Here is a 72,089-nt window from a genome sequence, read left to right as displayed (position 1 = left end):
GTCTAGACAGAAGAGTTACACAGATCAGAAGGCGCGTGATGTATCATTCATGGTTGGCGAGAAGGTTCTCTTGAAAGTCTCGCCAATAAAGGGTGTTATGAGATTCGGGAAGACGGGCAAGCTGAGGCCAAGGTTTATTGGCCGATTTGAGGTATTGAGACGAGTTGGGGAGGTTGCTTACGAGCTGGCTTTACCCCCCAACTTATCGGGAGTTCATCCAGTTTTCCATGTATCGATGTTGCGGAAGTATCATGCAGACTTGTCCCATGAGTTAGACTTAAGTACTATTCAGCTGGATGAGAGTTTGGGTTATGAGGAGGAGCCAGTTGCCATTATTTATGGGTAGGATCGCCAGTTGAGATCCAAGAGGATTTCCGCGATAAAGGTCTAGTGGACGGGCCAACCAGTTGAGGAGGCAACCTGGGAGTCCGAGGAGGACATGCGGAGCAGCTACCACCGTCTTTTTCCTAGCTCAGGTATCTTTCTATGTCCGTTCGAGGACGAACGTTTGTTTAAGAGGTGGAGAAAACGACTCGACTGGTCGTTTTGCTTTTTAGAACCCCTTCTCTCTAAATAAATCTTTTTGTACTTGCTTTAACTAATTTACGACCTGCGGGGATGGTTGGTTTAGGATTTGGAAGAGTTTTAGTTGTAATAGGCACATTTGATTCCCTAAGATTTTCTAAAAAGGCTAAGTTTGAGTTTGGTCAACATTTTTAGCAAATGGATCCGGACTTGTGTTTTGACGGTCCCGGAGGGTCCGTAAGAAAATATGGGACCTGGGTGTATGCCCGGAATAGAATTCCGAGGTCCCTAGCCCAAGTAATGAATTTTTGTTAGAAATTGTTAAACTGGAATTCTAAGGATTTAATGAAATTAAATAATGCTTGACCATATTGGTATCGGGCCCGTATATTGGCTCTGGAGCTCGGTACAGGTCCAATATAACATTTAAGAATTGCCCGCAAAATTTGGTGTCAATCCGAGTAGTATAAGTACGTTTCAGCGCGTTAGAAGTGAATTGAAGAACTTGAAGTTCATAAGTTTAATTCAATTGGTTTTAGGGGATGATTCTTAGATTTAGCATTGTTTCGGGCATTCCGAGGGATTGAGCGAGTCCGTTTTATGATTTCAAACTTGTCGGTATGTTCGGGCGGGGCCCGGGGGCCTCGAGCGTCAATCGGGCGAGGCTCGAGTGAAGTTGGAAAATTTGGGAAGGAGCTGAAGCTCTAGGTTGTCGTCATAACCGCACCTGCGGTTGGTCAGCCGCAGGTGCAAGACCATAGAAGCGGTCATCCCCTCACAGAAGCGGTCGTCTCCTCACAGAAGCGGCCAAGCCAGAAGCCGTAGAAGCGGCTAAGCTTCCGCAAAAGCGACCCAGTGGTCCAGCAGAATTTTCGCAGAAGCGGAAATCGCTGAAGCAGTGACCTTCCTTTATTACGGGCTCTAGGCTATTTTTTCTCATTTTCACTCATTTATTGGGTTATTTTGGAGCCTTTGAGAGAAGACTTTCACCTAGCATCTTGAGGTAAGTTCATCCTATTTATTTCTAGTTTAATACTTGAACCTCGGGTAGATTAACACATAAAGATTTAAGGAAAGTCATGGGATTAGAGCAAAACCTAGGGTTTTGATAAAAGTTAGATTTAATCACGAAATTTATTATGAAATGAAGTATAAATCATATATTATTGATCCATAGGTTATAAAGAAGCACTTTCTTCGGAAAATTTCGGAATCCGGGTGCATATGTAATTCACATAACATATAGTTCAAGAGTTCCTACTTCGCTCAAATCAAGGTTAAATCCAACACTTACATCACTCCGCAATCAACTCAAAGCTCAACCACGGCTTTGCCTTTCGAACAAACCTCCAAACCAACCAAATCTAGCAAATTATTGACCAAATAATTTAAAATAAGCTTTAGAAACTACCCACGAATGAAAGAGGTTCAATTTTGATAATTTTTGAAAAGTCAACAAAAGTCAACCTCGAGCTCGCTTGGTCAAAACCAAGATTCAGACAAAAATCCAATTACTCATTCACCCCAAGCCCGGTTATGTAATTTATTTTGAAATCCGACCTCAATTCGAGGTCTAAATCCCAATTTTATAAAAATCTCTAATTTTACCAAAATCCCTAATTTCTACCATGAAATTCTTACATTTGATATTGAAATCTCATAATGTAATGGGTAATTGAAATTAAATAGATTAAAGCCACTTTCCAATGAATTTAAGAAGAAAAATCTCTTAGAAAATCGCCTCTAGGGTGTTTAGGGTTGAGAAAATATGAGAAATGAGCTAACTCCCCATTTTTTCCCTCTTTTACCCAGCTGCTGATGTCGTAGTTGTGATGTCTTGTTCGCAATTGCGGACATCACATTTGCAAAAAGGGATCGCAATAACGAAATCTATCTCAGACCTACAGATGTCACAAATGCGATATATTGTTCGCAATTGTGAACACCCAACCTTTGCAATTGCAGACATCACATTTGTCAAAAAGGGGCCACATGTCACGACCCTAAACCCGAACCCGGTCGTGATGGCGCCTCTCATGAAGACAAGGCCAACCGACACATTCCCAATTCATTTTTAAGCAGTTAAGATAATGCAAGTAAGTCTTAAACATAATAAATATCCCAAATAGATAAGGTGAAACAGTATAGTTGCGAAAAATAAAACCAACACAGCCTGTCATCGGGGGGTGTCACTAGTCATGAGCATCTATCAATATACTACAAGTCTGAAGCATCTACAAAGCTATTACAAAATCACTAACAAGAGAAAGGAAATGAGATAAAAGCGGAGAAGCACGGGGCTGCGGACGTCGAGCGGCTACCTTATGAACTCCAAAATCTGTCGGGAGCTCTCAATCCTCGCAAGTAGGATCAGCAGCGCATGAATCTACACACGGGGTGCAGGGAGTAAAGTGAGTACTCCAACTCAGTGAGTAATAATCATAAATAAAGACTGAGAAATATGAAATCACGTAAGGCACACTACAGGCTATAATAAAGCAGTAAAAGCCAGTAAAAACAGTGAATCGGTGAAGATATGTAAAGTCATTTTAGTTTAGTTTAAACTTCATGAAATGCCTTTTTAACAATTAAGCAAGTAAATAACAAACAACTAAGAAAGATAAATACATAAAGGATCGCCCCTCGGGCAATATCATAGAATAAAACCAGCCCCTCGGGCTATATCTCACATCACAATGGGTACTCGCGCTTACTGGGGGTGTGCAGACTCCTGGAGAGGCCCCTTAGGGCCCAAGAACAATATCCAGCCATCTCGTGGCATCATCACTAGGCTCTCGGCCTCATATCAACAAGCCATCTCATGGCGTACAAATCTCAGGCCCTCGGCCTCATAATCATAATCAGGTGTTTCCTCACAACATAGGCCCTCGGCCTTACTCAGTCAAAACCTTACAAGCCACTCAGGCAACCATAAAACAGGATGCTCAGCCCAAAATATCATTTAAAACATCATTTAAGTGTTAAAGCAGAGTAAACATGGTTGAGTTATGAAAACAGTAGAATATAGCATGACTGAGTTCAAGTATAAAGTCAAAACAGTGAGAAAATATCAATAAAAATCCCCTAAGGGTTCAAATAGTTGGCACGAGGCTCAAATATGGCATTCAGCCCAAAACATGATGATAACAAATAGTTTTCAATCAAATACGCAGTAAAACAATCATTCAGGATGGACTAAGTCACAATCCCCAACAGTGCCCAACCCCACGCTCGTCATCTAGCGTGTGCGTTACCTCAATATAGCACAACGATGTGCAATCCGGGTTTTCATACCCTCAGGACAACATTTACAATCATTACTCACCTCAATCCAGTCCGAACTCTAGCCCGTGATGCCTTTGCCCTTCGAATCGGCCTCAACTCGCGTCAAGTCTATCCAAAATCAGAATCACGACGTCAAAATATGCTAAGGGAACGAAGCCCAAGCGAAAATAATCAATTTACAACATAAATCCCGAAATTACCAAAACCCGATCACTCATAGAACCAATAAACAAAGCAATATGAAGTAGAAATAGGAGAAACAAAGCGGTAACTCATGAGACGACTGGCCGGGTCGTCACACCGCAATTGCTAAACCTGTCTCAGACATACAGATGTCGCAAATGCGATATTTTGTTCGCAATTGCGAACATCCAACCTTCACAATTGCATACCAATGCTTCGCAAATGCGACGGTTGTTCTAGAAATACTGAGTCTCAAATGCGACGTTGTGATCGCAATTGCAATCCCTGACACGTTCACAAAATCGAACATTTTCCTTGCAATTATGAGTCCGCCCAAGCCAGCCCATGCTCACAAATGCGAAGCCTTGTTCGCAAAAGCGAGGCTCGCAAATGCGAAACCTACATCATAAGGCATTAACTATTCTCCTAAGTCCAAAATCACTCTGTAGCATATCCGAAACTCACCCGAGCCCCTCGGGCTCCATACCAAATATGCACACAAGAGTAGTAAGATCATATGAACTTGTTCATGCAATCAAATCACAAAAATAATATTTAAATCTACGAATCAATCATCAAAACGAATGAACTTTCAAAGTGAAACTTAAGAACACTAGAATCACCTTTAAGTGTCAGAATCATGTCAAATCAAATCCGAATTGGACCAAATTTTACGAACAAGTTTTAAATAGCAATACAGAATTATTTCGAGTTTTAACATCAAAATCCGAACCCGTTAGCTAAGAAGTCAACTTTCATTCAAACCTTGAAATTTGTCAACTTTCAAATATGCTAGTTTATGGCAAAATGAGTCAAAACAAGTTAGGGACTTCTGAATTAAATTTTGGGCATACGTCTAAGTCCCAAATCACGATACGGATCCACCAGGACTGTCAAAATATTACTCCTGGTCTGTTTACACAAAATTTTGACCGTAGTCAACTCATATCATATTTAAGGTTAAAATTCACATTTTTTAAAATTATCACATAATTTTTTTTCGAAATAAGACATGGACTGCGCACGCAAATCAAGATACTTTAAACGGATCTAGTCGAGGTATCAGAGCAAAAAAATGAAGGCTAAAACTATTAATGACCTTCGGGTCATCATAGTATTAAAAAGAGTTAAAAGGGTAAATTAGTATAAATACCCTTCTTACTTATAATTTCTAATGGAACGTTTAAAAGGGAAAGTGGACAAGTAATATGGGACAGAGGGAGTACATAAATATTTATACGCATGTACACAATGACAAATTGAAACCGTAGTCGGTAGAGTATGTACTCCGATATTAATTATAATCTAGTGTTATCAATCAAAGTTTTCCATATAGTAAGTGTATGTTTGATATTCATTCCTCTCATCCACTTATTTTCCACTAGTAGAATTTTTTTTTAAAAAAAAGTAAAAGAAAAAGTGTAAATATAAGGTTTAAGTGTTCAACGATGGGGTCGGACGATGGCTGAGCAGCTGCCCGCAATAACTCCATCGAAATAGACCATTTATTCTTAATGTCCAAATAAATAACTTAGTTGTTTATTGTGACTCCCATATTTGCCCTACCAATTTGGGCATGTCCCGTTGAATTTTTCTTCGTAAGACCACATGTCCGTGAAGTCGTACAAGCTGATCATGTCATTCTGAGGTCATTTTGCTTAATCATCTTTGTATTCTGGTGCAAATTGCTAAATGATCCAATAGTAATTGGTTACAACTTTTCATTCCTGGACCTCTTTGTCAATTGTCATGTGACTCGAAGACTTGTTATTCTTCCATTGCATTTGATGGTACTAATCATGATACGAATTTAAAATATGCGGAAGCAACAAATAGACAAAATAACAATATAAAATAGGAAGGATCAATCCAAAAGTAGAAAGGTAGGGAGAAGAGAATTAGAAGAAAGAATAATCTAGCAACCAAAAATACATTTAATTACTACTCTCTCTCTCTCTCTCTCTCTCTCTCTCTCTCTATATATATATATATATATATATATATATATATATATATATATATATATATATATATATATATATATATATATATGGGATATGACACATGTATCTACCCAAAAGAGCTTCGAAGAGAGATACAAGGGAACAATCCCAGATCCATATGACACAAGATAATTTTTCTATCACCCAAAATCTAGCCAATAAAATAAACGTTAAATGTCCTATTTATAGTAGCTATTAACTAATTACAAAATGACTAAAATATCCCTTCAATTGGACTTTTAAAGTTGACCTTTGTCCCTTCAAAGCAATCTAATGACTTTATATCAACTTGGAAGTTCCCTTGCATGGAGTGCTTATATGTGCATTAAAAAATCAGTTGGTCTTCAGGTACATCCTTAGATTTTTCTATTCCAAATTTTGTTATGTAAGGTTGATAAGTTATGCTATTTACCAAACATTCTTGAGGAATCAGATAGGAACTAGTTGTGATAAGTTCCTCTGTCGTCGTATAGTCGACTCTACAACTGTACCAGTTGATGATATCATTTTTAGTGCAACAAAATTCTCTTTGTGAGGAGTTTGCAATGCTAATGGGGAGTGAATTCGAGATGAGCCTGATGGGTGAGCTAAATTTCTTCCTTGGGCAGCAAGTAAAGCAAACCTTAAAATGCACTATGATCTGTCAACAAAAGTACATAAGGAGTTGCTGAAAAGACTTGATATGGAGAATGCTAAGACCATTGATACACCTATTTCCATCGCTACTCGACTAGACATGGACGAACCTGGTTCTCTTGTCAATGAAACTATGTATACGGTTATCCTTGAATCTCTTCTGTACTTAACTCTCAGCAGATTCGATATTATCTTTAGTGTTGGGTTGTGTGCAATGTTCCAATCGAGCCCAAAAGAATCTCACTTGAAGGCTGCAATTTTTTTTGAGGTATCTCAAGGGAACTCAAGACTTGGCCCTCTTTTAACCTTCAGGGATAATTTAGACTTAGTTGGATATGTTGATGCTGACTATGCTGGATATTTGGGGGATATGAAGAGCATATCAGAAATGATATATTTTTTTGGGGTCATGCGTGATCTTATGGGGTACAAAGAAATAAAATCATGTGGCTCTTTCTACTGCTGAAGCTGAGTCTGTGGTTGTTGCTTCTTGTTGTGCTCAACTATTATGGATCAAGAAACAACTTGAGAATTTTGGTATATTTAATGATTATCCCTTATTGTGTGATAATACGGGTGCTTTTAACATGACAAGGAGCTCAGTGCAACACAAACAGACCAAGCACATTGATATGGCACATCATTTCCTAAGGGGTAATATTTTAAAGAGTCTGATTTGTATGAAGTTCTGCAAGACGAAGGACCAAATAACAGACATCTTCAAGGTGCTGAGCAGGGATGTCACGACCCAAATTTACGTAATCGGCGCCCTGTACACTATCCGACCCGAGCGAACCAATCCATATGATGCACCCAAACCATGTGCATGAAAACCGATTTAACTGCGGAAGCTCTTTGAAAAATATATATTTTCAAATAAAATGATGGAATATTTTTCCAATTCAACAATGCATAAAGCTTCTCATAATCATAACAAAGAGATTAAGTAAAATAAGTATATTTTCATGTATGTCGTGTACAACTCCATTACTATTACTTTTCACAACTATCTATGGAGTCTCTATACCAAAGAATAGAATTAAACACTTAGGCTAATAACAGACTAGTATAAATTAAGAAGACGACATGATATCTACCAAAAAATAGGTGTAGTGCCTCACCATATACTATCCTAAACCTGATCGCATGCCACATGACCTCTTTCTGATACATATAAAATAAGTGGGGTCCTGGAGGGGCCTCCCTAAAGGCTGAGTACACCTTAACAATACTCAATAAGTGTCATAAACTCTCTCTAACTCAAGTTTCTGGGACAAATTTTATAAAAACTATGCAACTAATGTTGGACATAAAGTGATAAATAGTTGTATAAATCATGTTCTTTATCATTTTAAATAAAAGACAAGTGAAATTGTCACGACCCAAGTTCGCCCTCCGTGAACTGTCGTGATGACACCTAGTCTCTACGACTAAGTTAGCCTAACGATTTGCAAAGAAAAGAAACGAAAGATAAAAACTAGCCAAAAACTGCGGAATAAACATAAATAAAGCATTAAAGATGCCGCTCGGCATATACAAATATAAACTCTCAAACTGAATCAACTCTCAAAACCCGGAATCTCATGAAAATACAAGTTGTTGCATGATTACAAGTGTTCTAATCTTCAGAATGTCCAAACAAAAGTAAATATAGGAGAGCTAAAGCTAGAGGGGAGAATAGAGAGGGACTCCTCGGTCTGCGGACGCGGCAGATATACCTCGAAGTCTCTGAAGATCACCTCGCCTCACTGATGGTACGGGTGAGCCGAAGAACTTGGATCTACACATGAAAAACATGTGCAGGAAGAGCATGAGTACACCACAACGATATTCAGTAAGTGCCAAGCATAACCTCGGTTGAGTAGTGACGAGGAAGGTCAGGGCCCTACTGATTATAGATGAAAAACAAGGTGAAACAATATAGAATATGACAATATAATTAAAGCGCTATCAGTCTATCACGAATAAAAACACAGAAATAATCTAACGCAGTACACAAAAATAGCAACAGGGAATCTCCCGGGATACCGTCCCGTAGTCCCAAGCGTAAATGTCCAAAGGATCTCCCAGGATATCATCCTGTAGTCCAAATCATAAAGGTGCAAGGGAAACTCCTGGAATACCAATCCGTAGTTTCAAAGTAAATATCCAGTACGGGGAATCTACCGAGTACTATCCCGTAGTCCCGATCATAAATGTGCAGGGGGGTCTACCAGAATACCGATCCGTAGTCCCAAAATAAACAATCAGAGGGATCTCTCGGGATATCATCCCATAGTCCCAAAGTAAACACACAACCATCTCCGAGGAATATACAGTTCTATTCAAGAATTAAATAGGAAATTTCTACTCTAACATGCTGCATAGAATACAAGTAGGCAATTAAGGCAGGTAAGATAATTAAGTCACGTAAGCATGCTTTTCCTAATCTAAATAAGAGGCTTCAAGTACAAGTATTTGCTAAACTACAAGAACACATGGTATTAGCTTAAGGAAAATGGGATTTTCAACAATTAGCACGTGTACACACTCATCACGTTCTTGCCATGAGTACCCGACTCTAAATGGCCCAAATCTATTCAAATCAATTGCATAATGTAAATATAACTTCAAGTAACGAATTCCACTAATTAATTCGAAGCTAACACGAGAAATTAAGAAAATTGCCCAGAAAGTCCCCCAGGCGCACGTCTCGAAATCGGTTAAAAGTTACGGATTATGAACCCCCATTCACTCACGAGTTCACTCGTACCAAAATTATCCAAATCTGATGTCAAATTCCCGATCAAAACTAGAAATCTTAGTTGAAGAACTCTACTCCATTTTCCCAATTTTCACCCTAAATCCGAAATTAAATGATAAAATTAATTATAGATTAGTGGGATATAACCAAAATCAATTATAGAATCATTACCCAATTGATATCACTGAAAATCCCCCAAAATCTCGTTCAAATCCGAGCTCCCAAACTCTAGTTTTGATAAAAATGGCTAAACCCTCGATTTTGAAACTTTATAATCTGCCCAGGTGATTCCTTCTTCGTGAACGCGGAAGGCCCATCGCATTCGCAAAGCATAACTTGGCTTGTCCAGAATTCCTTTATCGCAAGCGCGATGACCGTATTGCGAACGCGGTAGCAACTCTCTCCCTCCTACGCGAACACGAGACCTTCTTCGCGAACGCGTAGGCATATGACCTCTCAGCTTCGCGAATGCAGGACCAACATCGCGAATGGGAAGGGTTATGCTTCCACTACCCCAGCTCCTCTTTGGGAATGCGAGGCTCCACTCGCGAACGCGAAGAAGGAAACCAGAACTGGAGACCTGTTGTAATTTCTACAATTTTTCTCTTGAGTTTAAAGGTCCGTTAACCATCCGAAACTCACCTGAGGCCCCTGAGACCTCCACCAATCATGCCAACCAATCCTAAAACATCATACGAACTTATTCCAACCCTCGAATCACATCCAACAACGCTAAAACCACAAATCACTCTCCAATACAAACCTTATGAACTAGAAATCTCAAGAATCCTAGATCCGATGATAAAACCAACCAAACCAAGTCCGATTGACCTCAAATTTTTCACACAAGTCACATTCAACACTACGGAGCTACTCTAACTCTCAGAATCGGATTCTGACCCCGATATAAAAATTTCACTATGGAACCTGAAAGTTTCAAGTTTTAACTTTCGGCATTTCACGTCTAAATGAGCTACGGACCTCCAAAACACAATCCAAACATTCCCCTAAGCCCGAAATCACCCAACGGAGCTAACGGAATCGACAAAATTCTATTCCGAGGCTGTCTTCATATTGCTCTAACTACGGTTCAAATTCTAAAGCTTAAACCCTCATTTAGGGACTAAGTGTCCTAAAACACTCGGAAACTTAAAACAAATCATCCCGGCAAATCAAAATAGCAGAAACAAACACGAGGAAAGCAGTTAATAGGGGATCACGGCGTTAATTCTTAAAACGACCGGCCGGGTCGTTACAGAAATGTAAGCCATGCTATGAAGGTTTAGAACGCCTTTATCAACCAAAGATTTTAATCGAAATCATATAAACCATTTCTATCACATTAAGTCATTAAAATCAATTTCGGCTCCTTAGGCCTAAACATAAGAAAGTTCTCTTTTACCTTTCATCGGGAGTACTATACCGACACCGACACCGACATAATGAACAACTAATAGGTGATCATCCTAGCAATAAGTATTTGACCCTACTTGTTTGGGCGACATCCCGTAATACCGGACAAGTCCACTTAACCTTATTACTTTAAGTAATGATCATCTGCACTATCAATGGGGGACTTTATCCCACAAATCTCGGCTTTGCCTTGGAATGTGTCCATATACCGGCACATGTAGTTTCATGGTAACAAACTCAACATTCGAACCATTCTCGATGGTCTCCACTAATAACTCCCAAAATATTTGACTTGTCAAAAATAGATTCATAGCATAATTGCCTCAAAGGATCTATTTTTATCAAATCACGATTTTTTAGCCAAACCAAACCAATTTAACAAAATCAAATGAATAACCTTTTTCATGTTAAAGCCTTTAGCAATTAAAATCAATCTAAAGATACAACAAGTACTTCCTTTGGTAAAATTTCAAAAGATAAATTTTTTCATGAAAACATATATTTAGTACAAAACCATTTTATATTCTTATCAACAAATAATTTTTAATAAAACTCATAAGAATTTCCTTAAGTATCATTTTGCCAACAAGTTTTGAAAATAAGATTTTTATAAATTACATGACACTTCATAAGCAACATTTAGAAACACACGGTGATATCTTTCTCCCTTGTTCCCACAAGTATGGATGCATATTTACAAATAATAGAATGTATCAACTTAAGACATGCTTTTAAAGAGTATCCCTCAAGAAAAGTAAGTCTTAATCAACTTACCTCAAACTTAGAAATCCAAAAATACTACAATGCTCCAATTGATTAAAATGTCAAAATATCGGTCACAATTCAATATCTACCATTAGATATTCCAACTACATAAAAACAAATACGAAAAGATTCATAAATATCAATTTAGGCTTCACAATTCGGAAACAAGCCTTTAACCATCCCAAATTATCCAATAGGCTCACCAATTAATTCCATTTTTGTCATTTAATACTCATTTGGGGTCATTAATAATACTACTTAATTACCGAACATCATCAAGTCACTGTTCATTATCTTTTTCAATAAAACTGTAGGTTCCAGAACGCCCATTTCAAGAACTAGTATTGCATCTTGTCCAAATGGTAATTCCCTATTTAATTCGTTCATCAATTAAGTTATCAAGTCTATTGGAATCATTAAAAACTCAAAACAACTCCATATTTATATCAATTTATCACTATTAATTTTCTTCTTTGCCCAAAATTTCATTTTCATGACCCACCCTTAGGGTTCATACAATATCCCATTACAACTTCATATAAAACTCATAACATGCTACTAATACTCTAATATAACATGAAGCGCAAATGAAGGGATTACCTCCTGGTGGAAGAATCTAACTTTTCCTCTTTTTGATGTTCTTAAAGATTCAGCCCATTTCCTATATATTTGATTCATAGTAATGCTAGTTTTATCACCAAATGATGTTATATAATTATTCTTGTACTAAAATAATTTACCTTGAAGTGTATTCGTGGTTGAAGAGCTCCTCCTTCTTTCTAGAAATAAATTCCAAGTTGAAGAACTAACTTTTTCTCTCTCTAAACCCCTTGTTTCATCCCCTTTAAAATGGACTCTAAAGTTGTGTAGCCTATGCATAAAATCTATGCAGGCGGTCTTTTCCTTGGCTAAAAATTTAAATTGGCTACGCAAGCTACGTAGTCTGCTGCGTAGCTGCACTAACACCTTCTGGTAAAAAGCCCATAACCTATTATAGAAACATCCAAATGATGAACGATTTGAAGAATTAGATACTAAACACATAGACCTTTCATTTGATAGGTCATACACCATATAACACTATATATCTTGAGATTTATGCTCCTTTGAAATTAAGTCTTGTGCGAACCCACCTGAAACTTTAGCCCATCATATAATTTCCAACTTGACTTAACCTTAGGGCTCTTCTTAGACAATAAATCATTCTTAATGCCTATTATACATATATTATCATGTTCAAGTGATATAATTCATATCATTAGCTCTTGCTCACACAAGAATTAATATAATTAGCACATACCAATCTTCTTTAAAACCTTTAAACACTTCGAAATTTTCAGACATTCGTCCTCGAATGTTTTACAAGTCATTATTAGGCACAGTATTATCCTCCTTTCACCTTAGCCATCATATTTAATAATTCTTGACTTCATATGGATCTTAGATATTTTTCCAAAATTTCAACTTCCTTAAGGCCCCAAAATTTGGCTAACTCTCTAAATTCTTAACTTATTTCCCTTTTTGGGAACTACCACCACATTGGCCAGCCATTCGGGGTACTTTACCTCCCTAATAGACCCTATTTTGAGGAGTTTTGTTACTTCGTCCTTGATGAATGCGTGTTTTACTTCGGACTGGGGTCTTCTTTTTTGCTTCACTGGTTTGAATCTGGGGTCAACACTTAGACGATGGGTGGTTATTTTCGGTGGGATACCTGTCATATCTAAGTGGGACCAAGCGAAGAAATCGATGTTATTAATAAGAAATTAAATGAGTTATCTCCTGAGTTCAGGGGTTAGCCCTGTTCCCATGTATACCTTCTGATCTGGGAGATGTTCAATCAGAACAACTTGCTCTAGTTCTATGACGACCCGGATTTCCCACCCTCAGGGGTCATGTTGGTGCCTATTAATGAAAGCTAGGCAAGCTGATTGTTCCAATTACTTAACCTTTTTCATATATTTTAATCCTTTAACAATGGTGAACAAACATCATAAAAACAGCGGAATTAATTAAGCGGAAGAAACGACATGTAACAGTTTAATATTAATACCAATACGATTCCATAAACTTGAAAGCTACCCAGATCTGGTGTCACAATTTCACAGACGATCTAAGAGTACTACACATAAGGGTCCAAAAAGTAAATACAAGTTGTTTCAGAAATTTCATAGAAGAAACAATATAGAAAGATAGAAGGAGACGCCAGGGCTTGCAGTCACTTTCAGGACTACCTTGGGTAGCCTGAATGGACTGAAGACAACACCCTCACTACGGTCCAAAAGCAGTAGCATCGGGATCTGCACATAGTGCAAAGTGTAGTATCAGGACAACCGACCCCATGTGCTGGTAAGTGCCTAGCCTAACCTTGGCGAGGTAGTGACGAGGCTAGGACCAGACTACCAAATAAACCTATGCAGTTAAATCATATACAACGGAAAATAAAGGCAGGAATGTATAATTAAGAATTAGAGGGGGGAAGCATATTGCAGGGAACATCAAGTAATAACAGAAGAATAACAGATAATTATAAGGAACACCAAAGTTCAATTATCAACAAGAATCAGAAATAAAAGACAAGTGCACGACATCACCCTTCGTGCTTTTACTCTCGTCCTCACCATAAAATCAATAAAATCGGCACGACATCACCCTTCGTGCTTTTACCTCACATAATCATGGCACGAAATGATCCTTCATGCATTATCACTCATATGCTCAAACTCCGCAAAATGCTCAAACTTCCCTTGCGGCTGACTTTTGGATAGCGAAGGGCATTCCCCCAAAAAAGCTACTTGCTCGAAGGAGTTTTGAAATGCTAAGAAAGGTTCCTGTAGGAAAACAATGTATTGGACCGAACGGTCGAACGAGCCATGTCCATATAGTCAGGAGACGTCTGCGGACACATATATTATTGTATCGGGCAATCAAATAATATCTTTTGTCAAAAGAAAAAGGACTCCTTCTCAAAGTAAGGTAACAAATTCTTTTACCAGAAATGTCCCGAAAAATCGGGGACGGACGCCAGCAATTCAAAACATTCAGACGGCCTCCGGGTCGAAACTCCGAAACCACAAAAACTTCAGGCAATGCAACATGGAAATCGCCAAATGATCAAATACGATCTAATACAGATCGATCCAACACAACAGTACATATTTACGCCAAGCAACAAAAAATATATTTCGGCCTCTGTACTCTAGAAAAGGGGATTTTATCATGCTCACGGCAAGGGCCCCTCCACCGAATGCATCTCGAGATACTCGGAGACTTGGCGTCAACAATTTGGCACCCGCACAGCCCCAGGGTCAGAACTCCGGGATCATAAAGCCCTAGCAAGGTAACTCCGAGCTCACGAATAACGGCCTTTGAGCCTAAGCAAACTCGATAACTCGGAGACTATCGCCAATCACCTTATACTGGAAAACCTGAGGCTGTAAGACCCCGAGCGGGCAGACTTGGTATAACCAGATCTATTCTACAAAGCAACACAAACTATAAGATCTCAATAGGCCTGATAAAACTGAAAGACCTCAACAGGCATGACAAGCTGTAAGACCTCAACGGGCATGAAACTCAAAAATCCCGAAGTTTCGGCTATACATCGCATTTGTAAGAATCCCGAAAGGGCATACCCTCGGTGTAGAAGCCTAAACTATCACCCGGGATAAAAAATGGCTCTGGCCAAACAAATATGACTACGGTCAAAATGGATGATACATCAAAATTAACGTGACTCGGGGACGCCCGACCGTCGCTAAACAAAATCGTAGGCCAATACTTCGAATATACTTCGGAAAGAACCGGTTAAAATAGGCTTCCCTAAACAGGCAAACGAGCTTCGACCACGTCGACTCCAAATCACAAGGCTTCGACCTACTCAGCCTACGAGCTAAGAACCTTCTGAGGTGCTCAAACGTCACCAATAACGACTTGAAATCAAGGTTCTTCCAGAACCGACGATGAGTCAGGAAAAATCATTTCAATAAGACCTTAACGAGAGGAAAACAAAGCCTACAAAATGTCCACGGGCAAAAAGCGTAAGAGCCATTGTCACCAACCAAACAAGCCTCCGGGCCACACACTAAAAGGTCTCAACGTCCTAACATCATAAGAGCCATTGTCGCCAGTTTGAAAATTGACATCTTGAGGATAAAAATGAGCTCGAGTCGTAACCCGATTCGAAAATTAGATCCAAAATTGTTAACTATGCAAGTCTCCAGGCCACATATCAAAAGGTATCAATGACCAGAAACAACGAAAGAGCCACTGTCGCTAGCTTGAAAATCAAAAAAAAACTTGAGGGTCAATTGAAGCTCGAGTCGCAACACGACTTGGAGACTGGACCCAAAATAATTGAAACAACAAACTACCAAGGGCAAGAGATAAAAACCATCGTCTTCCGCCCATGCAAGGATGAAAAGACCTGAGGGTCAATTAAAGCTCGAGTCGCAATGCGACTCGGAGACTAAACCCAAAATAGTGGAAAAAACAAACGCCCGAAGGCGAGAAATAAAAACGATTATCATCCGCTCATGCAGGCACAGGAGACCGGAGGTCCGATAAGCTCGAGTCAAGGCCGGGCTCAAAGAATGAGCCTGAACAGTTGTGAAAAGCACAAAGGCCCCAACACCTACTTACGACAAAAGTTGCAAGCCTCCGGGCCTGCCTAATTAGCTCCAAACCGACGAGGTTCCCGCCAAACGCCGAAACCAGACCACCTGGTCAAAGGCAATGCGTAAACAGGTACAAAGGAGATAAAACTTTGAGTTTTCTCTTATTTTATATATGCGCGGAAAGCGTGCTCTCCATCTACAAACATGCTCTTCAAATAGAAAATAAAAGATGGAAAAATCTACACCCCACCCCAAAAGGTTACAGCCTACCATCCCTAACCTCGCTCTCTGTGGCATCGGCAATAAAGAAACCGAGCATCATGCTCGACCGCCTTCACTCAAGCAAACCCTTCCAGGAGGACGGAACCCCTGGCGCGGGTTTCTTCAAGCGCCTCTCCCGAAATCTATGACGAATGTATCCCTCGTTCCTTTTCTCATGATCGAGGGCCCGCTCCAACTCAATGCGGATGACAGTAATGTCCTTTAAATGGGTCGCCACTCCCTCATCGTCCTCGGTCCGACTCAGTGCTGCATCAGTCCGGACACCGGTTATTTCCAACCAGGGCCCTCGAGGAATCAGACTACAGCTTCGTAATCATGACTACTCAAATCGAAGCTCGAGCCTGCATTTGAACCTTCAGTTCACCACAAGCATTCCTGACTCGGCCGACTTCACTCCTAAGGTACCCCTGAGCCTTCGCCTTTTTCTAAAAAAGCAAAAGCCTAACCTCAAAGGTTGAAAAGGCAAAACGCTTACCACAAAAAGGCACATGCCTCATTAAAAGGCTCCTATAATATGAGCTCCGATACATCACGAATCGCCAGTGCACCGAATCTACCCCTCCTTCTCCTCATTAAGGAGCCCAAGGGACTCACCCTCATCCAGGCCCCCCTGAAGTCTAGCCCCTTGATGAAGCGGCTCAAACCTGAGCCTATCAAGTCTTACGGAGGGAAAACCTGATAAGAAAGGGAAGATCCGAGTTGCGAAAGAATCATGCCAAGACTCACCGCGAAAAATTTTTGGCGGACCTCCAAGAAGGCCGAGCACACTCCTGGTGGCCCAACTTTTTTTTTTTTGGCCCGAAAGAACCTACCCCAGCTGGGGCGTAATCACTCGAAAGAACCACTTCTCTAGAGCCAAAGACTCCAGAAACAGCAAGCTCGGATGATGCGCTCTCCTCAGAAGCACGGGCCCATCTTGCCACATTAAAAACTCCCTCGCATTATGACCACATATCTCATTTATTGCCATCATCCCCTAGCTCGGAAGCCTATAACTCCTCCCCCTCTTCCTAGGGGACCTTCCGATGCCAACAACTCCTGTACAAACGCGACAGAGGAAGGAAGGCACGACTTCTGAATTCGCTATCGATGTAGGAAGAACCGGTAAAGCGCGGAGCGCCCCGCCTAAAGAGTATGGTTCCATTTTTCAAACAAGTAATGTATGTCCTAAAGGTATTGTTTCAGTGGTCAGCTCCCCAGTGGAGTGACTTGTCCATGCCTTGTCTCTACCGTCCTCTAAATAACAATCGCTAAGGGCATGATCCACCGACGCCATGGAGTCAGCAGATCCCCATGACCCCCGAGAAGGCGGAAGGAGCCTCACATCACATATGAGAAGAGCAGCAATGACTCAAAGCCGACCAAAGACACCAACCATTAGCACCACCTCCATTCTCGAGGTAATACTCAACCCCGGAAACCTCCGTTATAGCAAGACGGCGCTCCAAAGGGCTAACAATGCCTTTACCAAATTGGCACATAGCTTCAAAGGCCTCCGCCAAGGGAAACCAACTTGCAAAAAAATAGTCATTTTTTAACAAGTACCCGTATCAAATGAGCTCTGGTTGCTGTCTAGGATGGTCCGAGCACGGGCATGCCTCCGTTCAGAGACTGCCTTCAGGAAGTCATCGGCGTCCCTGGTTCGCAGGTCCTCGAGCAAATTTATTCTCAAGGATTTTTATGAGGCACGAAAACATTATCCACACCTCCACGCAAAGAGAGGGTCCCGATGACCCGAGGTTATTGGCCTTATTCGGGTCTAGTTCGAGAAACCACGAAGGACCTCGCACGAAGCCATTTTTATCGACCAAAGGTCGGGAAGAATATTCGCATCTGAGCTCAGTATCACAGACAACAAAACAAGATCGTGAATTGAAACATAAAGAAATATAGCAAGTATTGAAGGAAGGAATCAAGGAAATATCTTTGTATTTATAAAAATGTTCTCTTACAACGACCCTCGAGGGGTCCTTACATATGGTTACAAGAGCCCGCAGGGGGATCCTTATGTAAAAATGAAGAAGTTCCAAGGATATGTATATAACAAGAGCCTAAGAATCTAACCTATTCCCTAAATACGACATCTCCGCCATCATCCCCTCAGGCATATGACCTCAAAGATAATATATTCCAAATCCAATCCCCTCGGGTACCTCATCCTAATCCTCTTGGAATGGCATCTTCAAAAGGAAGGACATAGAAGAGGAATGAGGGAGAGAAGAGAACAATAATAAAGGAGAGGCTGGGTGAAAAATTTGGCTAGTACGAGCTCTGCCAGTACTACCATTTTGAAGACACTTCTTAAGAAGTTGCCTTGGCCCGGGAGGCAACATCCAGCAAATATTGTCGCCATACCCCCTAGGAATCCAAAAGGGATGTAATGCGCCAAACCGAGAGAGGAGGGTGAGCAGCGGTGTACAATCCAAGCCCCCTCTTGAGCAGCGGTGCATAATCCAAAGTATCTCCTAGGGTTGGAGGAAATCGGCCCTCTGCCTCATCGCCTCGAGCAAACGACGACTGCAACAACAGTAATAACAACAACAACAACAACAACAACAACGACAACAACAACAACAACAATAGCATCACAACGGCACAACTTTGCCCAACTGAAAAGGGATCGAGAGTTGGGTCAAGGCACATATGATGTAAGAACTTGGGGCCACAGGCCTCAAATATAATGAAATGGAAAAAACTAAAGATAGCAGGAAAGGAAGAAAAGATGGGTATCAACGGAAGTTTGAATGAGAAGTCGACCATAAGAAGCCCTATTTATAGGGGAGGGCAGAGTAACCGACGGTGCCATTAACGCCCTCGAAAAGTGTAACAGCAGGCACAATCAATGCATTCATGGAAGCTGAGTCGATAGCAGTAACACAACCCTGAAGAACGAAGCGCCGTGATATTTTGGATGATCCTGGAGAAGCGAAAAGGCGAAACGCCTCGACACTTGTAAAAGGGGGGCTGCACCATCAACATGCCATCGTTATGGGAGCCCGAGAATTGGGATGTCAAAATCATTTCTTATCACTTCCCTCTAAGAAATGCTGAGACTATCTGTGTGCGGTGAAATCTGGGAGGCCAATTTCTCCTTGACAAAATGCTTCGGAAGGTGACCCCGAAGGCCCGGGATCTTGAGCCAGTCGCTTCCCTCAATATCTCTCGACGCTCTACCAAAGATAGTGTCGACCCAAGTCCCGACGAACGCAAGAATCTCCCAAGGAATGCATCCGTGGTCGATCAGGTCTATTTGAGCAGCTCGACATCAGCCCATGCTTATGTCATAAAGCTAGCCGATTGTCCCATCCCATTTCCTTTTTTAGGCAACGTATCTTGTACTAAGTTTGGACTCCCCCCTCCTATAAATGGGGAGTCGCTAACACCCTGTACGAAGAGCTCCAACCATTCTACTCAAGTGCAATAATATCTCTCTCTCTCTCTCTTCTCTCTAACTCGCTTGTTTTTATTGGCTCGAGACCACTTTAGTATTCTATCATTTTCTTATTTGTTCTTCATTTATTGCCTGATATTGATCATAGAGAGCCTTGTATGATCATATCTTAACTATTATCCCATCCCCGACTATCCCCGACACCTCGAACTCGAGCCAGATATCTACCCCGATAACTCGAGATGGGGTCGGACATCGACCCCGAGTCCCCTTATCGACTAAATCCTACACTAGGGCAGCATGTTTCTCGGTTCGTTCATCTCCCCATTTTAGCCTGTATCCCCTTGGCATATAAGCCCAGACGGTAAGCCATTAGGTTTGGTTATTGCTCCGTTTCTAGCTCGTATTTTGCCATAAAATTCATATTCTTAGCATCAACTGCTCTAAACAACTAGCTTGAGAATAGATCACGTATTTTTAGAATCCCATTTACAAATTTAATTGTTGTTACCATTTTCACGGTAAACAAATACTTCCACAAGCCTTGATCAACAATAGAAATCATCATATAAAGCATGAACAATACGAAACTGAGTCACATTAGTCATAGTATAAGACTCATGGGCATGCTTGACACCAATGTATAGATACTCGTCACCATGCCTATACGTCGTACTCAACAACTAACACGTAGAAAATAAGACACGACTCCTAATCCCTCAAGCTGAGGTTAGACCAAACATTTACCTCGATGCCACGAACACAATTCATGACTCAACTACGGCTTTACCTCTTGTTTCCATCACCAATTATCTTGTATCTAGCCACAATTTACTTAATGATATCAATAAATGCTAAATGAATCAATTCTAATGCATGAAAATAGATTTTCCAATGATTTCCCCCAAAAGTCAAAAATTGACCCCGGGCCCACATGGTCAAAACCCGAGGTTCGAACCAAAACCCGATTACCCAATCACCCACGAACCCAAATATATAATTTATTTTGAAATCGAACCTCAAATCAAGGTCCAAATCCCCAAATATTGAAAAACCTAAGTTCTACCCAAAACACCCAATTTCCCCCATGAAAACCTTTGATTTTGAGTTAAAATCATGTGAAAAGATGTTAAAGATTAAAGAAAACGAGTTATAAATGACTTACAATCGATTTGGAAGAGTAGTTGTCTTTGAAAAATCGCCCAAAGGTGTTTAGGTTTTGAAAAGGTTTGAAAAATGCAGAAATTTTCGACTAAGTTATAAATTAGCAGGTTGTAGATGTCACAATTGCGACCAGGGTTCGCAATTGCGAACCCTTAAGAAACCTACTATCTTCGCATTTGCGAAGAATAAGTCGCATTTGCGATCAAGGCCTGCCCAGGCCATCTTCGCAGTTGCGATACAACTTCGCATTCGCGATGCGAAGCCTGCAGGCCTGCAGGCCTGCAACACACAAGCAATTTCCTAAGTCCAATTTCACTCCGCGACTTATCTAAAACTCACCTGAGCCCTCGGGGCTCCAAACCAAACATGCACGCAAGTCCAAAAACATCATACGGACTTGCTCGTGTGATCAAATCATCATAATAACATCAATAACTATGAATTTAGCATCAAAATCAAAGAAAAATCTCATGAACTCTTAAGTTCCATTTTTATCAACCGATGGTCCGATTCACGTCATATCAAGTCCGTTTCTTACCAAATTTTACTGGCTCAACTTAAATCCCATATAAGACCTATACCGGGCTCCAGAACCAAAATACGGGCCCGATACCATCAAATTCAAACATATTTAAATTTCTAAAAACTCTTATAATTTCAGTCATTTCTCGAACTTGGGACCTCGGAATTCAATTCCAGGCATACGCCCAAGTCCCATATTTTCCTATGGACCCTCTGGGACCATCAAATCACAGGTCCAGGTCCGTTTACCCAAAATGTTGACTGAAATTAACTTAAATTCATTTTAAAAGAAAAATTTACCATTTTTCACAAGTTTTCACATAATGGCTTTTCGGATACACGTCCGTACTGCGCATGTAAATTGAGGTGAGACAAAAGGGAAGTTTTAAGGCCTCGGGACACAAAATTTATTTTTTAAACATTCTCAACCTCTAAAATAACCGTTCATCCTCGAACGGATATAGAAAAGAAGTACCTGAGTCGGAGAAAAGATAGGGATATCGGCTCCGCATATTGGATTCGAAATCCCAGGTTGCTGCCTCAACAGACTGACCTCTCCAGTGAACACGAATATAAGGGAAACTCTTCAATCTCAACTGACGAACCTGCCGGTCTAGGATAGCTACCGGGTCCTCCTCATAGGACAAGTCCTTGTCCAACTGGACAGTGCTGAAATTTATCACGTGGGATGGATCGCCGTGATACTTCCGAAGCATGGACGTATGAAACACTGGATGCACGGCTGATAAGCTCGGTGGAAATAAAAGTCTGTAAGCCACCTCTCCCATTCGATCAAGAATCTCAAAAGGACCAATGAACCTAGGGCTAAGCTTGCCCCTATTCCCAAATCTCATCACGCCCTTCATCGGCGACGCCCGAAGTAACACCCGCTAGCCGACCATGAATGCCACATCATGAAACTTATGGTTGGCATAACTCTTTTGCCTGGAGAGAGCTGTACGAAACCTATCTTGAATAATCCTGACCTTGTCCAAGGCATCCTATACTAGATTTGTACCCAACAATTGAGCCTTTCCCGGCTCAAACCATCCAACCGGCGACCGACACCGCCTACCATATAAAGCCTGATAATGAGCCATATGGATACTCGACTAGTAGCTATTGTTGTAGGAAAACTTCGATAAAGGCAAGAACTGATCCCACAAGCCTCCAAAGTCAATGACACAAGCTTAGAGCATATCCTCCAAAATTTGAACAGTACGCTCGGACCGCCCGTCCGTCTCAGGATGAAATGTTGTGCTCAACTCGACCCATTTGCCCAACTCACGTTGAACTGCTCTCTAGAAAGGTGAGGTAAACTGCATACCTCGGTTCGAAATGATAGACACAGGCACACCATGGAGACGAACAACCTCCCGGATATAGATCTCAGCTAACGTCTCGGAAGAATAGGAGACTGCCACAGGAATGAAATGTGCTGACTTTGTCAGCCTATCAACAATAACACACACTGCATCGAACTTACTCTGAGTCCGTGGGAGTCCAACAATGAAGTCCATAGTGATATGCTCCCACTTCCACTCAGGAATCTCAATCTTCTGGAACAAACCACTAGGTCTCTGATGCTAGTACTTTACTTGCTGACAATTCAAACACCGAGCCACATATGCAATAATATCCTTCTTCATCCTCCTCCATTAATAATGTTACCGCAAATCCTGATACATCTTAGCGGAGCCCGGATGAATAGAGTACCGGGAGCTATGGGCCTCCTCTAAAATTAACTCTCGAAGCGCATCCACATTAGGCACACTAACTCGACCCTGCAGCCCCAAAACTCCATCATCTCCTAATGTAACCTGCTTGGCACCACCGTTCTGCACCTTGTCCCTAAGGACATACAAATGACGATCATCATACTGTCGATCTCGGATACACTCCAATAAAGAAGAATGAGCGACTGTGCAAGCTAACACCTGGCTGGGCTCAGAAACATCCAACCTCACGAACTGATTGGACAAAGCCGGAACATCCAAAGCAAGCGGTCTCTCACTGACCAGAATATATGCAAGACTGCCACTACTGGCTGACTTCCTACTCAAAGCATCGGCCACCACATTGGCCTTTCCCAGATGATATAAGATGGTGATATCATAGTCCTTTAATAGCTCTAACCACCTTCTCTGCCTCCAATTTAGCTCTTTCTGGTTGAACAAGTATTGCAAACTCTTGTCATCAGTGAACACCTCACATGACACCCCATAAATAGTGACTCCAAATCTTCAACGCGTGAATAATGGTTGCTAACTCCAAATCATGGACTGGATAGTTCTTCTCATGAATCTTCAACTGTCGCGAAGCATAAGCTATGACCTTGCCATCCTGCATCAACACCGCATCAAGTCCAATACGAGATGCGTCACAATAAACTATATATGGCCCTAAACCTGTGGGAAACACCAACACCGACGCCGTAGTCAAAGCTGTCTTGAGCTTCTGAAAGCTCACCTCACACTCGTCCGACCACCTGAAATGGGCATCCTTCTGGGCCAACCTGGTCATCGGGGCTGCAATAGATGAAAACCCCTCCACAAACCGATGGTAATAACTTGCCAAAACCCAAGAAACTCCGGATATGTGCAGCTGACGCGGGTCTAGGCCAACTCTTCACTGCCTCTATCTTCTTCGGATCTACCTGAATACCCTCTGCTGAAACTACGTGACCTAGGAATGCAACTAAACTCAACCATAACTCACACTTCAAAAACTTAGCATACAACTAACTATCTCTCAAAGTCTAAAGAACCACTCTCAGATGCTGGTCATGCTCCTCCCGGCGGCGAAAGTATATCAAAATATCATCAATGAAGACTATCACGAACGAATCCAAGTAAGGCTAGAACACACGGTTCATCAAATCCATAAAAGCTGCTGGGGCATTTGTTAACCTGAATGACATTACCAAGAACTCATAATACCCGTACCGAGTGCGGAAAGCTGTCTTAGGGACATCAGATGCCCTAATCCTCAACTGATGGTAGCTAGATCTCAAGTTAATCTTCGAAAATACCTTGGCACCCTGAAGATGATCAAACAAATCATCAATCCTCGGCAATGGATAGTTATTCTTGGTTGTAACCTTGTTCAATTGCCGATAATCTATACACATCCTCATCGATCCGTCCTTCTTCTTAACAAACAACACCGACGCACCCCAAGGCGAGACACTAGGTCTAATAAAGCCTTTATCAAGTAAGTCTTGCAACTTCTCCTTTAATTCTTTCAACTCAGGCGGGGCCATACGATATGGCAGAATAGAAATAGGTTGAGTGTCCGGAGCCAAATTGATACGGAAGTCAATATCCCTGTCGGGTGACATACCCGGCAGGTCTGAAGGAAATACCTCAGGAAACTCACGAGCTACAGGCACAAAACCCATAGAAGGAACCTCATCACTAGAGTCACGAACATATGCCAAATAGGCCAAACACCCATTCTCGACCATATTGCGAGCCTTCATATATGAGATAACCCTACGGGTAGAATGACCAGGAGTCCCCCTCTACTCTAAATGGGGCAACCCCGGCAAGGCTAAGGTCACAGTCTTGGCATGACAGTCCAAGATAGCATGGTAAGGTGATAACCAGTCAATCCCTAGTATGACATCAAAATCAACTATGTCCAACAGTAACAAATCTACTCGAGTCTCAAAACCCCAAATCACAACTACACATGAATGATGGACACGATCTACCACAATAGAATCACCCACTAGGGTAGACACATATATAGGAGCACTCAAAGAATCACTAGGCATGACCAGAGACGGTGCAAAATAAGATGACGCATAGCAGTATGTAGATCCTGGATCAAATAGAACTGAAGCATATCTACTACAAACCAGAACAATACCTATGATAACTGCATCGGAAGCCTTAGCCTCAGGCCTGGCTGGAAGAGCATAAGATCGGGGCTGGGCCCTACCACTCTGAACTATATCTCTAGGACGACCTCCTGCTAGCTAGCCTCCAGTTCTAGCAGCCTGACCTCCACCTCTAATACCACTACCTCCACCTCTAGCACCTCTACCTCCACCCCTAGCTAGCTGGGTGGGCGGTGGAACACTCGGTGCTTGAACCATGGCACGGGAACCCTGATGCTGAGAGCTGCTTGGTGCTCGAGGGAAAGATTTAGCAATATGCCCCATATCACCACAAGCATAACAAGCCCTCAGCTACTGAGACTACTGACCCTCACGAACCGAATAACAACTTGGAAAACTTTGGAGCAGAGGTGCACTAATAGGAGCTTGCGGTGCACTGTAGGGCAACTGATTAGAACACTACATACGAGAACCACGACCAATTGGAGCACCGTGAGAAGTGTGAAGTGCTGTATGAAATGGCTTGGGAGGATGGCCCCTACCAAAATAATCCCTGCCTCCAGATGAGGCACCACTGAGCCTACCCGAATGACGAGGCCTCTTGTAAGACCCCTGACCACTTTCCTTTCGTGGGAATACAATTCGAGATGAATAATTTCAAGAAACGTATTTTCTTCCTAGAAATACATTCAGACCCTGTGACAGCACCATCTCAAATCTCCAGGCCACATTGGTCGCATCCTGAAAAGAAATCTCGCTCCCCATCTCCTTAGCCATTTGCAATCGAATCGGCTGAACGAGTCCCTCAACGAACCTCGTCACCCTCTCTCTTTGTGGGGAGTATAAGAGGATCATGACGGGCCAAATTAATAAACCTTGTCTCCTACTGAGTAACAGTTATAGAACCCTTCTGGAGATGCTCAAACTGCCTCCGATAGTTCCCCCTCTAAGTGATGGGAAGAAACTTCTCCAGAAATAGTTGAGAAAACCGATCCCAAGTCAAAGTTGGTGACCTAACTAGTCTAGCCAAAGAATAATCTCTCCACCAAGTCTTGGTGGATCCAGACAAACGAAAAGCAGCAAAGTCGACCCCATTGGTCTCCACTATCCCCATGTTCCTAAGAACCTCATGACATCTGTCTAAATAATCCTGGGGATCCTCAGAAGATGCACCGCTGAAAGTGGTAGTGAAGAGCTTGGTAAAGATGTCCAATCTCCACAAGGCATCAACAGGCATAGCTGCTCCATCACCGGTCTGAGCTACCACACCCGGCTGAACTTCTCCAACTGGCTGAGCTGCTGGAGTCTGAAACTGCGGAGCCATTTGCTCCGGAGTGCGGGTAGCAGGAGTCTATGCCCTCCCCCGACCTAAGAGATGGCTGGTGCCACCATAAGTAAGCCTGCCTGGTTTACACTCTCCATAAGGCCCACTAGACAAACCAGAGCATCTTGGAGTACTAGGGTAGCAATGAACGCCTCTAGGACCTGAGCTGGGCCCACAAGAAATGCCTGGGTCGGAACCTCATCACCAAACTCAACCTAAGGCTCCGCCACTGGTGCTGCTACCTTGGGATGAGCTCTGCCCCTACCTCGGCCTCTAGCATGGCTTCGGCCTCACCCTCTGCCCCTCGTGGGAGCTGCTGTTGGGGGCTCGAGCTGCTGATCTGTGGATGAGGAAGCACGTGTTCTCGCCATCTGCAAAAGAACAGAGTAGCAATTCAATTAGCATTAAGAAACCAAACCCATGACACGAAAGAATAGATGTGAAGTTTTTCCTAACTCTGTAGCCTCTAAGAGATAAATATAGACATCTCCGTACTGATCCCTCAGACTCTACTAAGCTTGTCCGTGAATTGTGAGACCTAAGTAACCTAGAGCTCTGATACCAACTTGTTACGACCATTTTCCACCCTCGGGGGTCGTGATGGCGCCTACTAATGAAAGTTAGGCAAACCGATTATTCCAATTACTTAACCCTTTTCATATATTTTAATCCTTTAACAATGGTGAACAAACATCATAAAAACAACATAATTAATTAAGCGGAAGAAACGACATGTAACCGTTTAATATTAATACCAATACAATTCCATAAACTAGAAAGCTACACAAATCTGGTGTCACAATTTCAGAGACGGTCTAAGAGTACTACAAATAAGGGTTCGAAAAGTAAATACAAGTTGTTTCAGAAATACATAGAAGAAACCGTATAGAAAGGTAGAAGGAGACGTCAAAGCCTGCGTTGCCTGCAAGACTACCTCGGATCACCTGAATGGAATGAAGACAACACCCTCACTGCGGTCCAAATGCTGCAGCACTGAGATCTACACAAAGTGCAGAGTGTAGTATCAGCACAACCGACCCCATGTGCTGGTAAGTGCCTAGCCTAACCTCGGCGAGGTAGTGACAACGCTAGGACCAGACTACCAAATAAACCTGTACAGTTAAATCATATACAACGGAAAATAAAGGCAGAAATGTACAGTTAAGAATAGGACTGGGGAAGCATGCTGCGGGGAACATCAAGTAATAACAGAAGAACAACAGATAATTATAAGGAACACCAAAGTTTAATTATCAACAAGAATCATAAATAAAAGACAAGTGCACGACATCACCCTTCATGCTTTTACTCTCGTCCTCACCATCAAATCAATAAAATTGGCATGGCATCACCCTTCGTGCTTTTACCTCACATAATCATGGCACATAATGTTCCTTCGTGCATTATCACTCATATATGGCACAGAATGGTACATCGTGCGACACGACATCACCCTTCATGCTTTTACCTCACAATATCGGCAAAGCATCACCCTTCATGCATTAACACTCTCTAAGAAAACATACACGGCACCACCCTTCGTGCTTTACACTTTTCCTCACCCAATCAAAAATCACAAAGCAATTTGGGCAAGGGAAATCAATAATATTTCAATAAAATACCTGCATGGAAACAATAGCATAACAACAATATCCCGGCAAGGGAAACAATATCATGAAAAAGTAACGTCCTGTCAAGGGAGATAATATCAAAAGCAATAACATCCCGGTAAGGGATACAATAATATAAACCTTTTCTCTTTACCACAATTTCTTCACAACTCATTTCTCAACTTGAGCCAACACTCTACAATGATCAATTACCAATAATACTTCCACAAGCCTTGTTCAACAATAGAAATCATCATATAAAGCATGAACAATACGAAACAGAGTCACATTAGTCATATTATACGACTCACGGGCATGCTTGACACCAACGTATAGATACTCGTCACCATGCCTATACGTCATACTTAACAACTAACATGTAGCAAATAAGACACGACTCCTAATCCCTCATACTAAGGTTAGACCAAACACTTGCCTGGATGCCACGAACACAATTCAAGCCTCAACTACCGCTTTACCTCTTGTTTCCACCACCAATTTGCTTGTATCTAGCCACGATTTATTTAATGATATCAATAAATGCTAAATGAATCAATTCTAATGCATGAAAATAGATTTTCCAATGATTTCCCCAAAAAGTCAAAAATCGACCCCGGGCCCACTTGGTCAAAACCCAAGGTTCGAACCAAATTCCGATTACCCAATCACCCACGAACCCAAATATATAAGTTATTTTGAAATCGGACCTCAAATCGTGGTCCAAATCCCCAAAATTGTAAAAACCTAAGTTCTACCCAAAATACCCAATTTCCTCCATGAAAACCTTTGATTTTGAGTTGAAAGAGTGACAAGATAAAAGAAAACGAGTTAGAAATGACTTACAATCGATTTGGAAGAGTAGTTGTCTTTGAAAAATCGCCCAAAGGTGATTAGGTTTTGAAAAGGTTTGAAAAATGCAGAAATTTTCGGCCAAGTTATGAATTAGCAGGTTGCAAATGTCGCAATTGCGACCAGGGTTCTCAATTGTGAACTCTTAAGAAACCTGCTATCTTCGCATTTGTGATGAATAAGTCGCATTTGCGACTCTGGCCCATTTTGCATTTGCGATGAAATGGTCGCATTTGCAATCAAGGCCTGCCCAGGCCATTTTCACATTTGCTATACAACTTCGCATTTGCGATTGCGAAGCCCGCATGCCTGCAACACACCAGCAATTTCCTAATTCCAATTTCACCCCGCGGCCTATCCAAAACTCACTCGAGCCCTCGGGGATCCAAACTAAACATGCACGCAAGTCCAAAAATATCATACGAACTTGTTCGTGCGATCAAATCATCAAAATAACATCAATAACTATGAATTTAGCATCAAAATCAAAGAAAACTCTCATGAACTCTTAAGTTCCATTTTTATCATCCGATGGTCCAATTCACGTCATATCAATTCCTTTTCTTACCAAATTTAACAGGCTCAACTTAAGTCCCATATAAGACTTGTACCGGGCTCCGAAACCAAAATATGGACCCGATACCATCAAATTCAAACATATTTAAATTTTTGAAAACTCTTATAATTTCAGTTAAACAATTTTCTTCAAAAATTTATGTCTCGGGCTTGGGACCTTGGAATTAAATTCCGGGCATACGCCCAAGTCCCATATTTTCCTACGGACCCTCCGGGACCGTCGAATCATGGGTAGGAGTCTGTTCACCCAAAATATTGACTGAGGTCAATTTAAATTCATTTTAAAAGAAGAATTTACATTTTTCACAGATTTTTACATAATGGATTTCCGGATACATGCTCGGAATGTGCACACAAATCAAGGTGAGATAAAAGGGAGGTTTTAAGGCCTCAAGACACATAATTTATTTCTAAAACAACTGATGACCTTTTGGGTCATCACAAGTTCTTCAATAGTCGACTTTGTTGCTTCCAACTCTTCGGGGGCAATGGAGATTCAGGGAGCGAGGATATCTTCTTCTTCATCCTCGGGAGTATGTTTGTCTCCCGGCCTCTCCAAGGTAGTGTGTATAGAATCTAATGCTTCCCAGTGGACCGCGAACATTTCTTTTGCCACATGCTGTTATCCATATACTGTTTTTATACTGTCCTTCGTTAGAAACTTCATCATCTGATGTCGAGTTGACGGTACTGCCCTCATATTGTATATCCATGGCCTCCTAAGCAATGCGTTGAACCTCATGTCACCGTTGATGAAATGTAATTTGGCATCCTGAACTACCTCGAGCACGTTGACCGGGAGGGTGATCTCCCCTTTCGTAGCTTCGCCGACCATATTGAAACCGTTGAGGATTGGGGAGGTAGGTATAATCTGATTGAGTAATCCGAGCTGTTGTACCACCTTCTACCTAATTACATTGGCCGAGCTACCTTGATCCACGAGTACACATTTAATTTGAATGTTATTCAAGAGAAAAGAAATTACTAGTGCATCGTTATGTGGTCGAGTCGAGGTCTCAAAATCTTCCTCACTAAATTCAAGGATGTCTTTGGGCATGTAGCCCCGAATTGACCCTTCCTTTGTGGCGGAGACTTTTACTCATTTGATCACAGGTCCCTAGGGGATATCGGTCCCCCCAATGATCATATGAACGATGTGCTGAGATTTTCCCGCTCCGTCTATCCTGTCTGCCTCTTTTTCTTCCTAGGCGGGATTCTCTTGTTAACCTTTTTGGCGTGTATTTCCGTTAATATAGGTACTGACGCCAACGTGTTGGGCATTGTGTGAGACAGTACCCATCGGGGTCGGTTCTGGTGCGTCCTATGGGTTTCGTGTGGTATACCAATATCTGGAACAGCTACGCCATTCTGTCCATGGTTCTCAAGACCATTGTTTTCATATGCATTCATTGAGTTATACATTTTGACCTGAAATCAAAGATTCTTGGACAGGAAAAAGTGTGAAAGATAACTTGCGTTATATAGTAAACCAGCAAGTAAACAATCACTATTATTTTTAGCCCCATGGTGGGTGTCAAACTATTTACCATGAAAATGGTAATTGTCATGCCCCATTTTTCCTCGCGGAGTCCGGGTTCTGACATTCATTGGGAACAACTTGTTTCTTTTTGGAAATTGGGTATTAGAAGAGTCGCCACCTAACGGATTATGGTGTGTTAGGGCACCTAGAGTGATTAACTCATGGACTAGTTTGCATTACCAGAGATTAGGGTAAGGGATCGAAATAACCTTGAGGGGAAGGTGTTAGGCACCCCTCGCGGTCAACAACGGTGGGTCCCGGCCGAACTTAAACTATGTGAATTAGTCCTTTTACATGTAAAAAATTCCAACACATATTCGAAAATAAAAGCAAGTTTTCACATTCTAAACACATGTACGATCCAGATAAGGGAAACAAGGGAGAGTTTGAACAACTTACCTATATATACGTAAAGAAAAGGAAGTTTATTTAAAACACATATGAATTGGGAAAGAGGGGTCCTAGGTTAGTTAGCCTACAGGATCATACCCATGTAATGCTCGGTAATCACTCCTCAATGAGGGGCTACACGTGACATTAGCGTGCAGTCATCATATCCTTACTACCCAATTCCCTTCCCCTTGGTCATAGCCTAAAACGTTCTAGCAACCTTAAAATGTATCCTATGCGTGCACTACCCGTCCCTTCCTTGTGGCCCTGAAGATATTTAGGACCTCTAATTTAGGTAGTTCTAGACCATCCTAAGGTACCTAAAGAAGAAAAGTCTAGGCGACAACCAAAACAATTAGGACTAAACTTAAAGAGATAACAATTAAAAGGCTCACGTTTTACCTCCACAAACAGAGCAAGCAAGTGCACGTCTTAAACACAATTTCAGGTATTTAAGAGAAGCCCTAGAACAGGATATCTAGGTGAGCAAAGAATATGTAATATTGATTTAAAACCAAAGTGTAAAAGAATTTAATCCGTTTGCCTACTGATTTTAACCTGTTCAATATGAGCAGTCACAAATAACAAGGCGTAGTTTTACAGTTTGAAGAATCTTAGTCGCCCTACAGGCTTGCCTAGATGTATAATAGTGATTTCCTATGAGCATGGTATCTAATCATTGATCAGGAATGCAGTAAAACAGTAAACGATTTTAATCGGATAATTAAAATCCTATAGGCATGATTTCTAGTGATATTACTTAACACAACGCTGAAGAGATGAGCGAGTTAGTTAATTAAACTGACTCAGAATCTACAAGTGTGAGTTAAACTGATTTTTAGGCCTAACTAAAACTGATTTTAGATCCTATAGGCGTGATTTCTACAATTAAGCTGATTTTAGACCCTATAGGCATGACTTCTAATTATGTAAAAGTAAAGCAAACAGAATTTATTCGAACCAAAGCAAATCCTATAGGCATATTATCTAACAAACACATTTGAACCAAATGAACCCCTATAGGCATGTCATCTAACAAAAAACACATTTGAGTTAAAATGGACCCTATAGGAATGTTATCTACCCAACTTTACCCACAGTATCAACTACCCTCCCTTTCACTAGTCACCCCAATATTTGTTTACAATAATTATTACAGACTAATGATTGAATAAAAATTCCATAAATTGAATAGAAGTTAAGTTATAGGGAGCCTGAAGCAGGCCCAAAGCAATCCTGGTGTACCAAGCCTTCACTGGTCTAAAATGTCCAAAGTTCCATAGCCCAATTCATGTCTAGGTGTGTCAGAGTTCCCTAAGGAGCTCAAGGATCCCGGTCAGTGCTCACACCCAGACTTTCCTCAAATAAATATTGATTATATGCAGTGTGGAAGTGCCAGCCCTGATATGCCAGAGTTCAGAGAGATCTCAGAGAACTCTAAGCAGTACACATACTAGAGGGGTAGAACTTAATAACCTAAGAGTAAGTGAGAGTGCTTGAAAGCGTTTTGGTAAACAATAGCAAGAGGGCCTTAGGAGTGAAAAGATTTTCTGAAACCAGTACTAGTATGGGTGGTAAAACAGTTTGGGAAGAATCATCAAGAGCATTTTTGAAATCAGAGTGCAAGTCACAGAACACACAGTTTCAAAAATATTTTAGGGAAAACAGGTTCCACACATGGAGAGAGAGGGGTTGGGGACACATAGAATACAACCTAGTGTATAAGCAAACATGTACACAAATTTCTCAAGAGGATGTGGAATTGATAAGTTAGTTACAAAGATTACAACAAAGACATGCCGAGAACACATAAGTCTTAGACACAAAATTAGAGAACTTTATAGGGCTATGCCTTAACATGATCTCATTAGTAAAATAAAGTAGGTAAGACTCAAATGTACAAAGTAGGCAAGTACTTCATGAAGCATTCAAAGTTTAGAAATACTAATCACACATAAAACAAGCAGGATGTAGACATGTTGGGCGAGACAATAAACAAACAATGTAGCTTGGACTTACTAGTGAACAAATAAGACTCATGCAATTAACTAAAAACAGGATTGGACATGCTAAATAGTAAACAGATCCTTGTGGGAAAATAAACTAGTCAGAACTGACTTCAACATGCTAAGTGATACTGTTTACCATGAAAATGGTAACAACAATTAAATTTGTAAATGGGATTCTAAAAATACGTGATCTATTTTTATGCTAGTTGTTTAGAGCAGTTGATGCTATGAATATGAAGTTTATGGCAAAATACGAGCTAGGAACGAAGTGATAACCAAGCCTAAAGGCTTACTGTCCGGGCTTGTTTACCAAGGGGATACAGGCTAAAATGGGCAGTTGAATGAATCGAGGGACCTGCTGCCCAAGTGTAGGATTAGTCGATGAGGGGCCTCAGGGTCGATGTCCGGCCCGATCTCAAGTCCTCGGGGTCGATATTTGGCTCACGTTCGAGGTGTCAGGAGTAGTCGGGGATGGGATAACAGTTAAGATATGATCATACAAGGCTCTCTATAATCAATATCAGGCAGTAAATGAAGAACAAATAAGCAAACGATAAAATACTAAAATGGTCTCGAGCCGCTAAGAACAAGCGAGTTAGAGAGAAGAGAGAGAGATATATTATTGCACTTGAGTAGAATGGTTGGATCTCTATTTACAGGGTGTTAGCGACTCTCCTTTTATAGGAGGGGGGATCCCAAACTTACTACAAGATATGTTGCGTGATAAAAGAAATGGGATGGGACAACCGGCTAGCTATATGACGTATGCGTGGGCCGATGTCGAGCTGCTCAGATGGACCTGATCGACCCCGGATGCATTCCTCGAGAGATTCTTGCATTCGATTGGACTTCGGTCGGCATTATCCTTGGTAGGGCATCGATAGATCTTGAAGGAAGTGACTGGCTTGAGATCCCAGGCCTCCGGGGTCACCCTCCGAAGCATTTTGTCAAGGAAAGATCGGCCTCCTAGATTTCACCGCACACAGATAGACTCTGCTTTTCTTAGAGGGAAATGATAAGAAATGATTGTGACATCCCACTTCTTGGGCTCCCATAATAACGACATGCTGATGGTGCAGCCCCTCTTTTACAAGTGCCGAGGCGTTTCGCCTTTCCGCTTCTCCAGGATCATCTGAAATGTCGCGACTCTTCGTTGCCGTCAGTTACTCTGCCTTCCCCCTATAAATGGGGCTTCTTGTGGTCGGCATCTCATTCAAACTTCCCTTTATACCCATCTTTTCCTCCTTTCCTGCTATCTTTAGTTTTTGCCATCTCATTATATTTGAGGCTTGTGGCCTCAAGATCTTACATCACATGTTTGGCCCAACTCTCGATCCCTTTTCGGTTATGCGAAGTTGTGCCACTGTGAGGCCATTGTCGTTGTTGTTGTTGTTGCTGTTGTTGTTATTATTGTTGTTGCAGTCGCCGCTGGTTTAGGGCAATGAAGTAGAGGGCTGATTTCCTCCGACCCCGAGAGATACTTTGGATTATGCATTGCTGCTCAAGAGGGGGCTCGAATTATACACCGCTGCTCACCCTCCTCTCTCAGCTTGGCATGTTACACCCCTTTTGGATTCCTAGGGGGTATGGTGACAATCTTTGCTGCTTGTTGCCTCCGGGGTCGAGGCAACGTCTCAAGAAATGGCTTCAAAATAGTAGTATTAGCGGAGCTCGTACTAACCAAATTTTTCACCCAGCCACTTCTTGTCTTCTTTCGGCCTCTCCTTCATTATCTTGCTCTTCTCCCCCACCTTCCTCTTCTATATCCTTCTTTTTGAAGATGCCATTCCGGGAGGATTAGGATGACGGTCCCGAGGGGATTGGATTTGGAAGATATTGTCTTTGAGGTCATACGCCTAAGGAGATGATGACGGAGATGCCACAATTAGGGAAATAGACTAGATTCTTAGGCTCTTGTTGTATGCATATCCTTGAAAATTCTTCATTTTTCCGTAAGGATCCCCTGCGGGCTTCTGTAACCATATGTAAGGACCCCCCGAGGGTCGTTGTAAGCGAACATTTTTATAAATACAGAGATATTTCCTTGATTCCTTCCTTCGATACTTGCTGTATTTCTTTATGTTTTAATGAACAATTTTGTTTTGTTGTCTGTGATACTGACCTCGGATGCGAATATTCTTCCCCGGCTTCGATTGATAAAAATGACTTCACACGAGGTCCTTTGTGGTTTTTCGAACTGGACCCGAATAAGGCCAATAACCTCGGGCCACCAGGACCCTATCTTTGCATTGAGGTGTGGATAATGTTTTCAGGCCTCACAATAATCCTTGAGAAGAAATTTGCTCGAGGACCTGCGGACCAGGGACGCCAATGTCTTCCTGAAGGCGGTCTCTGAACGGATGCCTGCCCGTGCTCGAACCATCCTGGACAGCACCCGAATCTCATTTCGTATGAGTGCTTGTTAAAAAGATGCCTATTTCTTTGCAAGAAGGTTTACCTTAGCAGAGGCCTTTGAATCCATGTGCCAATTTGGTGAAGGCGTTGTTAGCCCTCTAGAGCACCTTCTTTCTATGACGAAGGTTTTCGGGGTTGAGTATTACCTCGAGACTGGAGGTGGTGCTGATGGTTGGTGTCTTAGGTCGGCTTTGAGTCGTTGTTGCTCTTCCCATATGTGACGTGAGGCTACCTCCGCCTTCCCGGGGGTCATCGGGGTATGCTGACTCCATGGCACCGGTAGATCATGCCCTTAACGGCTGTTATTTGGAGGACGGTGGAGATCGGGCATGGACAAGTCACTTCTCTCAGGAACTGACCGCTGGAACAATACCTTTGGACTTGCATTACTTGTTTGAAAAATGGAACAATACTCTTTAGGTGGCGCGCTCCGCGCTTTGCCGGTTCTGCCTATGGCGATAGCGAATTCAGCAGCCGTGCCTTCCTTCCGCTGTCGCGTTTGTACGGGCATTGTTGGCATCAGACGGTTCTTCAAGGACGAGGCTGTGCCCCCTCCGGAGAGGGGGAGGAGTTATAGTCTTCCAAGCTGGGGGATAATGGCAATAAATGAGATATGCGCTCATAATGCAATAGAGCTTTTAATGGATCAAGATTTGTCCGTGCTTCTGAGTAGAGCGCATCATCCGAGCCTGCTATTTCTAGAGTCTTTGGCTCTGGAGAAGTGGTCCTTTCGAGCGATTACGCCTCGGTCGGGGTTGGTTCTTCCGGGCCAAAACAAGTGTGGGCCAACAGGAGTGTGCTCGGCCTTCGTGGAGGTCCGCCGACTTTATTTCGTGGTGAGTCTTGGCATGATTCTTTTGCAACTCAGATCTTCCCTTTCTTATCAGGTTTTCCCTCCGTAAGACTTTGATAGGCTCAGGTTTGAGCCGCTTCATCAAGGGGCTAGACTTCAGGGGGCCCTGGATGAGGGTGCGTCCCTTGGGCTCCTTAACGAGGAGAAGAAGGGGTTGAGTCGGTGCACTGGTGATTCGGGATGTATCAGAGCTCGTATTCCAGGAGCCTTTTAATAAGGCAGGTGCCTTTTTGTGGTAAGCGTTTCACCTCTTCAACATTTGAGGTTAGGCTTTTGCTTTTTTTAGAAAAAGACGAAGGCTCAGGGGTACCTTAGGAGTGAAGCCGGCCGAGTCAAGAATGCTTGTGGTGAATTGAAGGTTCAAATGCAGGCTCGAGCTTAGATTTGAGTGGTCATGATTGCGAAGCTGTAGTCTAATTGCTCGAGGGCCCTAGTTGGAAATAACTGGTGTCCGAATTGATGTAGCACTGAGTCGGACCGAGGACGATGAGGTAGTGGCAACCCATTTAAAGGACGTTGCTGTCATTTGAGCTGAGTTGGAGCAGGCCCTCGATCGTGAGAAAAGGAACGAGGGATACATTCGTCGTAGACTTCGGGAGAGGTGCTTGAAGAGACCCGCGCCAGGGGTTCCATCCTCCTGGAAAGGTTTGCTTGAGAGAAGGCGGTCGAGCGTGATGCTCGGTTGCTTTCTTGCCGATGCCATAGAGAGCAAGGTTGGGGCTAGTAGGCCGTAACCTTTTGGGGTGGAGCATAGATTTTGCCATCTTGTATTTGCTGTTTGCAGAGAATGTTTGTAGATGGAGAGCGCGCCTTTCGCGCATATATAAAATAAGAGAAAACTCAAAGTTTTATCTCATTTGTACCTTTTTCCGTGTTGCCTTTGACCAGGTGGGCTGGTTTCAGTATTTGGCGGGAATCTCATAGGTTCGGAGCTAATTAGGCAGACCCGGTGGCTTGCGACTTTTGTCGTAAGTAGGTGTTGGGGCCTCTGTGCTTTGCCCAACTGTTTAGGCTCAATCTTTGAGCTCAGCCTTGACTCGAGCTTAGCGGACCTCTGGTCTCCTATGCCTACATGAGCGGATGATAATCGATTTTATTTCTCGCCCTCGGGCGTTTGTTGTTTCCACTATTTTAGGTTTAGTCTCTAAGTTGCATTGAGACTCGAGCTTTAATTGACCCTCAAGTTTTTTCGTGCCTGCATGGGCGGAAGACGATGGTTTTTATCTCTCGCCCTTGGTCGTTTGTTGTTTCAATTATTTTGGGTCCAGTCTCCAAGTCGTGTTGCGACTCGAACTTCAATTGACCCTCAAGTTTTTTTGATTTTCAAGCTGGCGACAGTGGCTCTTTCGCTGTTTCTGGTCATTGAGACCTTTTGATATGTGGCCCGGAGGCTTGCATAGTTAACTATTTTTTGGATCCGGTATCTGAACCGGGTTACGATTCGAGCTCATTTTAATCCTCAAGTTGTCAATTTTCAAGCTGGCGACAATGGCTCTTACGCTGTTTGGGGTTAAAATTGGGATGGATATTTAGGCTAAATTTCAAATAAGAGGGCCATTTATTAAATACCCTATTTAATTGATAAAACAATTTTCAAAAATATCCAATAGACTGTAAAAAATGATTTTCATTCCTGGAAATATTTTAAAATAATTACTTAATATTTTAAAATATAAAAGGCTATTTTCTGGTAAAATAATGTAGTAATGCGTGTGTGGGATATAATTGCAAAGTAATTACAATTGCAGCCTAAAAATACAAAAGTGGATATTTGTGCAATAATTGAGACTTAGTACAAAATGAATGCTAGGATAAATTAATTAAAATATTTTAAAAGTGCAGAAATTGTATGAAAAATACCAATTGATGCCCAGACATAGTTTTGAAAATATTATGGGAAAAATTGGGTATCAACAGTAATAACAATTAGATTTGATTTTGTGGTTCTAAAAATACGTGATCAGTTTTTATGGTAGTTGTTAGGTAGTAGATGCTAAGTATGAGACTAGAGAATACGATAAGAACTTGAAAACAATATGTTTAAGCACACCGAGTGGCTGAGAATCGGAGCCACGAGCTTGGGTATCTAGGGCCTCGAGGTCGAGCTCAATACTGAGCTAGGAACAGCCGATGGAGGACTAACAGTTTGAGAGCTTTGATGAAGGCTCTTTGTGTCCAATAATCAACAATAAATGAAGAACAATAAATGGAACACAATAAATACAAGCAATAAATATAAGTAGTGGAGCCAAGAGAATATGTTTAAGTTAGAGAGTAGAGAATGTTCTTGTATTAATTATTTTGAATAATGTCATGTGTGCAAAAAATAGTAAAGATCCCCTTTATATATGAGGAGGGAATCCCATCATAGTACATGTGCATTTATTACAAAGAAATGTAGATGCTATAGCTACTTAGTAGTCTGGTACAGACTGGTACTATTCATGTAGGTGTTGTCAGTTTGGACCATGTACCTAGGGAACTTCCCATTTATCTATGACAACCACCGACTCGTGCTGCCCCGAGGTCGGGTATAAAGAACCCTCGAGGTCAAGATCTCGAACTGTGCCCCCAGGCCTTCGAGGTCTTTCGAGGCGAAGCTAATAATGAGCGTGGAATGGCTTTCCGATTTCACCCGTATACAACATAGCTATTCAGACTTATAGGTTGAGTCCTTTACTCCATGTGTCTCTCATGTCCTTTATATACTGCTTTTCATGCCTTACATACTCTTTACTTTATTTGTACTGACGTCCATTTTGCCTGGGGATGCTGCATTTCATGCATGCAGGTCCCGATAAATAGGTTGACAGTCCTCCTAGTAGGCCATCAACTCAGTAAAAGGTGTTGGTACACTTCACCTGCTCTGGAGTTGCCTATACAGTCAGTATGCTTTGGACATATATTGATTGGTATGGCGGGGCCATAAGCCGACCTTTATAGTTTTTATGTACTCTTAGAGAAATGTAGACAGATTTTATGTATATGAAAGATTGTATGGCCTTGTCGGCCAATATTTTGAGTGTACAAATGACTATTTCGGCCTTAAAGCCCATATGTCATATGTATAAGTCAGTATATCATGTTGGGTCATCCTATGTCGAGTATTCCCTCATGTTTTATTCTAGTTATCTCATGACGGCCTCTTTGGCTCTTTTACCTATGATAGTATGATATGAAAGATACATTACATTGGTACTCAATTGAGTAAAGGTACCAGGTGCCCGTCGTGGCCCTTCAGTTTGGGTCGTGAAAAAAGTGGTATCAAAGCAGTTCTATCCTGGGGATTACACAAGCCGTGTCTAGTAGAGTCTTATTTATAGGTGTGTTATGCACCACACTTATAAGAAGGAGGCTACATGCATTTAGGACTGTCACTCTTTCTTCTTACTCTAGATCGTGTGGTAGAGCTCAGTTATAAAAATTCAAACTCCTAACTTCTATTTAATTCGTAATACAACGATACCTACATCTAGAAAGATAGTTGGTAAGAGATGTAGCTATGGAAGAGTTGAGTCAGAGGAACTCGATTTTGCATTATACTTATGATGAGTAAACGTGAGGTCTTCATCAGATCATATGTGTACTAAGATGTGTAAGCTTCTTGATAAGGAGCCCGAAGGCATGACTATCTATCCACCCATCTGGTAAGCAACAACGAGAGAATCAAAAAGTAGATTCAAGTTTCAACAAGTAAAAGAAGAATGGTAAATAAGGGTACGAGGTACCTAGTTAATGAAGATTATTAGTATTTAATATTCAGGAAGAGAAATATAAGTATTTTGAGTTAGCTTCAACTGTAACAGAGGTATGTACAATTGGCCTCACCCATCTCAGTTATGCCCTATGGGAGGCAACACATATAGTTTTAGAGAAATACAGGATATCAGGATCCAGATGGGGTTAGAGTAATCCAAAATAGTAGATGGATTGTTAACGTTAGTTGTCATTTTGGAAGGATATTGCAAACGTAGTAATAATTCTCATTGTGAGACATCCAGATGGTGCAATCTAGAATAGTACAGCTAGATATGAACACTAGAGTGTTCAAAACATTACAAAGATAGGCATTGGAATCCTAGAAGGGATAAATATTTACCTTAGTATCGCTTTTGTCCCTAGTAAAGAGAGAATATTAGGTGACCCGAAGAGCCAGCAGATAGAGCAAGGGGAGCTAAAAGCAAACGAATATTTTGTTGAATTTTTCAGAATAAGTGATAGACAGAAATATTAGCAGGAGAATAAGAAGAGAACAAATGCAGCATTATGAGCATGATGTGATAAGTGAGTTATAACAACAAATAAAAATATGACATGATCACAGAGTCTATAGTAAACTGAAGGGAAAGACAAGAGTAAACATGCCTTGGATCAATAAAAGGGTATAAGCCATGAAGTCATATCCTCATTTCAAGAAATAAGTTGGTGATTCCAATATGATTACCAAAAGGAAAAGGTTAGACCCCGGAGTAATAAAAATCAGTATGGGCTGGTGAACAAGATAAACTAAACATGAATTAGGGACCGAATTATTTGATAATAGTCGGCATCATGAAAATTTCAGAGATTGCGTTCCGCCGATATTAGAATGCACAAAAGAAGAATAACCTTTAAAGGTCATTCAGGAAGATGTTTCCCTAAAGCAAGCGATGTGAGCAAAGATAAGCATAAGGGACTGTTTGCCAGTTACATTAGGTGTCACCCTTGTAAGTAAGAAATTTCATTATCCTTGGTACAAAAGGATTAACGCAAGGCGAGTAAGAGTCAGTGAAGATGTGAAAAGATGCCAAAGATTAAGAGAGGGGGAAAGATAGAGTGATATGATATTAAGTAGGAGTTATATGGTTCAGGGAACTATAGAATAGTAAAGGAAGAATGCAATAAAAATGAGAAAGAGATGAGATTGCAATTATTCAAATACCATAGATAGGTTATGACTCCTGAACATTACACAAACACGATGGCAAGGAGAGATAGTAAGGTTTCCCGACCAGGATATTATTGATAAATAAGTGTGAATGAATACTTGATACATAAGGAGTCGGTGAGAGAGGTAAGTTAAGACAAAGGACATATCTTAAGTGAGATTACGCGGAATATAGATATGAGAATGGACCAATGAGTAGTTAGTAGTTGATTCAGGAAAAGCCTAGTTATGGCTAGATAAGATAATACAGACAAATCAGCAGATCGTGCAAGATAAACATAGTGAAACCCAATATAGTGAATTCAGTCTGGCAGTTAGGACATTGTAATCCTTGAGAAATATTCAGATAGGAGTCGGGGTAGTTAAAGGTACCGTATGAGTGTTATGGAAATAAAAGAAAGTGCCACTAGGAAGACAGTCAAAATATCAGTTCAGAAGAAACCCTACAAGCACAAGGGCGTGGAGGTAAGTAACTAAGGATAATTATAGGAGAGTAAGAACATCAAAAATTCCATCGAGTATACGATGTAATAAGATTGTAGCTTTACAAGATTTAGAGGGTCCTCCCTAAGTACTACAATGAAAGACTTACTAAGGAAATAAGGAAGAAGTCTTCAACCTAAGCATAGTAACTTGAAGAAGAAATGGTCAAGTAAAAAATAGTCTCACTACAACATTGTATGCACTCCATAAAAAAGTGGCAGCTATTGTGGCTAATGAATGGGACGTATAAAAAATCCAAAAGTGACATTTGAGATCATATGAGTTACAGGATATCCGTATTTGCACTAAATAAGCCAATTATTCATGCAGCAGGTGACAGAATAACCAGGAGAAGTAATTGCTTACGTTTAAAGAAAGTCGAGAAGGAACGAAATGAATTATTAGATTAATGACCCAGAGTTTGTTACGTTATGAATGCACTTAAGATTTCAGAGTATTATCCTTGCAGCATATGTGTTGACATTCATACAACCGTATAGGACACCGGTATAAGTTAAAAGAAATAATTGAGCCCGGGTCATAAACAAAGGATTGAATTGTAAGAAGATTATATCATGGATATTCCATAGTGTCCATGAAAGGATAAAGTAATAACTAATACCCTGATCCACTGATTGAAATATAGCTTAAGCCTACATAAAGGCTGAGAGAGAAGATGAAACTAAAGGGTTACATCAGTTAAGTAAATCAGGAGTCTGATTATTGGACCCAGATAATTATAGAAGTCATGATTAAAAATATTGCAGAATCACTCTTAATATCAGAGGTACAAAAGAGATAGTACATCAGCCATATTCTGTAATGGCTCTACGATAAATCCATTTAGAAGAGTACCAGCCTCATAGGAAGTCAGTATGAAGCTTCCATCGGATTGTGTATGCACCATAGGTGCAAGTATTATAGTAGGGCTTCAAGTTGTGGATGTGAATTATACCTATGTGGAATGGAGGTTATGAAAAAGATAGAAGATACAGTGCGAGATTTTAATGTAAGTAAGGTAAATGTGAAGAAGGCACGAGATACTAACATGCAAAAGGTTGTGAATAGTCCATACTTAAGATAGGGGGATAGAAGCACTGAGATTCAGTATCCAGAAATGATAGCGGTGTCGTTAGTGGAATATCTTCCAGCCTATGGTTTCCAAGTACCGAGAGGTTTATTTAAAATAGTAAAGAGGAGTTAGAGATGATGTGATGTCTTGCTTGAGGTTCTAGAATAACATAAGAAAATATATGGTGCAATCAAGTTAAAGGAAGGTTGTGAGTAGTATAAATAGATATGTGTAGGTCGGAAGCTAAAGTATGGTAGAGAGACAAGATTTTAGGAAGACATGAGTAAGTATAAGAAAAGGCGAGTGAGAATAGGTAAGTCCTCGGGATTAAGCCTATGAAAATAGGAGAGCTGATGGTTTTGGTAAGTTATAAAAAAGCTCAGTATAGCCTGATTGAACTCAGAGGAGTCTAAGACTAGGAGCATTTAGAAGAGATGGAATGCTGCCCTGGTAATAGAATTAAAGTGAAATTGTGATAAATGATAAGAGAATGACCATTAGGCCTTCGATTGAGTAATGATTCATAGAGAATGGATTTTATTAATTGCACGGGATTACATTACCCCCCCCCCAATAAGATGAACCACGTTGGGATGCCATGAAATACGGTTATTGAAGTATAGTATCACCCTTAGGTGGATTAGGAAAGTCACTTTAGATGCTCACCGGTGAGACGTGAGCCATAGTGACAATGTGATACGTAAGAGGTTTCAAGTTATCATTGGTAGATTATAGATAAACATTGAGTGAATCACTAATAGTTGGATAAAAGTTTCAAAGTATGAGATGAGATTACACTGTCATTCTTAAGATGAACAGTAATGAGAAAGCATTAAAGGGCTTAGATAAGAAGCGAGAGAGTAACCTGGAGTTGGGTAGCAGACCTCGAGAATAATAAAACCAAAGTAATAATTATGGTATACTATGACCTACCTAGATGCGGTAAATCCATAAGGATAGATAATCGAGTCTATGAAACAAAATATAGCAATAGTAGTAAGTTCGACAAAGTACGAGCGAACAACTTTAGTACACCTACAGATGCCCAGAAGGACAACTTGTCATAATAATGCATATGTTCACAAGTGTGTCCTAGAGATTGGCTAAAAGCTGGAGGAAAAAGGAGGGAAGATAGTATAGGCGCAGATATAAGGACAAAGTCGTACAGGCTGTATAACAAAATGTAGCAAAAGTTACGAGATTGGAAGAATTTCGACCATAGGTCGTGGTGTGAGAAAGAGGCCTAAAGGGGGGAATGCCCTGGCCTTTGGGCTTACTCACAAAATAGTTTCCGAAATAACAATGATAGTATTAAAGTATTTGTAAGGGCTGTAGGTCATGAGACTGATAAATGCATCATCAACATTCGAGGACGAATGTTCCAAAGAGGGGAATGATGTTACACCCTGCAGTATTACATTAATGTTACACCTCATAGTATTACGTCGATATTACACACTGAAGTATTATATCGATGTTGTACCCCATAATATTACGTTGATGTTACGCACCACAGTATTACGTCGATATTACACCCTATAGTATTACGTTGATGTTATACCCCATAGTAAAAGGGGGATTAATTATAGCATTACAAAGTCCAGCAAGATAACATGTTGGATAATAGTGGAGATAAAATAATTAATTAAAACTATATTTGAATAATTGGTGAGGGGACAACATCTCCACGTGTTACAAGGAGGGAAACTAACAAAGTGACTACATTTAATGGGTAGTAAGTTGCATATTTCAAAGGATAATAACATAGCTTGCTAGGTGGATCACATGGTCCATAATCATATGGCATCATTTTAGAGCTCACTTATCTCTTATTTTGTAAATATATGCAGCGATTTCTTCAATTAATTAGACAAGAGTTCATGTGAAAAGTTGGCTACAACTACATGTAGAAGGCAATGAAGGATTTTTCTCCTCTTTCTTGTTTAGTAACCCTTGAATTGTAGCATGTAAGTACTTAATATCAATAATAATTCCTTCCTTTTATAGCAGCAACATGCTATACAAATATAGTAGTAGTTTTGATTCTCCCTTTTGAGATCTAGTAACAACTTTTCTTTCCAATATAGACTACTTAAACTAAACAATTGTGTTTCTCAAGAAAGATAGCAACAACGTTTGTTTTCCTGAAGTGAATCGAAGGCTAATTCATTACTAAGTAATTTTATGGAAGGGTCGAAAGAGGGAAACCAAGGTTAAGCATATAATGGATAGGATTGGTCGTTGATATTGTTGTTTGGTACGACTTCGAATTCGGGAAAGAGAGGAAATATAGGGGAAGTGTTTCCCATTTCTCCATTGAAGTACCAAGGGTAGAATAAATTATGTCGTTATCTATAAAGGTATGTTAAGGCTATCCCTTCTTTCTTTTTGGCATGATCCATATGATACAAACGAAACAAGAAAATGTGCAACTTTTATAAATGACTCTACTCATAGAAGTATTTGGGGTTCCTATGTTCATTATTCCCCATGCGTACTATTATTACATCATCTGTTCAAAGGGTCTTATAAAATACATAAGTTGATAAAGTTTATCCGAAATCATATTGATCTTATGACATTTCGAGAGATCTTATTGACTTATTTTGTTATGCATTGAATTTATTTAGACATTTACATTGACCCCTGATTAGGTGGAATTATATATATATATATATATGGCTATGGGAAAATATTACGGCATTATATACACAACACCACCTGATCAGTTGGTATACATTGATGATTTCACCCATAGAGGCTGAGATTATATGATGGGATGCCCTCAGAGTCTTGATAATGTTATGTACGCATATACCTATATATGATTGATCATGTCAAATGCATACCTCAAAAGAGATATGACACGATCATATGCAAAAATAAAACCCATTGAATAGTCAAGGTCGAATCCGCAGGATGCTAAGTTGGGAGCTAGAAATATATATTCGTAAAGAGCAAGTGAAATATCTAGATTTCACTTCCACAATGACGCTTTTGTTTATATTTCTAATGTTAATCTAAGGATTGCAAATTAAAGACAGAATACTAGAAATAATTGTTTTTGAGGTTTTTCCAAATACATAAAAAGCCTAGGGTTTGTGACCATTACCTAGGTGTTTACCTAATGGGATAAAAACTTTTATGCTCGTTTTGTTGATTAGGTTGCATTGTAACTCACAACTCTATGATACTCACTTAATACCTCTCGATCAGAGAGTAGTTTTGCCCAATTTGGCATTCTCAAGACCAAATGGGTATCAACCAAAGCAGTTGATAAGAGCTCAAGTCGGGTTGTTAGTATCTCTAGGTTGAACCCTTTAATTGGGTTAATTAATCTCTTAATTGACCTAATTCTTTGTTAGCTAAGTTATCCTAGATTAGATCCCTCTTTATCAAGAAGAGACTAAGTCAAATAGGCATGAATCAGTATTTGCAACCATCAATTCTACAATTCAAGAATGAACTAAGCTAAATAATAAACACCCAATCATAAACAAGCATAAAATTAATCATCCATAAGGTTTTGACACTAGGGTTGGGTCACAACTTGTAACTACCCGACCAATTATTTCATGAGTTGCCGCTTCATTTCCCCCATTTCTGCTTCTTTATATCTTTTTAGCTTTATTATGTGGCATCGTGTTGATTAGTTTGGGTTCGGAGTGGTTTTGTAGAGAAATGAGACACTTAGTCTCTTAAGTTGGCCTTTTAGTTGGAAAAGTCAACCGGAAGTTGACTTGTAGGTAAACTATATCAGAATTTGGTTTTTATGATACATATAGTTTCGAGAGGTGATTTGGGAGTTAAGAGCGTGATCGGAATGTGTTTTGGAGGTCTGGAGTAGATTTAGGCCTGATTTGGCGAAATTGTAATTTTGGCGTTTTCCAGTTGATAGGAGAGATTTTGATATAGGGGTCGGAATGGAATTCTGGATGTTGGAGTAGGTCTGTTGTGTTATTTTTGACGTGTGTGCAAAATTTCAGTTCATTCGGATGAGGTTTGATAGACTTTTTGATCGAATTTGGAATTCGGAATTTTTTTGAATTCCTAGGCTTGAATCCAATGATGATTTGAGATTTTGATGTTGTTTTAAGTATTCCGAAGGTTGGAACGAGTTTGAATAATTTTATGGGATATGTTGGCATGTTTGGTTGAGGTCCCGAGGGCCTCGGGTGAGTTTCGGGTGATTAAACGAATCAATTCCTTGTTTTGAAAGTTGCACATTTTCTGCTATTGGCGTTATAGGGTTTTGGCCTCCGCGTTCGCGATGTTGTTCCCGTGTTCACGAAGGCTGACGTTCAGTGTGCTTCGCGAACGCGAAGAAGGTACGCTCGAGGACGAGCATTTGTTTAAGTTGGGGAGAATGTGACGACCTGACCCGTCGTCTCGTGAGTTACCGCCCCATTTTCCCCACTACCTATTTTGTTATGCTTATGTGGACGAGTTGAATTGGAGTGGTTTTGATAAGAAATGAGACACTTAGTCTCTTTAAGGAAGGTTTGTGTTGGAAAAGTCAACCGGACGTTGACTTATGTGCTATAGGGCTCAGATTTGAATTCCGAAGATTCGGTTAGCTTCGGGGGATGATTTGTGACTTAGGAGTGTGATCGGAAGTAATTTTGGAGGTCCGGTGTAGAATTAGGCTTGAATTGGCGAAGTTAGTATTTTGGCGATTTCCGGTTGATAGGTAAGATTTTGATCCGAGAGTCGGAATGGAATTCTGAGAGTTGCTGTAGCTCCGTTAAGTGATTTGGGATGCGTGTGCAATTTTCAGGTCATTCGGACATGGTTTGGTTGGGTTTTCGATCGAATGCGTGTTTTAGAAGTTTTAAAAGAACTTAGGCTTGAATTCGATGTAATTTGATGATTTTAGTGTTAGTTGAGGTGTTTTGATGATTGGAGAAAGTTTGGATGATGTTTTAAGATATGTTGGTGCATTTGGTTGAGGTCCCGGGGGCCTCGGGGTGATTTCGGATGGCTAACGGGAATTTTTGAAGTTGGAAAATGCTGCAGAAATGCAGCAATCAGTGCAGAGCAATTTTGCTCTATGCGATCGCATAGAAGGTGTTGCGATCGCATAGGGTTAGCTACAGTGCCCTGGAATTTTGTTCAATGCGATCGCATAGAGTTAGCTACAGTACCCGGACAGAATGTTAAAAACATTTCATCCGCGATTTTTCCACCATTTTTCCACCATTTTTGAGCAACCTTAAGAGCTTTTGGACGGGAATTGAAGGGGTTTTGACAGGAAGTGATTGTAGGTAAGTCCTATGAACTAAATACATGATTATATTGTGAAATCATCCTTGAAATTCATGAAAGTATGGTCAAATTGTAAGAAATTAGGGCTTGAAATTGAAATTCTAAAATTGGGATTTGAGGGGCCATTTGTGGTCCGATTTGAGAGATTTTTGTATGTATAGACTCGTGGCGAGATAAGGAACCCGATGACATAAAAATTTCTGAGTTTCGAGACGTGGGCCTGGGGCTCGGGTTTTGTCAAATTCGTTAATTTTGATATTTTTCAAGTGTTTTCGATTGGGTATTGTCTCTTTAGCATAATGCGACATATTCGTTGTGATTTTGAGCAGATTCGTCACACGAGGAGGCTAATTTGAGAGGCAAGGGCATTGCGAGCTAGACTTTGACCGTCTTGAGGTGAGTAATGATTTTAAATGATGTCCTGAGGGTTTGAAACCCCGTATTTGCACAACGTGGTGCTATGTTGAGATGAGACACATGCTGTATGATGAGCATGGGGTCTGTTACTACTGGGGATTTGAACTCGGTCCATCCCGTTTGATGACTCTACTGTACTTTTGATTGAGACTTAATTAATATCATTATATTATGGGCTAGTTGCCATGTTTGGGGCCTTGTGTCGATCTGTAGAACCCTTAGGGGGCATTTGTATTGGTTGACCTCACTTTTCTTGTCGAAATCATACCCTCAGTCATGTTCTGAACTGATAAACATAATATGAACCAGCTTTAGAAATTGTTAAATCCTAATGAGAGTAACGTGTGGGTTGAGAACCCCATCTTATCTTAGTGTGCCCGATAGGCCAAGTCTATATTGACTGAGAGGGGTCTAGAACCCCATTGTGAGGGTATTTGATATGCTATGGATCGGGCTGCAAGCTGCAGCAGTATATATATTTATACGGATCGAACTGCACGCCGCAGTAGTATATTATATGGATCGGACTGCACGCCGCAGTAGTATATTATATGGATCGGACTGCACGCCGCAGTAGTATATTATATGGATCGGACTGCACGCCGCAATAGTATATTATATGGATCGGACTGCACGCCGCAGTAGTATATTATATGGATCGGACTGCACGCCGCAGTAGTATATTATATGGGTCGGACTGCACGCCGCAGTAGTATAGTGCTTGGGCTGAAGGAGCCCCTCCGGAGTCTGCACACCCCTAGTGAGTGTAGTCGACTATTATTATTATGGATCGGGCTGTACGCCACAGCGAAATATGGATCGGGCTGCACGCCGCAGCGGTATATATATTTATTGATTTGGTTATCGTGAGAAGTATATGAATTGAGAACTGAGGATAAGAATGAACAAATGAACTGAAATGCTTGAGAAGCTGATTTATACTGATTATATCTGTTTTACATGGTTTAAATAATTTCACACGTTTTCCTCATTCACTGTTGCTTAAATGATTTTACTATTTGATATAGAACTGCTTAGTGCCTTTACGCGATTTCATACTGTCAACCATTATTTATTTTTATTACTCACTGAGTCGGAGTTCTCATATTACTCCCTGCACCATGTGTGCAGATACAGGTATTCCTGAGGCATAGAATGAGCTTTCCTGCCATTCTATTTTAATTGGAGTTATCGAGGTAACTGCATGGCGTTTGTAGACCCGATTTCTCCTTCTATCTCCACTTATTATTCCACATTTTAGGCATATTTCTGTATTAGATTGTTGAAAACCTTGTATTAGAGGCTCAGACTTGTAACACCGGATCAGTGGGCTATTTTGCAGAGATGTTTTTCGTGATTATGGTTTCTGCACATTTCATCTGTTAAATTCATACTTCTATTTATATTAAATTGGTATTGAATTATAAAGAAAGAGATTGTGAGATGTTAATTGGTCGGGCTTGCCTAGCATTGTGTTGGGCGCCATCACGGCCGGGGTTTGGGGTCGTGACAAGTTGGTATCAGAGCGTAGGTTACTTGGTCTCGCGAGTCATGAGCCGGTTTAGTAGAGTCTCGCGGATCGGTACGGAGACGTCTGTATTTATCCTCGAGAGGCTGCAGAACCTTTAGGAAAACTTTACATTCTTGAATTCTTAATGTGAGTCCTTGATTCATCTTGAAAAAAAACTTTTGAAATTCCTTCCACGCGTTCGTATGCGCGCATGAGCGCTCAGTATCAAATGTGCCTCGATGGCTTGTGATTCCCCGATCGAGTGGCAAGGTGTAATCTCTGTGAGTTTATGGTGGGCCAGTCTGAAGGACTTGAGGTTGGATCTTTGCCAATGGCTGGAGCACCGAGGTGTTGATTGTGTAAACAAGTGTTTTTGAACTTATATATTCGGTAGTGTCCCTGTTAGTGGAAATGATGGCTGTGGCTATGTGAGGAGTATGATAGTACTACGAGGCGTATCCATATGAATTGGAAGCGACGAGAAGGGGTCTATTGAATGATGGAAGAATTAGTAGATGCTTGAAGTCTATCTTGATTCAAGTTATAGCCTAAGTTATGGGCGTTTGAAGAATCTTTTCATGACTTGTAGTTGGTAGTGAAGTAAATTTCATGTTGCGGTATGAGTACAGGCTCAGGAAGATCAAGTGACTGCGTAATGCTTATGGTGGTGGAAGGTATACGAAAATGCTATATTGAGGCGAAACAGGTGGGTTATCTACCGTGAAGTGTGCGGAGGCGGTGTGATCCTCACGTGAATGACAAAAGATCTCATGTGCAATTGAATTGTAAGTGTTGAAGTTTGAAATTTTTGGTTCACTTAAGAGAGTGAGTTTAACTGTTGCGAGATTGCCAAAGAGTTGAAGTACTAGATGAAATGTGTTCACACAAGCTTACAGAGGATTTGAGTTTAACCTCACTATGGTATTGAGGCAACCATGGAGTATATTCGTTATGAGTATAGTATGTTGTGATCTATGGCTTCGAGCCAAGTTGGGGAGCTTGCTATTGGTTAGAGGATTGTGCGGTTATGTACTTCGTTAGTTCCAATTTTATGCATGCTGGTGAATCAGTTCTGGTTGTGGAAATTGGGCCGAGAATGGCACGAGTGAAGGAAATTTTTTGACAAGATGTCATGAGCTCGGATGACCAGGAGATAAGTTTCGATGTTTACGGTAAGTTGGTATTGTCTTCAGCGTCACCTAAGATCGGTGTTTTGTAAAAAGGATTTCGCGTCTTGGTTAATGATTCTTGATCGCTCTTCAGCGTTAGTGCGACCGGTGGTTTGGAGGTATGCTCCAGATATTGTTGTGGTAGGTTGTGGGAGTGTGTCCCACGGGAAGATTATATAAGTGTGGCATGTGATCACTTGATGGATTAAAGATGTAAACCAAGTATGAAGTTTGTGATGGTGTCGTTAAATTGAGATTCATACCTGGAGGGCACTTGGCATATTGGGTTGTGAACTGGGGAGGATTACTCCGATTGTGATGGTTGTTCTTGTGTGTTATGAGAAAAATGTGAGGTTCTGATCTAGTGTATGATTCCGAAAAGGTAAAATGTGACTCTATGATTTATGGGCTAAACTAGATTGTGTGATTTTAGTTAAAACGCGTTATCGGACCCATATGAGATAGGGTGACGTGGGATCATCCCCGAGTTTATGCTTGATAAGGTCACTCAGCTTTTGGTTGGCTTCTAGGACAACTCTGGGTACGTTCGAGGACGAGCGTTTGTTTAAGTTGGGGAGAATGTGATGACCCGACCCGTCGTCTCGTGAGTTACCGCCCCATTTCCCCCACTACCTATTTTGTTATGCTTATGTGGACGAGTTGAATTGGAGTGGTTTTGATAAGAAATGAGACACTTAGTCTCTTTAGGAAGGTTTCTGTTGGAAAGGTCAACCAGACGTTGACTTATGTGTTAGAGGGATCAGATTTGAATTCCGATGATTCGGTTAGCTTCGGGGGATGATTTGTGACTTAAGAGTGTGATCGGAAGTAATTTTGGAGGTCTGGTGTAGAATTAGGCTTGAATTGGCGAAGTTAGTATTTTGGCGATTTCCGGTTGATAGGTAAGATTTTGATCCGAGAGTCGAAATGGAATTCCGAGAGTTGTTGTAGCTCCGCTAAGTGATTTGGGATGCGTGTACAAATTTCAGGTCATTTAGACGTGGTTTGGTTGGGTTTTCGATCGAATGCATGTTTTAGAAGTTTTAAAAGAGCTTAGGCTTGAATTCGATGTAATTCGATGATTTTAGTGTTAGTTGAGGTGTTTTGATGATTGGAGAAAGTTTGAATAATGTTTTAAGATATGTTGGTGCGTTTGGTTGAGGTCCCGGGGGCCTCGGGGTGATTTCGGATGGCTAACGGAAATTTTTGAAGTTGGAAAATGCTGCAAAAATGCAGCAGTCAGTGCAGGGCAATTTTGCTCTATGCGATCGCATAGAAGGTGTTGCGATTGCATAGGGTTAGCTAGAGTGCCCTGGAATTTTGTTCTATGTGATCGCATAGGGTTAGCTACAGTACCCGGACAGAATGTTAAAAACATTTCATCCGCGAACCAAATCCATTTTTCCACCATTTTTGAGCAACCTTGAGAGTTTTTGGACGGGAATTGAAGGGGTTTTGACGGGAAGTGATTGTAGGTAAGTCATATGAACTAAATACATGATTATATTGTGAAATCATCTTTGAAATTCATGAAAGTATAGTCAAATTGTAAGAAATTAGAGCTTGAAATTGAAATTCTAAATTTGGGATTTGAGGGGACATTTGTGGTCCGATTTGAGAGATTTTTGTATGTATAGACTCGTGGCGAGATAAGGAACCCGATGACGTAAATATTTCTGAGTTTTGAGACGTGGGACTGGGGCTCGGGTTTTGTCAAATTCGTTAATTTTGATATTTTTCGAGTGTTTTTGATTGGGTATTGTCTCTTTAGCATAATGCGACATATTCGTTGTGATTTTGAGCAGATTCGTCGCACGAGGAGGCTAATTTGAGAGGCAAGGGCATTGCGAGCTAGACTTTGACCGTCTTGAGGTGAGTAATGATTTTAAATGATGTCCTGAGGGTTTGAAACCCCGTATTTGCACAACGTGGTGCTATGTTGAGATGAGACACACGCTGTATGATGAGCGTGGGGTCTGTTACTACTGGGGATTTGGACTCGGTCCATCCCGTTTGATGACTCTACTGTACTTTTGACTGAGACTTAATTAATATCATTATATTATGGGCTAGTTGCCATGTTTGGGGCCTTGTGCCGATCTGTAGAACCCTTAGGGGGCATTTGTATTGGTTGACCTCACTTTTCTTGTCGAAATCATACCCTCAGTCATGTTCTTAACTGATAAACATAATATGAACCAGCTTTAGAAATTGTTAAATCCTAATGAGAGTAACGTGTGGGTTGAGAACCCCGCCTTATCTTAGTGTGCCCCAGAGGCCAAGTCTATATTGACTGAGAGGGGTCGAGAACCCCATTGTGAGGGTATTTGATATGCTATGGATCGGGCTGCACGCCGCAGCAGTATATATATTTATGCGGATCGGGATCGGACTGCACACCGCAGTAGTATATTATATGGATCGGACTGCACGCCGCAGTAGTATATTATATGGATCGGACTGCACGCCGCAGTAGTATATTATAAGGATCGGACTGCACGCCGCAGTAGTATATTTTATGGATCGGACTGCACGCCGCAGTAGTAAATTATATGGATCGGACTGCACGCTGTAGTAGTATATTATATGGGTCGGACTGCACACTGCAGTAGTATAACGCTTGGGCTGAAGGAGCCCCTCCGGAGTCTGCACACCCCCAGTGAGCGTAGTCGACTATTATTATTATTGATCGGGCTGTACGCCGCAGTGATATACAGATCGGGCTGCATGCCGCAGCGGTATATATATTTATTGATTCGGTTATCGTGAGAAGTATATGAATTGAGAACTGAGGATAAGAATGAATAAATGAACTGAAATGCTTGAGGATCTGATTTATACTGATTATATCTGCTTTACCTGGTTTAAAGAATTTCACACGTTTTCCTCATTCACTGCTGCTTAAATGATTTTACTGTTTGATATAGAACTGCTTAGTGCCATTACGCGAATTCATACTGTCAGCCATTATTTATTGTTATTACTCACTGAGTCGGAGTACTCACATTACTCCCTGCACCATGTGTGCATATACAGGTATTTCTGAGGCATAGAGCGAGCTTTCCTGCCGTTCTGTTTTCATCGGAGTTATCGAGGTAGCTGCATGGCATTTGCAGACCCGATTTCTCCTTCTATCTCCACTTATTATTCCGCATTTTAGACATATTTCTGTATTAGATTGTTGAAACCTTGTATTAGAGGCTCAGACTTGTGACACCGGATCAGTGGGCTGTTTTACAGAGATGTTTTTCGTGATTATGGTTTCTGCACATTTCATCTGTTAAATTCATACTTTTATTTATATTAAATTGGTATTAAATCCCGAAAATTGGTATTGAATTATAAAGAAAGTGATTGTGAGATGTTAATTGGTCGAGCTTGCCTAGCATTGTGTTGGGCGCCATCACGACCGGGGTTTGGGGTCGTGACAGCTTTGTGCTTCGCGTTCGCGAAGGCTTGGTCGGTTGAAGCATCACATTCGCGAGGAGCTTCCACGTTCGCATAAGAGGATTTTTGGTCAACGAAAGTTTTTTCCTTCACGAACGCGAGGCTTTCACCACATTCACAAAGAAGGAATTTAAATCGGTGGGCAGAATGTTTAAAAGGCCATTTTCGTGATTTTTGGCGATACTTCACCATTATTTAGTTGGTTTTGGAGCTTCTTGAGGGAGATTGAAGAGGGAATTCAAGAGAACTTCTTTGAGGTAAGATTTATGGACTTAATACTCGATCCTATTGTGATTTCTACCTAATTAAACATGAAATTTGGGGGATTTGAAGCCTAAAATTGGGGAGTTAGGGCTTGGGAATTGGAGACCTTAATCTAGGGATTCGAGGGTTTTTGGTGGTTGGATTTTGGTATTCTTAGTATGTATAAACTCGTGAGAGTGTAAGGATTCTAGTTTTGTAATTTTTATCGGAATCCGAGACGTGGGCCCGGGGGTCGGGTTTTGACCAATTTTGGGATTTTGATGTAATTTGATTATTTTCGAGTGGGATTTGTTCCCTTAGCTTATGTTGATGGTTATATACTGATTTTGGTTAGATTCGGGGCATTTTGAGGCCGAATCGAGAGTCAAGGGCATCGCAGGCTAGAGTTTGGCTTGGGTTGAGGTAAGTAACGCTTCCAAACTTTGTTATGAGGGTTCGAAACCCCGAACTGTTTGCTCTATGATTACTATTTAGATGACGCAATGCCAAGTGACTGGCGTGTGGGCGTGCACCGTGAGAAATGCGGCCTGGATAATTACATGGCACTTCTTAGTGACTCTTTTATGTTGATATCTGTGTTGTAATTATATGATTAAGTTAATTAGCAGCAAATCATGCTAATTATCATGTTAAGGCTTCACGCCAACACTGTTGAGACCCAAGAGGTCGTTTCTTGCTGTCATGTCAAACTACAATCTATAATGTATACTCAATCCTGTTCATGCATATTATATCATGCCTTGGTCTCGATTATTGCTATTTGACAAATCATATCATTGTTCGGGCTTGTATCATGACATTTTTTAACGGATGTGTATGAGACTGGAGAGTATTGACTGAGTGAGGCCGAGAGCCTGATATTGATTGATAGTATGGGATCGGGCTACACGCCGCAACGAGGTATTGATCATGCCTTTGCTAGCATTGATATAGCGCTTGGGCCACTCCGGAGCCTTTGTACCTCCAGTGAGTGCAGTTGATGATATTGAGGGATGGATCTTTCCTTAGACATGGATCTTGTCCAAAGTATTGGTATGGAAATGGATTTTCTCCATGATGCTAGATTGGCCTATTTCCTCGGTACTGGGTGACTTATATTCTATGATGTATATAGATTCCGAGATGGATCTTCCCTGGGCCGAGTGGGCCGTATATAGTACTGAGTGGTTCAGCAGTGTGAGTGGAAGTATTATACATAACATTGATCATGCTATCTGTGCATTGGTACTTAGAGGTTCTTGAGTTTTATACTCCGTATCGTTCATACTGTGCTTAATTACTGCTAAGAAACTACATGAACTGTAAGCATGTCTACTTTTCCATACAATTAACTGTTGTAACCTGTTTAGGTTTGGTTCGCCACTAACGTCAGTCCATAGTTTGGACTTGTTACTTACTGAGTTGGTGTACTCACGTTACTCCCTACACCCCTGTGTGCAAATCCAGGTATCTCAAGGCACGATAGTGGTTTTTTATCACACCAGTTGGAAATTTTCTATGGAGATTGCGAGGTAGCTGCTTGGAAACCGCAATTCCGCCTTCTCCCTTTCCTTATCTTCCTTTAGTATAATTATTTGGATATTCTCAGACCGTATTGGTCATGTTATTTTCGAACAGATGTAGTAGTTTTAGATCATGACTTAGTGACACCCGAGGTCGGGATTGTGTTTCTTTCCGCTGGATTTTGTTCTACTTTTATCTTATTGAATTTCTATTAAAATTATGATTTTCCTTAAGTTTTTATTTGAAAAATGGAGTATTTGGAAATAAGTGACTGACCTAGTATCACGATAGGAGCCATCACAACATGGTTAGATTTTGGGTCGTGACACAACCCTAGTAAAATTCTAGCTACTCATAGTGGGTATTAAAGAAAACAAATAAGAAAATTTAATAAAACTCATATTGGAAGATTAAAATAAAGAAATCTAATGTTAAAATACAAAAATAAGCTAAAAATTCCTAAAATAGCAAAGAGAAATTGCTACGGGACTTTCAGATGTTCAAACTTGACCTAATTTCATGAAACTCGTCTATTTATACAAGGCTGAAAATCGCGGACAAATACGACCCTTGGGAGGTTTTGCGGCCGTACAATTCCATTTGCGGTCCGCAGATTTCTTCATCTATCAGGAACTGGGGATCTACGGTCGCACATTTCTGGACTGCGACTACGAGGCAACTCTTCTATGATCCGCACATTTAGGACTGTGGGCGCAAGGTATTTTTCTCCAGCCGTACAATTTTTGTATTTTTCGCAATTCATAGAGGCTCCTGGACTTGGTCTTTTTGCACACTCTCTGATCTTCAACTATTAGTCTAGCTTTGTGGCCACACAATTCATGTGTGGTCCGCAATTTGCGCCGATGTTTGTAGTTGCAGATGAAAATCTGTGGTTAACAATTTCTTCTTCGCCCGCGGAATTCCTTCTACAGAACGCACAATTGTGCTCATGCGCCTTTCATTGCCTTGTGCCTTGGACTACTCCCTTTTTAATCTGATTTCATCTCGGGAGATCAACTTCCATCATCCCTGCAATTTTGCATAATTTCATGAGTTTCGGGAACACATTTTAATACTTTTTGACTAAAACAAAAGGTAAAAGACGCTAATAAGCAGTCAAAATCTCTACTTATCAACTCCCCCAAACTTATGTCTTTTCTTGTCCTCAAGCAAATAAATTAGTTCCGACCTCCAGCAGTTAAGGGTCATTACAACTCGCCATGGGTGAGTCATTCCTACCTCAATTGGGACCAACAATTGTCCACACACTCATACATTATTGACAAGGATAAGAGTTAAACATTTATGCAAATATAGCTATAATGCGACATTCGAACTTCAAGAGTTGATTTTACTCATCAAGGACTCTCGCTCTATCTTGTAGGTCATGGTGGACTCCAAACTCTTCCTCTTCTACTTTCTATTTGCCAAGCTCACTTGAGAAATTAGCACTCAATTAAAAGATTTAGGAAAGGTTCACTCATCTCTCTGAAGAGAATGCCACAAGTACGGTTTCAAGTACTATAGGCTTGCCCCTCATGTAGATCACCACTAGTGTAAGCTCGCTTGGCTCAAAATTGTAACGACCCGACCGGTCGTTTTGAGCTTTTGTGCTTTGATCGTCAGTTCTCGGGCATGACTTGCCCCGTGTTATGTATTATGACTGATGTAGATCGTTGGTTTTGGTTTTCAGAAAACAAAAATCGGAATGAATTTGAAAGAATAGTCTCAGTTGAAAGGTTTGACCACGAGTTGACTTATGTGTAAATGATCTCGCATCGGAATTTTTATGATTGGCATGTTTGGTCGGGGTCACATGAGGCTCGGATAAGTTTTGGAAGAGTTTTTGGAAGATTTTTGCCGTTTTGGGCATAAACACGTAATGATCCAAAGGTCCATTTTTAATTCTAGAGATTGAAATTTGATTTCGAGACTTACGGAATTTTGATAATGAATTATAGGACTGAACTGGAAAGTTTGGTCTAATTTCATCAAGTCGCCATTGGGTTTTTGACGTGAAACATCTGTTAATTGTTTAAGGAGAGAAATGGATATTGCACTGAGCAACGAGCTCCGAATTGAGTTTTGATTGAAGGACTATGTTCGTATCATTATTTGTGACTCATAGGAACAAGAATCATCGAATTCAGAGTTCGTATGGTGGAGTTAGAGCCTTTTTAGTGAAAATAAATATTGCTGGTGCAGAAGGTTCTGGTGTGCACCTTTAGCAACCAGATTTGGCACCTTTAGCGATCGGAAAGGTCTTTTAGCGACCAGAATGGGCTTTATTAGTGCTGTTCTATTTTTTAGCTCATTTTCACGTTTTTCTTGTGAAAGAACACAGCTTGGGGTGAATTTTGAGCAAGAAATCATGGGAAATCTTGAGGTAAGTCACTTGTGATCATTTCTACTCCATAATATTGAATTATCATTGAATAATCCGACTAGATTACATGTTTTTGAGGAGTAAATTGGGGATTTAGGCCTAGGGATTTTAAAATAAGATTTGAAGATTTGAGGGTCGAGTTGATGTCCGATTTTTGGTAAATTTTATATGTATAGACTCGTGGCGAGATAAGTAATCCGTTGATGTTCATTTTTCTGAATTTCGAGAAGTGGGCCCGGGGCTCGGGTTTTGCCAAATTTCGGGATTTTGATGTTTTTCAGTTATTTTCAATTGGGTGTTGTTCCTACAGCATAATGTGACATATTCATTCTGATTTTGGATAGATTTGACGCACGAAGAGGCCAATTCGAGAGGCAAGGGCATAGCAAGCTAGACTTTTGGCCGTCTTGAGGTGAGTAATTGATGTAAATGATGTCCTGAGGGTTTGAAACCCCGGAATTTCACATCGTAACGCTATATTGAGGTGACTTACATGCCGGATAACGGGCGTGCGGTAGAGCACCATTGGGGATTGTGACTTGGTCCGTCCCGAGAGATGTTTTTATCGTGTTTTCTACTTGAACTAAATTGAGAATCATCCTTATTTAGATTTGATTGTTACATTTGGGCTTCTTGCCAATTATTTGAATCCTTCAGGAATTGATATCACTGTTTTCGCATATTTTGCATATCATTTGATCTCAGTCCAAGGTTTTAAAATACTGTTTTGCAAACTCAGCCATCTTTCTAAGATTTGAAAACTTAAATGATATTTCTAAATGATATTTCGGGCTGAGAACTATTGTTTTACGAATGCCCAAGGGGCTTATGATGATTTCTGGACTGAGCATGGATCGGGCTGCACTCTGCAACAGTGTTACATTGATATTGAGGCCGAGAGCTTGGTTGATTACATTGATATTGAGGCCGAGAGCCTGGGTGATTATACTGATATTGATATGAGGCTGAGGGCCTAGATTTGATGCCACGAGATGGCTTGATATTGCGCTTGAGCTGTAGGAGTCCCTCCGGAGTCTGTACACACCCCAGTGAGCGCCGTCGACGATAAATAAATATAGATGGCTCGGGCTGCATGCCATAGTGGGTACCAGAGGGTACCCTCATATGCATTGCATTGCACTCATGCATTTAATCCTTATCTGCATTATCTGCCATAATAATTATGTGCTCTTATTTCATTGACTGGTTGCTTCATACTGTTCTGAGCCTAAGGGGCTGATACTGTTCTGAGATACTGAGCCCGGGGGGCACATTTCTACTCGTCATTTTACTGCCAAATTACTTGTTTTACTGGTTTAAAAGAAATTTCACATGATGTTTCACTGAATTGTTATTTTAAATGATTTCACTGCTTCTGTATAGAATGTTGTGTACCTTAACGTGTTTTCTTACCTTCAGTCATTATTTATATTTATTACTCACTAGGTCAGAGTACTCACATTACTCCCTGCACCATGTGTGCAGGTACAAGTATTCCTAAGGCATAGAGCGAGTTTTATGCTGTTCAGTTTTCATCGGAGTTATCGAGGTAGCTGCATGGCATTCGCAGACCCGTTTTCTCCCTTATCTTCTGTTATTTATGATATCTTCAGACTTTGTTCCTAATTCCATACTTTGTAGAATTTTAGTAAACTCTGTAGTAGCTCATGACTTGTGACACCCCGGTTAGGGCTGAGTTGGGTTGGATTTCCATATTTTATCTATACTTTCCGCTATTGGATATTATTAAACCATGTTTATACTATAATTGTGTTAATTAATTATCTTAAAAGGATGAATTGTGTTGAATGGCTGGCCTTGTCTTCATGAGAGGCGCCATCACGACCAGGTTCGGGAATTGGGTCGTGTCAAGTTGGTATCAGAGCCTAGGTTACTAGGTCTCGCGAGTCATGAGCAGGTTTAGTAGAGTCTCGCGGATCGGTACAGAGACGTCTGTATTTATCCTCTAGAGGCTGCAGAACCTTTAGAAAAATTTCATATTCTTGAATTCTTATCGTGCGTCCTTGATTCAGCTGAAAAAAGTAACTCTTACAATTTCATCCATGTGTTCATATGCGCGAACGAGCGCTCAGTATTAGATGTGCCTTGATGGCTTGTAATTCCCTGGTCGAAGGGCGAGACGTAATCGCTGTGAGTTTGATGTTAGGCTAGTGTGGAGGACTTGAGGCTGGATCCTTGCCTATGGCTTGAGCACCGAAGTGCTGATTGTGTGAGCAAGAGTTTTGAAATTAAATGTCTGGTATTGTCCCTATTAGTGGGAATGATGGTTGGATAGCCACGTGAGGAGTATGTTAATACTGCGAGATATATCTATATGACTTGGAGGTGACGAGGAAGGGCGAAAGGATGATAGATGAACTATTAAGTGTTTGATTTTCATTGTGATCTGATGTGTAGCCCCGAGTTATGGGCGCGTGAAGAATCTTTTCATGTCTCCTGTTTGGAGTGAAGTAAATTTCATGTTACGGTATGAGTTTAGACTCAGGAAGACTAAGTGATTGTGTAATGTGAATGTCGGTGGAAGGTATACAAAAATATTAATTAGAAGTAAAACAGGTGGGTTATCTCCTGCGGAGTGTTCTAAGGTGGTGCGATTCTTATACTGTCTATTAGAAGATCTCATTTACAAGTGAAGAATATGCATTGAAATTTAAATTTGGTCGCCTAGAGAGTGGGCTTAACTGTTATGTGAGTGGATGCAAGAATTGCAGAAAAGTTAAAATTCCAGATGATTTGTGTTTCCACAAGCTTATGAAGGAGTGAATTCAATCTCACTATGGTATTACGGCAATATTAGAGTATGTGCGTTATGATTTATTGAGTGCCTTTTGATCTATGTCTTTGAGCCAAGTTGGGGAGTTTGCTATTAAATAAGTTGATTGCACGATTATGTGCTATATTGGTTCCAGTTTGAGGCGTGTTGGTGAGTCGGTTATTGCTTACGGGGATTAAGGTCGATCAGGCGGTGGATGGGCCTATTTTTTTATGTTATTGCTTTAGATGCTGTCATTACAGGAATTGTCCAGTTTGCCACAGAGATGCCTCTGTATTATTTGATCCCGGTTCTGTGAACACGTGATTTTTGCCTCATATGAATTACTCCAAAAGAATTCTCAAATTAGGCCTTTTCTTTAATTATGTGTTATTCTAGGAATTACTGTGCAATTTTCTTGATTGTTTGCATATTTAATTTTAAATTAAAAATACCAAAATATAGCATCTGCACTTAGGATTTGATTTTACATTTTTAGTTAATTTAGTAAAATGTTATTTTTACAAAAAATGAAAAAATGCACAAAAAATAACATACTTTACATTTTTAAAGTGTTTAATGTCAAATTGTGTGATTGTTTTATTTTTAGTATTTAATTACTTGTGATAAATATTATTTGAAGTGGATTAGTATTTTAAGTCAATTTGGGTTTTATAATTTGAGTTGGGATTTTGGTTTTAATTTTTTTTTAGACAATTTAGGAAGAAAATAATTAACAAAAGAAAAGGAAATCGGAATTGGGCCAAAATTAATTTAAATCCCCAAGGCCCAAATCCTTACAGCCCAATTCAAACACCGCTGTACCCGGTCCAACCCGACCCAGTCCCCAGCCCTAAACCAAACGGCCCCGTTTTGTTAAGCGACTCAATCGGGACCGTTGGTTTCCATCCATCCAACGGTCCAGATTAAGTCTTTGATTTTAATATGTCACACCCCCATACCCTTAAACCCATCTCCTTTCCCAAATCCCCCGCCCCCATTCCAATCGTCTCTTCAGAGACCGGAATCCCTCCCCCAAAAACCTAGATGCCGCCCGCCCGCTCCACCGCCTAAAACCCGGCGGCCGGTACTCCAATGGCCACCAAATTCACACCCCAGCTTCCCCTCGACCTCCCCAACCTAACCCTTTAACCATCACCCTTGAATCATGGCTGACTGCTTCGAATCTTAGGTCGAAGACAAGACCTCAAACCTTAAACCTACCCAATCGTGTGTTCTCGTTGGAGAACTCGTGATTAAGACCTATCCCGACCAAAAGCAAAAGATGCCGGATTTTGTTCAAGCCGAGCTGGTCGTTCATTTTAGGTATTTCCCATTTCCATTTGGAGTTTGCCATTTAGCTTTCGTTTTTCTCTTTCTCTTTTCTTTGTTTCATCTTATTTTTTAGGCTTCATTCGATATGTATATTTTCGGATTAATTTCCTGTCACATCAATTTGTTTTGGTTTGGTAATTGGTGTTGTCTCGTTAATTTAATCAATTGTTGAAGCTAGTTAGTTTGTCGATTTGTTAGAACATTTCCGATTTCGCAATCGATAAACTAAGTTTGTCCGTTTGCTAAAATTAAGGGTTGGTTCATCACAATGTTTGAATCGCTTAGTCGGTCGTCACATTGTTTTGAATTGCTTGGTCAGTTGAAATGCTTTGAAAATACATGAACTGTTGTTTTGGTTGTCACCTGAACCTACTGTGTCATTCCCTGTAAGGGTGTTCTGAATCATTAAAATCCTTGGCCTTTATTTTGTTGCTATTTGATTCAACCTGGTTCAAGCTTAAGCTGTTGTTGAGTTTGATGAATTGAATCCTACTGTTTAGGGTCTGAAATGAATCTGACATTGGTTTGAATTCAGTGTTGGTATGATAATGTTAATTAGATAGTAGTGAGTTATAAGGTTGTATTCAGAACTTAGGAGAATTGGTTATAGCTACAGTCACAGGGTCTTCAGGGGTATTTTGTGGGTTTAAAAGTTTGACAAATGGTCTTGCTAAGTGGGTTGTCAGTAAAGTACTTAATTAACCATTAGTCTAATGTGTTAGTGGGGAACAAAACATAATGGTATGGGGAGGCTTAAAAGGAATTGATTAAAATATGTTGCCCATACCTGCTTGAACTTTAAATAAAGGAAAGACAAGGGTTAATGGGGAACAAAACATACTTTAGTGGAGTTCTAAAGAATATCATGGGCATAATTAGTTTCTTAATTCTACCTGAGTGCTCTTACGAGCTGGCAGGGTCAGTGTTTGGGTATAAATGGAGGGACTTAGGACAGATTTAGGGGGGATTAGAGAGGAGAGTTGGAGAGCTTAGGAGATTGAAAAGAGAACATTCTGAGAACTCTAAGGAGTAACACTGTTCCATTGAGTGATGGTGATTTCTAAAGTTTCCTTAAGGCTGAAACAATTTCTGGTTAGCTTATAGTTGAAATAAGTTGAAGTCAAGTCAGGTTAAGGTCTTTTTGTCATTTGTTTGAATTGAAACTGTTTTCCTAGGCTGGTATTTCACTTTTCTGGGTTGGAAATTGATTGAAAACTGCTGCTGATCACTGCGCTTGCTACTGTCTTGCTGCTGCTGTTTTCTTCTTAAACTGCAAACTCATTTGTCCTTATTTTGATTGCTGTAATCAGGTACATATCCTTGGACTATACTAGACGTGAAGTAAAAATTGGAAGCATGAAATGAAAAAATGGAGTTCAAAGTATAACATCAACTTATCTGTCTATAATCCAATTGTATCTTCTGCATTGTATTATGTCTCATTTCCAGATTCACTGAATGTCCTAGTTAGTTTCTGATTATAACAGTTGGATTCTTTCCATTGTATTTAATTTTGGACTGGTTGAAATATGGAAATAACTTAGTTGAAAGCATGTGACGTTTTGAAAAAAGGAAGGTATTATTCAAAGTTTGGGGATATTGTTGCAATGATCTTGATCCATTTCATATGACACTGTTAGGCCAAGGCTTTGAAGTCCATTTTGGATTTATTTTCGTGAACATTTTTAGAAGTTTAGAAGTGTGGGTCATCTTAGCTTTAATTGTAACTTAACTATTTTGGTACTTAAATTGTTTTTTTCTTCTAAAGTAATAACATAGATTCGTCCATTAACCATATATTCACTAATAATGATTAGAAATTGAATTCTTGAATGTAAAACGTGAAGATTCCGAGTTTACCGCATAGTCGTCTTCAGGCTGAAGAGCTAATTTCAAGAACATTCTATGTTTAATATTTCTTTGCCATATTATTTGATTTTCATTTTAGACCTAAATTTTAACGGCTTGGTTTAGAAAACAGATTTTTTTTAGTTTACTTTCATTGAGGTTCAATTTTCAACCGATTGTAAATTTGAATGGTGTGTTTCTAATAGTATTCCGTTCAGCAAATTGCCGCGATAGATTGTTTCAAGCCATTAGTAGCTGTAAACTTTCCTATAGCTATTGTGGTGCCTCATGGTGTATGCTTGTTTCATTAATTACGGATTCATTCTTGTAAGTTACATAACTTCTTTATTTCATAACGTGGCCAAATAATCTTAAAAAATGAATCTCGTAGTTTGCTTTAGGCGTGTTAATTCAGCAATTATCATGTCTACGGGCACGGTTCCTATGTCATAGTTGTGATACACAATTTTAAAAAAAAAAAACTCGGGTGCGCATTTATGTGACCCGAATTTAAATTCCAACAATGGTATATAAAATGTGTTGCGAACTGCGGGTGCTTTATATGACGTGGTTCAAGACATATTTTAAATAACGTTGCAATTTTTTTTAAAAAAAAAATGGTTAAAAGCGGTTACAAAGATAAAAATACCATAGGTTAAAACGTGTTTAAAATCGGATAACTAGGCCAATAACAACAATCGAGCGACCGTGCTAGAACCACGGAACTCGGGAATGCCTAACACCTTCTCCTGAGTTAACAGAATTTCTTACCCGGATTTTTGGTTCACAGACTGTGATATAGAGTCAATCTTTTCCTCGACTCGGGATTTGAACCGGCGACTTTGGACACCATAATTATCCCAAGTGGCGACTCTAAATTTTTAATAATAAATGAAGCCCGTTTCGATTGTCCTTTAATTGGAAAAACTCCCTTATGCCCTAGCGGGTGTAGGAAAAAAGGAGGTGTAACAGCTCTGGCGACTCTGCCGGGGACAAAGAACCCAGAACTTTTGGTTCAGGGTTCAGAATTCGAGCTTATAATAATTGTTATATCTCGCTTTGTTTATTATCTGATTTTATTACATGTTTGGGCCTAATGTGCTAAATGTTATTTTTACCGCTTTGATTTATCTGAACTGTATATATAAACTGCTACGAAACCCCTCTCTTCTCCCTCCTGAGGAGTGCACGCTGGTCGTGACTTCTTTCTGTTAGTGTCAAATCCCAAATAGAACGAGGTTTGGACAAGTTGCAAAGCCGGATGATCTTTTGGTTACCGGTACGCAGCCCCCCCTCGGCTCGAGTTGTCCGCTCGGGTAATCCAGGTCTAGAACAAATAAACCTAGATTTTTAAACCTAGTATAACAGTACCTCATGCCGGATCCCTAGTAAGAACGTTTGTTTGCATCATGTGTTTTTTGACTTTGGGGACTCAATACAGGGGTTGAGTCCATCTAGGACAGGTGCACTCGAAATAAAAAGACCATCCTGATACATCTTACTTGCTACTTGCACATTTATTTGCTTCGGATTTGCATGTTGACCGGTTTTGGAATGAAAGGAGAGAATTTGGGAAAGAAATAGCAGTGTATAGGGTTAAGAGAGTGAATCACATGTTTAAAGAAAAACCAGTGTCCAAATAGCGCTGAAACTCTGCCGAATTTTTGAAAAAAAAAAGAGAAAATGAATTAAAAATAAGAAAGGAGTTTGTTTTCGAAAATAGTTCATTTTATTTGCCCGAACTACGCTAGTTTGATTCTCACAGGGTGTGAGATACGTAGGCAACCCCCATCGGGTCTAACTTCCTTTTTGCAAAAAATAATCGAAAAGAACAAAAATTTTACTTTTTATTTGAAAATAGTTAGGGTGATTCCATTCTTGTCAGAAATAGCCGAATGGCCCTAAAAGGGCACCAGAAGACTGTTTTTGCAAAAACAGCTGCCTATGGTCATTTTTCAAGGTTTTCACCGATTAGCCAACACAGCCTTAAAATCTTCGTCTTCGAGGTGCTGAAAGGCCGTATTTGCAAAACCGGATTTTATTTTGGAAAAAAAATGAGTCAATTTTGTCTTCGAGTCAAATGAGTCTTGATTTTTGCTTAATCACCCTAATAAATGTGCAGAATGAGCACGAGTCCAAGTTCGCCGATAGCAGTTATGAACAAGATCCCTTTGGAGTTGCGTATGTGGTGGGAAGATCTAGGCAAGTCAGAGCAAGATAAGGTCAATCTACATTTGGGGGGTCTCACCGGGTTATTAAAGATCAGACCTAGAAGAGACATCATAAAGGCTTTGGTTACGTTCTGGGACCCGGCCCATAACGTATTTCACTTCTCGGATTTTGAACTCACCCCGAACTTGGAAGAGATAGCAGTTATATGAAAAGTACTGCAAGTTTGAGGCATAAGTATCTGATCGCTCCAAGGGCCGTTAACTCTCACAAATTCATGAATTTGCTAAAGATAAACAACGGAATCCCATATTCCAAGTTGGAAAGGGGGTTTTCCACTCTACGTTTCATATACCAGAAGTACGAGCATATATGAGGGTTCAATGATCCGGAAAGCAGGGTTTGCAGTAAAGGGAACCGAACAAAATAGGACGAGCATAGGCTTTTCGCTTTCATGGTAGTATTCTTAGGCCTTGTGGTGTTTCCCCGAAAAGACAGGAATATCGATTTGCGGGTGGTTGGAGTCGTCAAGGTCCTGGTTACCAATACCAAGAGAACTCTCGCCCCTATGATAGTGTCTGGGGTATACCGAGCTCTCACAGCTTGTAAAGCTGGGGAAGACTTCTTCGAGGGATGCAATTTGCTACTACAAATGTGGATGATCGAGCACTTGTGCCACCACCCTTAGTATATAAGTTATGGATCCGCAGAGAAAAGCTGCATTGAAGAATTCAACACAAGGGTTTCAGGGTTCAAGTTACCTGAGGGGTTTGGAGAATGGATAGCCCGCCTTCGTGCCATCACTACGGGACAAATAGAATGGACACTAGGTTGGCTTACTGCTGAAGAAATTGTGTATATACCCGCCACGGGTCCTTACTTCCTCCTAATGGGTCTTAAAGGTATTCAGCCTTACGCTCCCTACCGAGTGATGAGACAATTTGGAAGGTGTCAGGTGATGCATCTAGATGAAGATCTCAGTATCCACGCGATTGAGATTAGCTCCGACGGCCAATTTCACGAAGAAACAGTTCGTTCTATTTTGAATGAGTGCCAATATTTGACGGCAAGAACCCGAGTGCGGAACCTATCTAAAGGAGAGGTCTCACCCACCTACTTTGCCTGGTATATAAAGAAGAACACAGCAAGGGCCGAATCAAAAAGACTGGCCAAAAAAACGCACATTCAGGAATTCGTCGAGGCATCGCAAGAACCATGGGCTTGGTTGGCCAAAGAAAACGAGTACAGGGCCACGATAGGAAAACTGGAGAAGCAAGTCAAAGACCTTCAATTCGATAATGGCTTACAAGCAGCGGCGGATGAGGGTGAAAAGAAAAGGCTAGCCAAAGAAAATGAGGCCTTTCGAGCTCAAATTCAGAAACTGAAAGTAGCAGCAGAAAATCCAGTCCGAAGTAACAGAGATGAAAAGCTCGTAGCTAACCTAAGGCAGAAAGTGAGTAACTATAGTTTCTATTTGAACAAAGCAGAAAGTGAACTAGCCGGGGCTCAAAAACAATTGGCTAAAAATGCAGATGAACGGGTATGCCTGGTTAAGCAGTTGAGAGAAAGGTATGACGATGAGGTCGCGGGGTTGAAGAAAAGGGTCATCACCACGAGAAACAAAATGATCAAGCAGGAAAAAGACTTCAAAGTTGAAAGGAAACACTGTTACACGACATTGGCATAGTTAGAAATATACTTGCAACAACTTCAGGAACAAAACTATGCACCCAAGCAAACTTTGGAGGCCAGGTCCCAGCAGATTGGGCGTTTGTTACAAGAAAAGGGCGTCATAAGAGAGAGAATTAGAAACATTGCTGATTACATCGTTATGAGGTGCCACATTTGTGAGGATATGACTCGCACTACATTCTTTGCAGTGGTGATGACCTTTGTTAAACAAATAATGTACAGTTTGGACCGACTTCAAAAGGATCTTGCACATAGGCCCGTGGTGAGACCGAATGATGTCCCATGGACACCATGAGCATTGATGTACTTACGATTTTCAGTTTGAGTCTGTATTTCCTTTTTTGTCAGAGTCTGTAAGGCATGTTGGGTTTATATTTTCTATCTGTTTGAGTCTGTATTTCTTTAAAGTATGATAGATTAATTTTAGAGTCTGTATTTTGTTTTTGCATCAGAGTCTGTTAGTCTTTTGAAATTTGTTAGTATTGAGTCTTTGTGATCGAAGCATCTGTTTTTATAAAAGCTGAAAATCCCGAAAAAATATTTTATTTACTTTCACACTTATTAGACAGAACTACGCACGGTCTGATTCATGCGGGGACATGATACGTAGGCAATCTCTATAGGATTCGACCACCACTAAAAAAGAAAAGGGGAAATAAAGAAGGATAGAATAAAAGAAGCTTAAAAGAAGGGGCATAATTATGAGGGGCCGGAATGACGCACACAACCGAAGCAAATGCATGATAGAAAACGGTTAATTGCCTAGGTGCATTGCATCCCAACGTGTAATTGCATATGTGTTAAACTCTAAGAACTAAAAGTTTGTTGATTTCCAGAGAATTATAGCAGTTAGTTTATTTAGAGGATACTAGCACATTATCATTACCAAACCAGATCAAAGGGACCAATAACAGAAATCATGTCTATCCTGGATGTCGACACTAGTGTTGAGGTAGAGGAGTTGGACGTCAATAAAATGAAAGAGGAGATGCTCAAGCTTAAGCAACAGATGGCCGAAATTTACCAGGCCTGGTCCAAAGGGCAATCACCGCCGCCTTACCCAGCCAACCTGGCTTTTACCCTACCATTAGCTCAGTCTCAGGATCATCCCACCACCGATCCAGGTTTTCCCATTTATCAACACTACCATGGCACTACTTCTCATACGCCATAAGCTTCACCACCAAAATCAATTCCATACCCTCCTCTGCCAGTCACCCCTATCTTTGTGGCATCTCCACCAGCTGCACTCCATAGATTCCCGAGTGAACCTATGTTCCAAACTTAGGACAACCAGTATTATCCCCTGGAGCCCACCTTCAAAGCTCCCGAAACCAACCCCTATGATCCACGTTCTGATCTCCCGAGAGAAGCTGAGAGACCAGCCAAAAATTCCGAACATGAGGAGATGTTCAGAAAAATGAAAAGCATAGGAGAATCCTTCAGGGATATGAGAGGGCTAGGAGGTCAGGTAAGCGTGGCTTACAAAGACCTATGTTTATTCCCAAATGTACAACTACCGGCAGGGTTTAAAATGCCCAAATTCGACTTGTACAATGGACACGGTGATACGGTGGCTCATTTGAGAGGTTTTTGTAGTAAGATGAGGGGAGACGGAGGAAAGGACGAATTGCTAATGGCTTACTTTAGTCAGAGTTTGAGCGGAGCAGCATTCGAGTGGTACACTCGCCAAGATCACGGAAGATGGTACACATGGGATGATCTGGCACAAGCATTCCCTTGTCAGTTTCATTATAATCTTGAGATCATTCCAGACCGACTATCTTTGACTAAACTAGAGAAGAAGCACAGTGAAATCTTTATAGAATATGGTTTCTGGTGGAGGGAGCAAGCAGCAAGGGTAGATCCCCCAATGAAAGAGAGCGAGATGGTTGATTACTTTTTGCAGGCTTTGGAGCCAACTTACTTTGGTCATTTGGTGTCCGCAATTGGAAAGTCTTTAATGAGGTTGTAAAAATGGGAGGCATGGTCGAGGAGGGGCTTAAGTCCAACAAAATCATGAGTTATTCAGCGATCAAGGAAACCACTCAGGCCATTCAAAGCGGCACTGGGGGTGTACTTAGGAAGAAGAAGAAAGAAGATGTCACGACTGTTGAGTCCGGTGCCTAGTTCGAATCTAGAGGCCCGTCACCCTACTATAGCCAACCACGACCGTACCACCAAAATTACCCCCACACTCCATATAGCCCTCCACAACATTACTACCCACCGCTAGATCCCTATTTTTCTGTCCATCATGCACAAACCTATACCCAAACTCCGGCACATGCACAATGGCGTGTGCCGTCTCCACAAAATCCATACCCAGCTCCACAAAACACATATCCACCCCCAAGAGCCTACAGAAATCCCCCCGGAACGGGTTTCCGACCAAACCAAGCCTTCAAGAATGAGAGGTTACAGAAGCAAAAGACTTTTACTCCACTGGGGGAATCATATTCCAGTCTTTTCCACATGTTGAGGCAGTTGGGCATGCTGAATCCAATCGAGCCTAAAATGCCAAATCCTCCTCCTAGAAATCTTGACCACTCGGTGAGTTGTAAGTACTATTTAGGAACCCCGGGCCATGATATAGAGAAATGTTAGAAACTGAAAACAGTTGTGTAAGAGCTTATTGATACTCATCGGATCAAGGTTCAGACCCTAGAAGCACCAAATATAAATCAGAATCCACTGCCAGCTCACCATGAGACCCATATGATTGAGTTGGTACATAAAGGAGGGGATCCCAAGAAGCCCTCGCAGACGGTAATGATGGTCCGTTCCAGTGAAACCAGCTCAAAGGAAAAGTTAACTAATGGGAAATCAATGGTCCAGTTGAAAGGGGTAGACAATAAGCCAGTTGTGGTAGCCGAGAAAGGGTCGTCAAG

The sequence above is a fragment of the Nicotiana tabacum genome, chromosome 6, assembly GCF_000715075.1.
Source record: "Nicotiana tabacum cultivar K326 chromosome 6, ASM71507v2, whole genome shotgun sequence".
Classification (NCBI taxonomy): Eukaryota; Viridiplantae; Streptophyta; class Magnoliopsida; order Solanales; family Solanaceae; genus Nicotiana; species Nicotiana tabacum.
This window is presented reverse-complemented; position numbering follows the sequence as displayed.